Consider the following 72,089-nt stretch of genomic DNA (forward strand, 5'->3'; position numbering starts at 1 on the left):
TCACAACCCAAAATCACCCATAACAACCTTCAAGCATAGTCAAGAATATAGTACCATAAAAACACTTAAATCCAAACACATGCATCTCAACAGAACACACATCAATCTCATGCTTTTCTTTCAAATAAAACCCAACAACAACTTCAACTAAAAAAGTAAAAGAAACTACCTCAAGTATTGCAAGACTCTCCTTGAGTTTCCAACCTCCAAAGGTAGCAAGATCAAACTTTTCAACCAAAATCAAGGCTAAAAAATTTAGAGTTTAAGAGAGTGAGAGAGAGGGTTCAGGTAGGAGGTCAAAAGAACCAGAAAAATCTCTTCTATTTTACCAAAATTCAATTTAATTAGAGTTCCATTAAATGGCCAAAAGACCCATTTCCCCCAAGGGCCATAAAGCATGCATAAACACTCACAAAGGTTAATTTAGTCATTTCATGCATAATTTAAACCCAATTAATTTCAGATTATCCACACATAATATAATGCCAATAATTTCAATCCAAATTGCATTCCAGGTCCGAACCCAGTTCGGCTCGAAACACTCGGTTGTGACTATACCGCGCAAACCTATCAGAACACACCTGAAAAAGACAACACAGGCATACTATATAATAATATAGTTCCAAAAGTACGTAATTAAATTAATCTCATCATTTTACCTTTCTCGGGTCATAATTACTAAAATGCCCCTGGCTCACCAACGGGGTCTTACCAAGTTATAATTCATATTAACTCACATATATTAAATTATATAATGATATAATTCCTCAATTATTCATAATTATCTAATTAGGGTTTTGCTAATCTATTTCATAAATCCAGGGTATTATAGTATCTCTTATAGAGAATTTTTTTTGTGGTCTTTTTTCCGATCCCCTTCTTAATTTTTATTAAGGGTATTTATAGAGATGGGTGGGAATAAGAAAATGAGTAACTTGTCTTTAAGAGCTAACTATGGGCAAGCATAAGTTCCCAAAAGATACAAAATAGGGCATGCATTACCTACGTAGTAGGCAGCGTAGATGTTAGGTGAGATTAGCCTTCGTTCTTTCTTAATTGATGTGATTCTTCATGATGGAGCCGTCAGTAGCTCCTTTGATTATTGTGTAATCGCCCTAAATAAGGTTTATGATGTCTAACACATCATCTTACAGGCGTTCTCAGACATTTTTTCCATGTTACATTAAATGCAAAGTAACTGTTCAACTCAAGCCTTTCTGGCCCGGAGACGCCTACCCATGTCTTGACTTCCTGAAGGGAAGATAGGTATTTTGTTCATGTCCGGGAGCTAGCGTCATGAGCCATGCTTGTTGCTTCTTTAGTCCAACTTCTAACTCATTTCCGGTGACGTGCCTATGTTGACCACATGTCACACACAATAGCTGCCACGTATATTGGTAATAAACCGGGGCAACAGTTTCCTTTTTTATTGCTTTATTTGTGTAAGGAAAGTACTTAAGTTTCCTATTTTAATTCTTATTAGTTTTAGAAAACCTAATTGATGTAATTATTACCTATAAATAGTGAAGTCATTTTACTATTCTGGGATCCAAAATCAGTTTTTTCAGAGCACTGAAGTTGCAAAAATTATTGTAAAAGCTTTCGAGAGAGATTAACAACTTCTTGGTTCTTTTCTCACAATTTATGTATTTTATTTGTTTAATTATTATTATCATTACTTATTATTTCTAATCACTTTAATTGACTCATTGTCATTGTTTAAAAGCGAGGTTAACACTTGTGTTTCTCTTTCTATCTTATTCTTCTATTACATTTTATGTTTAATGATTTATCCATTAAACTTTTTTTTTAATTAATTAGTATCTTTTTGTTTCATATTGAATTAATTAATCTTTTAAATGGGTAGGTAATGCTACTTAAATTTTAATTATTGTTTAGTCAAAGTTGATTTGAAGGTCATCAAATGGATAGTTAATTCCGTACTTTCATTAATGTTTACAATATTTTTTTTTACAATTTTATTGAAGTTCGTAATTATATTAATTCTAACAACAGAATAATTCTTAAAGCTTCATCATCTTCCTCATTTGACATATACATATTTGTGCTGTTTATATTGACAAAGCTTCATCATCGTCCAAGATTCTCCTGCGTATATTGTCATATACGACGAAAAATCTTGGACGGACAGGACCTTCGTGCGGATGGGTCCTTAGTTCTTCGCCCGAGTGGCCGGAGTGGGGTCGGACGGTGGTCGTTCTTTGCTCAGGTGAGCAGAGTAGGGTCGGACATGGTCGTTCTTTGCTCGAGTGGGCGAAGGGGGCTAGAAGGTATGCGGGACTCGTAGAATTTTTAGGTTTTTTAAAAAAAAATAATAAGGATATTTTGGATAAAGTGGGAAGTTAATAGGATAAAATTGTAGAAAATATTTAAGAGAATATTTTTTTTAATTAATTCTTTTTAAGTATATTAAATAAAATTTCCCGATAAAAATGGCCAAACATTGACTATCCATAAAACTTTTAAAATGATTCACATAGTGAGAAACAACATGTTGCGTAATAATGTAGTAATATAAATGTGCAGTTGTATACAATGGACAAATAATAATAACTATTATTATTGTGGCAAATTTAATAGTCACACTTATCACTTTCTTTTCATCAAAATTATTATTATTATTTCTCTCAAAAAAAAAAATTATTATTATTATTCTTTATTGTATAGTGCGGGCAAAAATCATATTTCGTGTGAATTTTCATTTTCTTTTTCACGGATGCTTTAAATGCAAAATAAATTCGCATGTAGACAGAGGTCATTTTAGATTTTTTATACCCAATTTAATTTTTTTCCTAACACTACACTAAATATTTACACCGACAAAGTATATAATGTCATTAAAAGAGGAAAATTTACTTTAGGTAAATTTTTTATATTTTACGTTTAATTTTTTTTATATTTTTATATTATTCATAAAAATAACAAAAAAATATATAAAGATAATAAGAAAGTAACATCTAAATAATATTAAAATAATATAAAAAATAATACAAATAACAAAAAATTAACAACAAAATCATAAGAGAACAACATAAAAATACATTAAAAGACTGTATTTTATGTAAATAAAATTTTAAAAACCGCAAAATATTTAATATTCTATATAACTCTATTTTTGTAATTTTTGTATTTTTTTTTTTAAATAATCTCTATGAAAATGTAATGCTATTATGTAAAAATTAATAACTCACTGATAATATGATTTATTATAATATGATATCCTTATTATTAATATTGAGTATTTCAGCGTTAGTCAAATTTATATATAAAAACTAAGAGAACAGCATGGCCAGATCGAAACTTGGGATCTGTGCAGTGCAGCGAGTAAATTAGAACAAGTGACAAGAAAGCACGGTTGTTGAACAACCTTACCCATCAAACTTAGTTATATTTATATATTGGAAATGCTAAAAAATACTATTAGTGAACTTTTTGTATCGTGTTATATTACAATTGGTGTAATTAAGTATTGAATCGTAAGTTACTTTTAAATAATATCACTAACAAATTATCAAGCGTCATTTGTAGAAGATGCTAAATAGCACTTATGTCCAATAACAATACTAATCTTATATATATATATATATATATATATTTATATTAAAGAATCCCAATGCATAGCACCTCCCATCTTAGTATATTTTATTTTTTTTATTCTACAAAATAATTTTAATTATTAATAATTGTAAATTATTAATATAATTTTGGGTGTAAAATATAGTAGTTAAATTAATTATGTTATTTAATTATTAAGCAATTATTAGATCAGAGATGTAAATAAATGATAGAAAATGAAAATATAGCTCATTTTATAATAATTGTGTTTTGATAGTGCATGTGTTAAAAAGTGATGTAAATTTAACACAAAATTTAATATGATGTCAAATTTACATGGCCTAAAATGCATTATTTTTTATTTACTTTTATGTTATATTATTTTATTAATATATTTAATTATAGTCTATTTTTTAAAAAGTATTTAATTATACTTTTAAACTATGAACTTATTTATAATATTTGTTACTCATTTACATAATAAAATAATAATAAAATTAATGATAAAGTTATTATTTTTTATATTTTAATAAAAAATTTAATTAAATAATAAATTTTGTATCAAGATTTGTAATTTTATATTAGAACACAATGTTAAGTTTAATGCAAATATATTATAAAATTATTTTTTAATATAACACAATTTTTGTATCTTTCATCTTTAATGATCTTAGTATATGTAATTTTTTAAAAATAATTTAATAGTTAATAGTTATACAGCAAATGATTTGTCAATTTTTTTTTCAAATAATTTCACTACAACATTCAGGAGCAATAGCGGCGGGCCCCTCGGCCGCTATTGCTCCACAATGTGGCCGCTAAAGGGCAATAGCGGCGGACCTCGGCCGCTATTGGTCCGCCGCTATTGCTTGGCCGCTACTAATAGTATTAGCGGCCAAAAACTGGTTCCGCCGCTAATATCAGTTAGCGGCGGAGCACAGCGGCGGGACCCCGCCGCTATTACTCGTGTCGGTTCGTGTTTCGAGGATCGACACGGGGCAATAGCGGCGGGGTCCCGCCGCTATTGCTCCGCCGCTACAACACCCAATAATAAAAAAAAATATTAATTATTTTTAAAAATTTATTTATATTATATATAAATAAATAATTAAATATTTAATAAATAAATCTAATTAATATAATTAAAACAATTTAATTAAATATTTAATAAATAAATCTAATTAATATAATTAAAACAATTTAATAAAATTTATTAATAATTTAAAATTGTCTCCAAAGTAATTAACTTTAACATATTAATCCTAATAAAATATTGTCTCAAAATTAAACTAAATTATTACAAAACATAAATAAATTATTCATTAACATCTTCATTCAAGTCTCTAATTATGAAGTCTTGATCTGGATTATTTTCGGTACGAGTCCCCGAAGCCCGTGGCGGAGAAGGCACATACGCTTGGTCTGATGATAAACCCAGCGTCAAATTACCGAGCTCAGCTTGGTTGAAAATGGGAGTTGAAAAAAATTGGTTCTCCTGCGATGAACTCCCAAATAATCCAAAATCAGCAAAGTTTGAGCCGAGCGGAGGAGACTCTGACGGTGTTCGGTATAAGAACTGATTTTCCATTGGCGGAGCAGACTGTTGTTGCTGCTGAGGAAATTGCTGAGGAAAAGATTGGGGTTGCTGCTGCAAATGAAGTATTAAATATTTAAATTTTTGTAAAGTCTTATGAAATTTTATGAGTACGAATTTTATGATATATTTTTAAATATAATTATTAGTGTTCTTTATTATTAATTTTTTAAATTTTTGTAAAGTTTTATGAAATTTTATAAGTACAAAAGTTATGATATATTTTTAAATATAATTATAAATATGAATTATTATTGTACTTTATTATTAATTTTTAATTTTTTGTAAAGTCTTATGAAATTTTATGAGTACAAAAGTTATGATATATATTTTTAAATATAATTATAAATATGAATTTTGTAAAGTATTATGAAATTTTATGAATATAAATTTTATGATATATTTTTAAATATAATTATAAATATGAATTATTATTGTTCTTTATTATTAATTTTTAAATTTTTGTAAAGTCTTATGAAATTTTATGAGTACAAAAGTTATGATATATTTTTAATATATTTATAAATATGAATTATTATTGTTCTTTATTATTAATTTTTAATTTTTTGTGTTATTTTATTATTTATAAAAAAATAAATTTATTTTCAAAATTTAAATAAATATCAAATAATTAAATTTTAAATGAATTATTATTTTTTGAAACTTAAAACTAGTTATCAAAAGTTAAACTAATTATATTATAAAAAAATTCATTTTACATATTACACTATAAAAATTCATTAAATTACTAAATTTTTAATTTTTAATTTTTAAATTTTTGAATTATTTATCATTTATATAAAAAAAAATTTATTTTCTAAATTAAAATAAATATAAAATAATTAATTTTTACCACCTTAAAAATACAAAAAAAAAATTATTTTTTAAAATTCAAATAAAAGTTAATCCATTTAATTTAAATTTTAATAAAAATTAAAAAAATAAATCAAATCTTCTAATTAATCTTTTTAACTTTTAATATTTATATTATTTATTAAGTTACTAAAAAACTAATTATTATTATTTAAAAAAATCTTTTTATGTATATATTAAGCTACAAACTAATATTTTTTTTTTCTAATTTTTTAAATTTTTTTCAATATTCTAAATTTGCTAAATTTACTTCTCAAATTTTAGCAAACTTAACAACAAATTAATTTAATATCAATAAAATCTAACATAAAATAAACAAATACAAACAAATACAAATTACAAATTACTAAAATTAATTAAAAAACCTACAAATAACAACAATACAATATACAATATTGTTACAATATATAAATTATATATACATTAACATATAATATATATTTTCTTCAAAAAAAAACCCAATACTATATATTTTATATACACAAATATATAAATAAAAAAAATAATATATACAAAATATACAATACACAAATATATACACTATTATATTACAATATACAAAATATACAATATACAATAATAAAAATAATATAATAGTGTATATACACAAATATATACACTATTATATTACAAAAATAATATATACAAAATATATAATTTATATATAATATATATATATAATGTATACAAAAATAATATATACAAAAATAATGTATATAATATATACAAAAACTATATTATATATACACAAATATATAATATAGTTTTTATACTTTACATAATAATACAATACAATATATATACTACACTACGATATACATATATATATAAACTGTTATATACAAATATATATATAATATACCCAGATTATATATATAATATACTTTACAAAATATATAATATATATACTACACTACAATATATGTACAGTTTTTATAAAGTATATATACACATAAAAAAAATCAAAACTTATATATATACCCAATTATATATACACAAACACAGATAAACATATATTTATATATAAATATAACCAATTTTATATACAAAAATATATATATACACAGATTTTTCTATATAAAAATCTACATTTATAAAAACCTACACAGATTATAAAAACCTACATTTTTCTATATACACAGATTTTTCTATATAAAAACCTACACAGATTATTTAAAACTTAAATATACATTATATAAACCAATCTAAAACCTAAAACAATATAATAACAAATCTAAAATAATAAAAAAAATACAATACTTACCTAAAATAACCGGTGGTGCGTCGGGGTGGTGGTACGTCGGGGTGGTGGTGCGTCGGGGTGGTGGTGCGTCGGGGTGGTGGTGCGTCGGAGATGGAGGCGGTGGAAGTTTCAGAAAAGGAGAAGGGGAAAGGAGGAGGCGGTTTGGGATTTTTTGAGAGGAAAATGAAAAATGGGGATGAGGGGTCTGATGGGGTATATATAGTGTTATTAGCGGCGGGGCAATAGCGGCGGACCCCGCCGCTAATAACATTTAATTAATTTTTTTATTTTTATTTTTTAAAATAAAATACTATTAGCGGCGGGGTCCGCCGCTAATACCCCGCCGCTAATAGTTTGAATCAATATGGGCGGGATTTTTCCCGCCCACCTATTAGCGGCGGGGTATTAGCGGCGGACCCCGCCGCTAATAGTAATAGCGGCGGACAGCCCGCCGCTATTAATATTTAAAAAAAAAAAAACTCAGCCCACCAATAGCGGCGGGGGAGGGCCTCCGCCGCTAATACCCCCATTATTAGCGGCGGAGGAGCTCCGCCGCTAATATCCCCGCCGCTAATGGGGGGATTTCTTGTAGTGTTTGGAATGTGAATGAAAATTCATGTATATAATTCAGACTTGTATGTATATTTATTTCATGATGAGAATTTATATTATAATAAAGAGTAATTTACAGTGTAAATACTTAATTTTGACTCTTTTTTAGTTGTTGATAAATATTTAAGTTTAATTTTTGACCGTAATAATACTTAAGTTATATTTCTGGAACCTCCTTAGGTATTCGATCGTTATAAAGTGTTAAGTCAATATTATCCATGTATTATTTTCTTTTTTTTTTTTTGAAATGTAATAATACATAATACATTTCATGTATTATTTTCTTATTAGTGTATATTTAAATTAATTTTTAAATAAAAATTTAATGACTTAGACTAATTAAAGATTGTTACGTGGAAATTTACTTGATACTTAACGGTCAAAAATTAAATTTAAGTATTTATTTTTCAACTGAGATTTGAATTTTTAAGTATTTGTGCTACAAATTATTTTATAAAAAAATTAAAAAAAAAATAATGAGATTAATATAAAAAATCATATGAAGGACAATAAAAATATTACATATACATAAACGTAAATAAATAAATAAAAAGTTATATGAAAGATAAAAAAATAAAATAAAATTTATCATAAAGGACAAAAACAAGTCCTTAGGGGCATATCCATTCATGGGGCATGATTTAGTACATATCAAAGTTTAAGGGGCATGATTTGGTAGATATCAAAGTCCGAGGAGCATGATTTAGTACATAAACAATAACTGAAACAGTAAAATTGAATGAAATTAGACAAAAATCCTTAAATTTAACAATCTCAATAGTTCAGGGGGAATTTTTAACGACTAAAAAAGTTCAGGGGAAAAAATACTAATTAACTTTTTACAAAACATAGGATATCCAAAATAGTATTTACCTAAAAAAAAGTATTAATAATTGGTCCAAATATGACAAAAAAAAAAACATAAAAATTACTAATACAATCTTATTGAGCTTGTGAAAATATAAAAAAAAAAAAAGTAAGAATCATAGGAAATTCTTATTACGCAGTGCGCAAAGTGAAAAAAAAAATTACAAAGTTATATATGTATAATTGAACAAAAAGTTAATTTTAATAGATATGTATATAAGGGACGTGCTAAATAGTATAAATGGTGATTGTTATAACTTATAATAACTTATAAGTTCATTTCAATATCGAGTCTTACAAATTTTAATTTAGTAAATAATATAATAAATTGCTAGCTAATTATTAAGTGTCATATTGGTATAGTATTATTGTATTGGCCATTTTAAGGTATCAAATAATAATAATAATAAATAAGCAAAAAAAATTTTACAAAAGATTATTCATAAAAATAAATTTTTTATATATACTTAATTACATTGGTGCTAGTCTAGTGACATCCCTTCTAGCAATTCTCATTTATATATGTATATCTACTGAATTTGAAAGAACATAATTGAATTGCCTAGCAAAAGGGGATGTGGATATTGGGAACATAAAAGAGGAAGTATACTATATATCTTCTGAATTTGGCATGTATATAAAATATATTTGCCAAATTCAGAATCTATATATAATAATTCATCACATCCTTAATTATTACTTCAATTTTATTTATTAATGTGTGGTCCTATCCTATTGTTTCTTAGTTGCTCCCCACACATGGCCGTTGTCTAAATTTTACTCTTGAACGCCACATGATTACAGCAAAGAGTATTTTGTGTTATATAAATTAAAAGGTCGTATATATACGGATATATATATATTTTATATATATGAATTTATTTATACAACCAAATAATTATATAAAGACTAAAGTACCGTATGTAGAGATCATTTCTCTAATTAATTCATAAAAACATTTACTTAATAAAGATATGTTTTGGGCAATATCTTTGTACCCAACTTACGCTGCTCATCATATTTAATGTAGATCAAGAAGAAGAAAAAAAGACGTAATATATATAAAATGAACCTTTTACAATGAACAATTTAATTAGTACATAAACCATACCCTATAATTAAGATGAAGGCTGTTGAAATCGCAGGTATAAATAGATTTTATTTAATTAGTTAGTTACGGGGACGACTGTTAATTAGATGATGACCGTACGAACTGCCTCTGGTGGACCTTGGAAGATGTCTGATGGATTCAGCCACAGCACAAGTAGACTTACAAGATGAATTATTGTAAATATTAATTAAACCGAACCTGTCACTTAGGCTTTTCGATACCTTTGCTGTAGCAATATTCCAAAACTTGGGTTGATGATCATGGCCGTGGTTGTCATGGTGATCATCATTTTCATCCTTGGAACATTCAACTAGAGCAGCAATGAAGGGATCCCATTTCAAGGGCTGCTTGTTATTATTAACACTAATAGTAGTAGTAGTAGTACTCTTCTTGAACACTTTCTTGGTGGTGGTGGTACTGGTAGTGGTCGTAGGGGGCAGAGGAAGAAGAAGAAGAGAAGAGTGATGATCATCTTCTTGGTGTGTAGAAGAAGAAGGCTTGATTTTCTTGGAATGTTGTTTTTTGGGGATTCCTGGAAAATGCTCCCAAGAAAATGGGACTCCACGGGAAATGCGAAGCGGCGTGGCTGGACTCAGAGGAGAGTCATAATTGTAGAATGAAGAAGATGAGCCAAGAGAGGAGGAAGAATTTGATGAGAAAGATGGAGTTCGGCGAGAAGAAGAATTATTACTATAATAATAAGATGGATATTTCAAAGGACGATGAGAGAGAGTAGTGCATGAGTCACATTCATCATGATCACCATCATCATCATCATCTTTGCTAGTAGTATAGTTCATGGGCGTTGATGAAGGTTCCATTTTAGGTTAAGAGAGATCAGATTTACTTGTGATCAACTATGATCTGACACACACAGAGAGAGAGAAAGAGGGTTATGAGGTATAGAACTTCTCTTAATGTTCTTGTACTTCTTATATACATGTATACGAAGAGAAAAGGAGCTATATTTTATTTTATTTCTCTTTCTCACCCTCTTTTCCTTTCTTTTTTGCTAGTCATGATTTCGTTGTTTTCTTTCTCCACATTTTATTTTAATTTCAAGAATAATAATTGAATAGAAAGGGGAAAATATTACATCATTAAAAAACATTTATTTACTACTCACACGACCCCATTGCATTTATGGCTAGCCTACCCACATACAAGGGAAAGAAATTAAAAGGCAAAAAAAAAAAGTATCAAGGACAAAATGGTAAATTAGACGGTACTTTTTTTGTGGATCTGTGGTTTGAAATGCATTATGTCGAAGTGACTCTTGTGTTGCTCGAAATAATCCATACTTATTAAACATGACAACGAGATGTTTGAATATTCCATGAACTTTTTTTTGTGCATGAAATTCTTTTATCAATTTTACTAATTTTTTTTAAATGATTAATTTCACAAATTAGTGTAACTTCAAGAAGATTATTTTCTAATTCACAATTTTCCATAATTTTTTTTCAGTGTAAGATCAATTATTTGTTTAACAAATTTTCATACCTCAATATAAAATGAAAAATTTAATAGAAAGATTACTATTAATTGTAAATTAAATTAAGCACAGTAGGTGACCATCTATATTGATTACCTCGGGATGCTCCCTCTTCAGCTTCACGAGGAGTTACTTTTTGGAGATAATGTATACAAGCCACATAATCTTCGCTCTCTTCATCGGCTGGAACAGAGACTTTTTCCCACGAAGAATACTTGGGAACTTTATAGTCACAAGTAAACTCGTCCGAGCCAAGGAGGCCAACCTTCCCCAAATTCTTCTCATTACATAAGAAGTTAGTCGATCGCAATCCGAATGGAAGGTTTAGCAGGATTTTATGATGCTCGGCCATTTTAGGAGTTGGATCTGGTCTCTTGGAAACTGATGTCAACACAATAAATGAAATAAGTAAGCGACCTCAAAGATATAAATCAATACAACTCAAAGCTAAGTTTTTGGGAGAAGAATTACTTACGTATGATGCAAAATGCGATTGTATTTATTAGAGAAAGCCAGTGGTCCAGAAGAAATCCTCCTTAAACTCGGTATGTTTGGTAACCTCACGATGATCCTACGATCATTTGTGTGGATACCGAGATAGTAAAAGCTCCCTGCACATCGCTTTCTCGCGGAGACTGCTTTAACAGCATAAAAATACAATTTCAAGAGGATTGGGGCACTCCCATCCTAAAATATGATACAGAACCTTTAGACTTGCAAGAATTCTGTAAGAAATTAGATTTAGTTGAAAGGGAGCAACTCCAAGGTAATTACAAAATTCTTTGAAATAATCTCTCAAGGGAAGAACTGCTCCAGCATTGATATGTTCGAGGCTCCAAGCACTTATTCCCGACGAGTTACTAGTGCTAGCTCCACTACACTCCTCGCGAATTAACCTCTCAGGAGGGAAATAGCTGAATTCCCCAAGAGCAACAGACCTAATGCGACATCCACACCTTTGTTCAATACCACATGATTTTAATATACCACCAACAAATGCTCTGATGCATCTGACCTTGGATTCGATAAGTTCAGCATCGAAAGTGATATTGGGATCCTATGGGATCATTGACTTACGAGGCTTAGTAGACATAATGTCAAATTCAAGGTCACTTGGTGAAAAAACAATAGTGACTTTGGGTAAAAAACATTGGCCTCGTGAGTGGAATAGAAAATAAAATAGAGGTTCAGGCCAAGCTGCGTCTCACAAGAAACGGCGTTTACCCTCAGATATCTCTTGCAGAAATTGCCTATAACAACTAGCAACTGCATCCTGATTGGTTTTTATTAAATGGTCCCTAATCTTTGCATCATTTACTTCAAGTAAGGATTGAGGTTTCTGGGTTTTGGGTTTAAATTGGAGGGTCGATTCCTTAGGACACTCTATTTCTAAGGATTCTGGAGAATAAACTTTAAAACCAGATTGGGACATTTCTACAAAAAGAGCAATCCCAATTCCTGGAAGAAATTTATTAAACCAGAAACTTATAAATACGGTAAAACTAAATTTTTACTCTGTCTAAACCCTAAAAATTACCCAAAAAATTAAATTAAAATTACTAAAACCAAATGGATCAAGCAGAGATGAAATTATTTAACAGAATAAGGATCATAACCCAGGAAAATGGAAAAGACCAGAGAAAAGGGGATGAATCACATACTGTTCGAAAATGGGTTTTCGCGCGACGAAAAGCTCTGAAACTGAGGTTGGAATGAGTAACGTGACAACTTCTGTGAATTCCTGAGGTTGAAGAGTATATCCAAATGGATGCGCAGAAAATACATCAATGACAAGGAGGGCATACGAAACTTTGCAAAATCAGAATGGTTTTTTCGTAAAAGCTTGAAATTTTTTGAAAAAACAAAAATGGTGGAATAATGGTTCCTTTTCAGTTTTATAACTCGAGATTGACCACCGTCAAATTAAAAGAACAGAGATCCAACGGATAGGAAAAAGAGAGAATTGGAAAAGATGGCTCATTAAGGCTAATGATGTGCCTCGAAATTATGAACCGCCAAAATTCGAAAGCATGCAATTTTTCAAATTGGGTTAAGAGAAATGTACCATTTGTAATCATTTAAAAAGTACTTCTATTAAAAAAGAACTTTTTAAGGGGCAATTGTAATACCCAAAATTTGGCTACACTTCAGAGTATGACACGTGTCAATTAAGTGGACGAACTACCTGATATAATAACAACTATATCATTTAATGCAAAAAGGAATAACTCATTAAATATAGAATTAATAGAGTATATTCATAACTTACCGACTGTATAGTCTTAGGCGAGACAATGATATAAGACTATTAATGTTTGTATTGATGAGATACCAACCTACTTCGGAATACGCAATCCCGAGAATAAGATTCGTTTATAAGTAAAGTTATTCGAATCAAACTCGGACAATGTATAGCGAGACATCTATCTCGCTATACATTAGAGAATATTGGTAAGGCGAATCGGTTGTTAAACACTTAGCATATTTTCCACATTATAATAACTAAAGTGTATTCATTTGGAAATATGTGGGACATGATTGTCCAGTCTGCGGGGCCTTATGGTCAAAGAGTAGTTCTTAAATTTGCTCAGTACACTGGTGCTCATACTATTACTGGAAGGCATGTGATAGCCAAGTCATCATTAATCATCTATGGCCAAGATGAGATGCCACTACCCACGTTAGCATCAACCGCCTTGAAGATAAGAATGATAAGCGGTTGTGCGGTTATCAATTGTTATCTACACGTGTTTATATGAAACGTGATCAAAGCTCACGTTTCATGAAATAGTTATGTAATTCAAATTTAAATGTAAATAACTGCCAACCTATATTCCTATAAATAGGGGCAGATTCTACAGAGAAAATGACTGAAAATCTTTGAGAGAAAAAAATCGCTAATTGTAATATTGTATCAAATACTCAGAAATATCTTGAATAAGATAGACTCGTGGAGTATGCAGATTTAACTGCAAAAACACGTAAAATACTTGGCGTTATTATAATTTTTATACTTATTAATTTTCCTATACATATACTGTGTTTAATTTATTACGAAAAAGGCTTAATTTTTTTGTTAACGAAAATCTGCGTTAATAAGCAACATCACCGAGAATTAGTGACTAACTGTCGCGATACAAGAAGTGAACTACTATAAATTTAATATTTCTATTTTATAATTAATTAACAACTATTTTATTCTTGTCAAAATATAGCAAGCGCTTATAGTTTAAAAGTCTTTAGTCTAAATTTTTGAGCCAATAAAATATACTTTGGTTTTCTAAAAAAAAGAAAAAAAATTAAAAATAAAAATTTTACTTTTTAATTTTGTGATTAAAATATTTAAAAACAAAAATATTATGGAAAACACTTATAGATGTGTAGTGTAGAGTGTAGACACTGTAGGGGAGAAAGAAGAGAGAGCGATGAGATGAGAGGTGTCGGAGGACCACTTCTTTGCATAGGCGATCTCCTAAACGACGTCGGAGAATCAAATCCTGACACTTCCAAACCCGATCTCCATCCTTACCATTCTTCTTCCATCTCACCGCATCCCGTTGATCTCACCACACTCTTCGAGGTTTTTTCTCTATCGATCGATTCTTTCATGTTTCATAAATTGTTTCAATTTTGTCTCGTACTCCATTATTGCTTTTCTATCTACATATCTCTCTATATTGCTTCAATTCAATTGATTTAAGTTACATATTTTCGGTTGTTGCAATTGCCAATTTTAATCTCAGCTTCTGTGTTCGACTAAATTTGCGTATTTGCATTAGTAAAATCTTTATGTGTGGTGTGTTTGTTTTAATCAAGAATACTGTTAGTGGAATATAACAATATCTTGTTTCAGGAAAATTACAAGGATCTGATTGACGCACTTGCTGGGTCAGATCATTCATGGACCGGCCTAACTTTAAAGGTGATTTTTTAATCATAAAAGAAATTTTGGTTCTACAACTATCATGTAGATTGGTTCAGTTCATTTCCGATTCAAAATGTTAAATTTTCTTTTGTTTATCATTTGATGATTGAATTTGCAAACCTCAGTATGCTATTCGATTAAAAATGTTTAGAGGCCGTGAATGCTTTTTATTAGGACCTAAATTTATATTCATTATTGTCTTCTTTGACATTCTCAAAATGGTGTCTCCTGTTTTTGGTTTCCCAGTTGTGCACTGGTCTGGAGACTGCAAACAAGTTGGTCCAGTCCACTAACTCAAACGTTATATCTCTATCGGAGAAGGTTGGGGAGCTTGAGGAAGTTTTCAAGAAGGGGGATTCTGCTGTGGCGGCGATCAGGGGTGTTATTTCTTCTTTAAGCGAAAATCAAGGAGGAAACCCTTTTGGAACTCGAACATTGAAATGATCCCTCCTTGTTTTGGTCTTGGAACAAGGTTAGTCGAGTCAGATTTCAGGCTTTCTAACATTGTTCATTATTAGTATATATCAAATTTGTTCAAATTGAGTTGACTTAACGCTATTGGGAACAAAAATAGTGAGTAATTGTTTGACATGATAGTTGTAAAGGAAGGATGCTCCTTACTTTGTTTTAAACTTCTTTATGGGAATATACATTCTTGTTCTGGTGGGTTTATAAGCTTATTACACTGCAAATCTACTTCGTTTAGTCTATGAATTTCTAGCTTCTACTAATAGACAAAAGAAAAAGGGGTTTCCTATAAATTAGAGGGATGCTAGCTATAGACTTCGTCTCAGTCTTTCATTTACCATTTACTGTTTAATTTTAGCTAAAGTATAGCCTTTGTTTCTTAATAATTTACATGGATGCTATTATCAATAATCTACTTTTATATGTTTAACTAATTGATCAACCCACCGTGATCAACCTACCAACCTTAACCAGTGTAATCTACTCCTGGTACCTTACTAGATGCACATTTACGGTATTCAGTATTCCAACACATTAGTTTGTGTAAAACCTTGAATTATTGACATTATTTTGGATTATTATATTATATGGACTTATGTGAGAGAGAATTGAGAAAGTGGGTATTTTTGGAAGGATAAGGAAGTGAAGGATGAAGGAGAAGGACTAACGGGTCAAACTAGAGAAAGAGACCACCTATTTTTTTCTTCACAAAACCACCAAATGGCACCCATTGATTGCGCTAGCCACAAGCAAAGCCCACCATTTGATGAATCTTGGGTTGGAGTTTTACAACAAGAATAATATTGGCAAGCTACACTCGTCGATTGAAAGAGATAGATATTGTAGTGAGCTTTGGACACTTCATTCACAGTCGAAGTTGATATGATAATAATAATTTTACTATGGAAATCTAGTCACACTAACATTCTTTTCTTTGCTTTTTTTCACTTATTCTCTCTTTTAGAAAAAATTTAATAACTTTTGTCAAAAAAAAATAATAATAAAGATTTAGTATTGTCTTCATTAATTAAGTAAAAATTAATACATATATCTTCCTTTACTTACCATCAATATCGAACAAATTTAATTTTTTTAAGAGAAAACCAATGAAGATTAAAATAACAAAAGTAACAACATTATGCAAAAAGTCAGGAAATTTTCTTTCATTTATAAAAATTTATTGTCTAGTTTAAATGTATGCAAAAATACCCTGGGAGAGTTTGAAAATAAAACCTGAATATTATTGGATATAAAGAAATGCATGTAATATTAGTACGTCGATTTATTTTAATGATACATGACTATATTGTGAATTAAATAGTGACATCAAGTTACTTTTTGTTAAGGGAATTTAGGGGATGGCAATATATACTTTGGAATTTGGAGTGAGTTGCTACTTGCTAATAATAAATATATATTTTTTCAACTTTCGTCAAAAATTGTATATGTTTATATGTTTGTTTTGACTCTGCTAGTGTACCACATGTTTGACAGCGATCCCAAATTGGGAAATTTGATTTTTTATACTTACATATACTTAATATTTTATCCTTAAACTAATACATATCACCATTAAAAATATATGACCAATTTATCTAAAACCCAAAAATATCTCTCTCAAATTTCCCATACTTTTTTTTAGTGCAAAAACATTAAAAAAAAAAAAAAATAGTAGTCCGATGGTGGTCCGATGGTAGTCGCTATGGTCAATTGACGCTACTTTTGTATGTACAAAAATATAAAAAAAAAAAATTGGTAGCAAATCTGGTCCGGTCCGATGGTGGTCCGATAATCACCTGATGCTATTTTTTTTTATGTATGAAAACATTAAAAAAAAATTGGTAGCAGATATGGTCCGATGAGTGGTCTGATAGGTCCGATGGGTGGTTCGATGGGTGGCCTGATAGGTGGTCCGATGGGTAGTCCAATGGTGTAAATGGGGGGTATTTTTGGGATATCATAAAAGTTGTCATATCCAACAAATATTAGTTATTATTTGTTTAGAAAAAAAAAAAAATTTAACCAAATGTAAGCATAAAAAATCAAATTTCCCTTGCAAATTTCTAACACCTTTGTTTCGTGTTTTGGGCAATTTTCTTACAAAAAGACTTTTAGCTAAAGGGTAAATAGTATTATTTATTTATTTATTTATTTTAATAAACATAGTTCAAAAATTAGAGATATCATTGATAAGTGATATGTTAGAATAATGCTCTTCAAAGATAACTAGGCGACTAACAAGTACTAATAAGTCGCAGATAAAGTAAATTTTCTTAGGGTTCACAATTCGTGCTATCGTGTCATCAAGATAACACGATTATCGTTATAAATTAAATATATGAAAATTAATTTGTGTTATCGTGTCAACACAATTATGACACGACACGATTACTAAATGTATCGACATGACTATGACATGACATGATTAAGGTAAACACGAACATGATACGATTATTAAATGTGTCAAAAACTTAAACACGAACACGACACGATTATTAAACGTGTCAGTAACTCAAACACAAACATGACACGATTATTAAACGTGTCATCCAAACTCACTTATTTTGTATTGTTTTCTAATTATGTCGTCGTGTCGTGACCCATATTGCCAACCCTAGATTTAGCTAAATAATAAGCTACTATATTATTTGTGATTAGTTTTATTAAAAGGTAGGCTAATTAGTAATTTTTCCCCTGAACTTTGACATGTACTAAATCATGCCCCCTGAACTTTTTTGGCCGTTAAAAATTCCCCCCGAACTATTGAGATTGTTAAATTTAAGGACTTTTGTCTAATTTTAGTAAAAAAATTCTAACACTAACATGGATGAAAGTTCAAGGGGCATGATTTAGTACATATCAAAGTTTGAGGGGCATGATTTAGTAGATATCAAAGTCTGGAGAGCATGGTTTAGTACATAAACAATCACTGAAACAGTAAAATTGAATGAAATTAGACTCCCCATCTCCAGCCACACTCTGGTTCCCAAGCTAAATGGATTTCCACTGCGCACGGTGGCTGTCTATCGTCGACGACTAGGCTTGCAAAAACTATCAACGAGATATAAAAGATCTTTATGAATAAAATACGTTTTTGAAAGTCATTTTACTCAATGGATCTCAGATACGACTAGATCAGACCCAAAATTTTTACTCTAGTGAGCTTTTAACGACGACTGAACGACGAAGGGAGCTACGGGAACCTCGGAGCTCGTGGTTTGAAACTCGTCAAAGGCCATGTTGTCCTTGATTCCAGAGAACGACGTCGAGGCCCGTGGTGGCCTCCATTTTTTACGGCGAGACTTCTTCGGCAGTGAAAAAACATCGAGTCCCGAGATAGAGAGAGATTTGGGGCTTTAGAGTTGGGGTCGGGGCTTAAAGATTTGTTTTCCCACACTTCTTCCATAGCTATGAGAGGATTCAGCTTGAGGAAAAAAGGAAGTGAAGAAGAGGGATCGGGTATGGCTGGAGGTAGAGGAGGAAGGAGAAAAAAAAAGAAAAAAAATTATATTTTAAAATGTGTTTTTAATTTTAATTATTTTTTATTAAAATTATTATTTGGACCAATAATAGCTCAATACGTGACAATTTTGAATAACTTAACGGATCCGTCAAATTTAGGACGAACGGACTTACAAAAAATGTAATCTTGAGGACTATTGCTGTTATTTTTTGAGGTTGGAGACTAATCCTGCATCATAGTAAACTTTTTAGGGACTTTTACTGCAAATTTTCCTAAAAAATCAAGTTCTAATTTGGGTCAGTTATAAATAAGAATAACCTCTAAATTGTAACCTACCCTATAAATAGAAGTCTAAATAGAGTTATAGGCTTAAAAACACCTTATGAAATGTGCTACAACATAAACCCCAACCTAATACATATAAGAACATTTGGGTGTACATCATTATTATAACCTAATTTCGGCTAATAACCAGAAGTTGACACGTGTACCAGAGAAGGAATATGAATCAGCTTGAGAATTGCATTATTAAATGTACATTAAATAACTCACCTCAGGAATTACGATTGAAAGAAATATTTAAACTCTCTACCACATAGGTAGAAGCGAGATAAGAATAATAACTATTAACGAGTAAGATTGGTGAGACAACAAGTCCATCTCGGGAAGAACATAATACATAATTAATGTTGTTCAAGATGAGTAAACAAAGAGCTTGCAACTCATTGACCCACATACTCGTGAATAAGAGCTTGCAGTTCATTAACTCACATACTCGTGAGTAAAGTGCTTACAGCTAATTGACCCACATGCTTGTGAGTAAAGAGCTTGCACCTAATTGACTCACATACTCGTGAGTATATTCAAAGAATAACAACAATATTCGTCCATCTCGATCTTTATATGTTGAAATAATTACCTCGCTAATACCTTTCGAAATAGCAAAAAGAGAACTGCGAGAAGTGTTGTATCTTTATTCTTAGCATTTTTCCTACAAAAATGATAAAGAAGGATGATGTATACTTAGCGAGAGTCACCCGATATAGTCAGCATAACTGTCTATGGATAAAGACAAAATGGCAGTTGAACAATTATTTAAGATTATCCCATATGCACAATAATGAAATGTGGGGAATATCCACGTTTCATGAGCAGTTATGAATGAATAGATCCCAAGGGAATAATTACCCTACACAACTATAATTAGGGATAGAACCCAGGGTAATTGGGATGAAAAAATCTAGAGAGAGAAGAGCAAGATATAATTATCCCTGATATTGTTGTATTCTGTATTCCAAATACTTTTTCTAATAAGATGGACTCGTGGACTATGAAGAATTAACTTCAAAACCATATTAAAAACTTTCTGTTGCTTATTTATTGCTATAATTAATTATGTAGTTCATTTATTATAAAAAAGGCTAATATTTTTTGTTAACAAAAATTTGCGTTAACAGTTTGGTGTTTTCATTGAGAACCTTTATAAAACTCAAAAATATCCTCCTTAGAGACACAACTCAAAATCTGTATTTATGGCAGATGATACTCAGCATAATGAAGAAAATTAGCCAGAGGAGACAACCCGTCACCCTGGAAAGAAACCTCAGGGATCACAAAGAACCAATGCAACTGAAACTCCCCATTCTAGAAGGAACGATGGAGATTTCAACTCAACTGGTGAACAGATTCCACCAGAAGAGCAAAGCAAAGACGCTTATGATCTAACCAGATATGTCCCACTTGTGGAACTAGAAAATAGGCAACTTCGACAATGCCTAGCTCAATCAAATCGGAGGTATGTCGAGCTAGAATGGGAAGCAGCGACAACTAGGGCTACATAGGGAGCGACTCCTCAAACTCAACCTGATCTATCTGCAAGGCGACCATGGGGAAGGCCCCGAGGTTCTAGGATCAGGAGACAAGAAAAGATTCAGGGAACCCCATAAATACTTAGGACGAACAACCTGGGAATTCAAGGGATATCCCAATGAATAGAGAAAATCCACCAAATACTGGAAATACACGAAATCAAGAGCATCGACATGATATTCCAGGAACTTCCCATGGATTCACATAGCAAGGGAATGAACAACCTGATATATCGGAATCATCTCGGATGAATGAAAATGCTAGGAAGACGCAATCAGGAAACCAGGAAACCAGAAAATTCCACAACATGATGGAAGAAATGCTCGATATCAACTTGGGACAGGTCGACCTCCAAGGCATCCACAAAGGCCTACTCACAACGACATAGAAAGTACACACACGTACTTGAGTAGGGGTCGTGTGTCAAATCTCATCAGAAGAAGGCTAATGCAAGAAGAGTCACATGACACTGGTTCAATCACATGTCCAGGTGGATCAAGATCAAGGATCCGCAGGCACAGTAGGTCAACCAGAGCTCATAGGCAAACACGAGACGAAGGTGGATCATGACGTTATTATAGTGATCAAGAAAGTATGAGAAACTCCCATTGTTATCAATCTGAAAGTTACTTAAGGACTAGATCCATGAGTAATTATGACCAAAGATGTCGCGATCCTAATCTCCACGAGCGGTTAAACTAAAGGCAGTCTGACCTATGTGAGCATTTAAACTGTAATGCACCAGATTTACGTAATCAACTAAATCAAAATGGTGACCAACAACTTGTGGATCCAGTACAATTGCGGGTAATACAATTAGAAGATAAGTTCAAGAAGTACTAGGATGGAGAATATGGGAAACTACCGGGATATGACTCAAACGAAGAGACATAACTATTCCATCCTGATATTTTGAATTCATAGTTTTCTCAAGGATTGAAAACTCTCATGTCGCACAATATAATGGTACAACTGATCCTGTTGCCCACCTGAACAACTTCAATACCATAATGCGAGCAAGTAATGTTTCAAACAACTTGTGATGCATATTATTTCTAACTTCATTAACAAGAGCTGCAAGTAGTTAGTTTGACAAATTCACCAATCATTCCATAACTTCCTAGGAACAATTGTCAAAGGATTTCAAAAAGCAATTCCAAGCTACAAGAGATCAGTGACCAGAAGCATCTTCGTTAACCAATGTCAAGAAACAACCAGGAGAATCCCTTAAGGCATACTTAAGTCGTTTCAGTATAGCTGCAAAGTTAGGAATTTGAATGATAGCATTCAACTAACAGCCCTTCAAGCGAGAATCACAATTGACTTGTCAACTGTAGGGTAGAATTATGGGATGATTTGCAAGGTCATCTTGTTAGAAACATCAACGAGATCAATGAAAGAGCACAATTTTTTGTGCAAAAAGAAGAGGCGAGAAATAAAATTAAGCTATTAAAATTTGGCTTGGGAGATAAACCCAGCACAAGTACCGCAACAACGAGCACCGTGACCACTAAGGTAGAAAATCCAAATCCTATTGGCCCAAATACCAAAAGGAAGGATGAGTCGAGAGACTCCTCCAAGGACAAAAAGAAACAAAAGAAACATGAAAAGTATTTTCCTATTTACTCAGTATACACTGAGTTGAATGAGACTCACGAAAATATCTACCTCGCCAACAAAATCAGGTTGCATTTCGCAGACTAGATCCAATGAGACATGCGAGAAACAAGCGAGATACTAACAAATATTGCCGTTTCCATAGAGATTTTGGGCATACAACCGAAGAATTCCATCAATTGAAAGATAAAATCGGTTACAACCTCCTCTTATAGAGGGCGAGAATATCCTCGTTATTTTTGGAGGGCCACACCTCACAGGAAACAACAATAGCGCACAAAAGAGGTACATTAATGAAGTGAAAAATGAGACATCAACATTTTCTCCAAAACTTTTAAAGAGAGCAAAATCTAATGAACCGCCTATTGTCTTTACTGATGAAGACACATCACACGTACGATACCCTCATACAAATCTTCTAGTGATAACAATACAACTCGCTAATAAGAGGGTAAAAAAGATTCTCGTAGATAACATGAGTTCCGTCAATATTCTTTACAAGGAAACTTTAAAGAAGATGGGATTAGAGGATGCAAAATTAAAATCCTGGACGGTAAACTTATGTGGGTTCACAAGCGATAGTGTCACAAGTTAAAACTCGGCCCGACCCGACCCGACCCAATTGACATTCCTAGTTGTAGTTAACATTGGGCTGACTTCCAATAGCTCTCTCGTACCCCCAAAAAAGTTTCAGTACATATCCTTATCAATGTTAAAAAACAAATATTCAACTAGTCTGGAAAACTAGCCTTAGAAGAAATTATATCTGAATATTAATCATATTAGTATTCGATCGCGTGGCCTAATGGATAAGGCGCTCGCCTCCGGAGCGGGAGATTGTGGGTTCGAGTCCCACCGTGATCGCACTCTCGCTAATATATTCTTCTCCTCTTTTGTTTTAAAGGTCATCTTATTAAATTATGGTATTGAAAAACTCATCTAATTTCTTATCCTCTTAAACTGCATTTTTTTTATTATATATATAAAAAAATAACTCTACAGAGAAAAATAAGCAACAAATAGGTTGGGGGTTTGGTGACAAAAGTGAGTGCCAAACAAAATAACGTCTATTCAAGACATGGACATTCAATCCAAATTGAAACCATATATGTAAATGACATTACATTTTAAAGACAATGGCTTGAAAGATTATCCCCTTCACTTTATTAATCATTATTAATATTAACATTGAACAAAGCTTATAGCATGATATACATATACATACGATAAAATAGGACACCATTCTTAATTTTCTTTGATGAGTTCAATTCAATCATTTTTTGGGTGAGTCCGTTTCAACTAGTGTATGTTGTAATGCACGCTTTGTCCACCAAAGATAGAACAATGACAAGATAATAGCCATGCCCGCCACACATCCTAGTGCTATCCCTACTACTTTTCCAACATTCTTCTTGTTCCTTTTCGAAGCTGAACCAATTCCACCTGAAGTTACAATAAACACACAAATATGTATGGGATGTGAACGTGAGATTTACTATGCCATGCTATGCATGCCTATGCAGAAGATATAAGAAGATCAAAGTTAGAAAAATAACCTTGGTAGACATTAATGGCCGACACCAAAGGTCCATATGTGCCTTGAAAAGGAATGCAACAAGTTCCTTTCCCAGCCCAAAAGAAGTGGATATCCATGACTGAGTTTGTCACATTGACTTTGAATGTTTTCACCAATGCACTTTTCGATCCCCCGGCTTCTTTCTTAATATTCAAGTCTTTTACTACTTTGTCACCCTAATTAATGATCAATCAAAACAACGAACTTTGTAATTAATTGAGTTGTTTTAGGGCAGAGTCTGGACAAAGGCAGGTCAATAAAAGTTGATGATATGAATTATGAGGTTAAGTTTATCCATTTACCTGAATGTAAACATCAAATATGCGCCTTCCAAGGGCTTTCCAAGTTCGACTGTCCCCCATCGCTATCTCGGCAAAGTGAAGCTCAACTACATACTCCCCGTTCACCAAACCAAAGCCGAAGTATCTTAGCGAGTTTGGTGAAATTCTAGCTGTTTTGTACAGTTCAGAGTCCAAAGTTTTTGTGATTTGGGAATTTGTACTTGCTATATATTGAGGCCCTTTTGGACTGAACAAGAAGTTCCCGGTATTGCTTACTGCCCAGTTGAGCTTAGAATTTGTGTACAATGATGCTGCTCCTAGTTGTTCAGAATCAGCTGCATACTTGGTGCCTGATGCAGATACTACTTCTGTCCCACCACTTTTAACAGAGAATGATGCTACAAAGAGAAATTTTGTTCTGGTGATAATCACAAATAAAGTTGTTTTTTAAGTCACAAATCTTATGGAATTAAACTTTAGACATTTTACACCTAAGAAAATCCAATCCAATCCAAAACTTACACCTATCATATTAATGTTTTATTAGTTTATGGATTTCAACACTTGGGTACAACATTTTATTGATTTTGTTCGCGTTTCTTTTTAGAGCTGAAATTTTGCAGAATTTCAAACAAAACTGTAATGGTTCCCCATGAAAACTTGATTTTTGAGGCCAAACGTGATGCTTCTACAACAGTGTCAGAAAAAATTTAATTTTTTTAGAGCATAGCAATACTCTTGCAATGGTCTCATGGTGCAAAAACCGATGCTCTTATGAAAACTTAATTTTTGAGGCAAAAAACTATGCTATAGTATTAACAATGATGCAACGGTGTCCCCATGAAAACTTGATGCATACTTATATATATATATTTTTGTATGCACAAAAGCAACAACAATCACTCTCATAAAACTGATAAACAATAAGCCTTAAAAACTTTTTACTTACATGTTGGTGCTTGATTAGCACATTTACTCTCTTGTTGGAGGCAGAGCAGAAGGTCAAGTGATTTCCTATCTCCATGACCATTGAAATGATTAGAATCAGATACGTAAATTCCAAATACTATATATAAGCCTTGTTATTTTCTTTCTTTTTAGATTGAAGAATCATAAAGGGCATTAAAACTAGAGAAAGGAAAACTAGGGATTAAAGTAAGTTCTATCTTGTAGAGCTGTAAAATGATAGATATTGTAAGGTTTTTATTTTCACCTGTCAAGTAAAGTGTTTGCATTGATTGAGGTTCCGAGGACATTCCTGAATTAAGAAAGAAAAAAAAAATGGCTAGTTCAAGGAAACCGCTGCTAAGGTTACTATAACCGTCTCATGTAGTAGCAAAAGTTTTTAGAACTTACATCGAAAATCCTGTTTTAGCATAGTTTGGAGGAACATTTCCAGTTATATTGTTGAAAGAAACATCTCTGTTGTTGTCATGAGAAATATTCATATTAAAGCTAAGGAATTCTGCAGAATGATTAAAAGATGTAACTGAAGGTGTTTCTTACAATGCTAAAAGCTTTGGAGTAATGATATTTTCAGGTAACTCTCCCCTCATGTTGTTGTTTCCAAGATATCTATAATGAATAAAATGAATGAATTCATGTCTTCAGATAACCATGATCAATCATGATAAAAGTAACCATATGAGAATGAGAAAATCTACTCACAGATAAGTTAACATTGTTAAGTCTTGGAATGAGTTTGGTATTGAGCCAGTCAACTTGTTAAAGCTTAAGTCCCTATGAGAATGAACAGAACAAATTAATGAAATGGAACACTCAATTACAGAAAATATCCTTTTTAGATGACATAAAATTTAAGATAACAAGCCCACTTACAGTTGCTGCAACTCTACCAGCCTACCAATTCGTTGTGGAATTTCGCCAGACAATCGACAATTTCTCAAAGTCCTGCAATTGTCAAAAGCTGATCAATAATAAGAATATCAACTAAATTGAAATCTCACTATAGAGTCAAGTCAAGTCATTGTTCTTTTTGAGGTTAGATAGGAAGCAGCATACAGAATGGACAAACTAGTTTGATTTTCCAAGAAATTAAGAGAAGAATCTTCAAGGCTTAGATCACCAATTCTCCTACACAAAGTAGCACATGTAATAAGAGAGTAAGAAATTTCAAACTTACAACATAAACATGAAAAAATGCAACAAAGATAATGAATCATAAATAGAAGATTTTACAGGGTCTCAAGTTTAGTTAGAGCGCTAAAACTGCTAGGAATCGGGCCTTCGAGAGATGTTCCTTCGATTCGTCTGATAGAAGATGAGCAGTACTAGTTAAGAAAAGTATAATCTTAAAATAATTCATAAAAGTTAAAGGGAAATAGTGATAAAAATTACAGGTCTATGAATTCAGTGAGAGTCCCCAAGAATTGTGGGAGTTTTCCGGTGAATAGATTATCAGATGCCCAACTGAAACAGGAAAAGAATTCACCTATGAGTATGACACACATAGAGATGTGTATAAGAAAAAGTCAGTCAGATGAGTACAGAATTCTAAGGGATTTTAAGTTTGCAAATTCTTGTGGAATTGGTCCTGTAACTCCACTGCTATCAATGTACCTGAATTATGAAAAAAATAAATAAATAAATAAATAAAGGCAAATTCAGAAACAGAGAGAGACCACACTATTTCAATAATTACAACTTACAACTGCTCTAGGGAGGTCAATTTTCCAAGTTGTGTAGGTAATTCTCCCACAAAACCATTTGAACTAAAACTTCTGTTGCATAAAAAGAACATCAACAAAGTTCCAAACTTTGAAAAAGAAGTGAAAAATTAGAGGCATAGAAACTGCATCTGAAAACATTGCAAGCATGGGCTTACAGAGAAACCATCTTGGTTAAATTGCCTAGCTCCGGGGGCACCGGCCCTGTCAGATTGTTTATGCCAAGGCTCCTGTTCAATCACAAATTTAAGAATAAGAATGTCTGGTTTTAGAGAAATACCAAGGGAGACCTTAAGGTGCTGAACACCACAAGAGGTGGCATACCGCTGTTTGTGCAATTCACTATCAGATCCTATACATTTTGATTAAATAAACAATATAAAAATCGCTAACCATTTATAAGAGTATGGTGTTGGTGTTGTACACCTAAAGGCTTTAGGTGCCTAATAACAATGCTCCTGATTTTAGTATTAAACAAAGAAAAAGTGTATAATTGCTAAGAAATTACAGGTACTGCATTTCTGATAATTGTCCAATTTCAGCAGGGATAAAGCCACTCAGAACATTCTGAGCAAGATTCCTGGAACATGAATTAAACATTTTTACATAAATATTTACAAGTATATCAATGAAAACAAGGTAAGCAAATCCAAGAATTTGATTCTTACAAGTCCATTAGTTTCTTAAGCTGAAAAAGCTCTTTTGGTATTTCACCATAAATATCTAAAGCATATATCTTCCTGTACAAACCAAAAGGGTTAAGCTCAAAACCATTAGAATTTCCATTTAATAGAAGAAAAATGTTATATTAATTAATTGATAAACTGACAGGTGGGTTATATGACAGGTGCTACTCAAGCAATCACAAGCTACACGAGGGTTTGCAGTCTCAGGTGCCCATTTCGAATTTGGGTTGCAAGGGTCAGTTGAAAGATTCAAATACCTTCCTAATTTCCAGTAATCTATCATCTTTTTAAGTGCAGCCACTGAGATTTTTAAGATCATGAAAATAATTAGATTCTTTCAACTGAAAGTGAAACTAACTAATAAGACAACAAATTTAAATTGAATTGGTAATATTGGAGATTAAGAGATAATTAATAACCTTCATTGGGGTCAGTTGTTGATTGTGAAAACACTAACCGAAACATACAAAGTAGAAGGAAAGAGAAGCTCCAAAACTCCATTTTTTGAGCAGTAATAATAAGAGCTCATGCAAGGTAGTTCTAAAAGATTATAAACTAGTTACACGGCCATTTGGAATTTGGAAAAATGAGTTTAAATTACATATTTAAAGATTTATGGTAATTAAGTACAAGGGCAAAATCCAATATAGAAAGTAGGTGTTGCTTCTTTGGCTCCTTTGACCATTACAAAAGTATATCTATAGCTACTCATAGTGGACCATTTATTTTATCAAGACCTTATCGCATTAATTAATTAGTCTATATTATATGGTTTAATGGTTATGGATTTTCCACCTTTTGACTGTATCCTCACTGAGGGAATAAGCTAAGTGACAGAAAATACTTTAAAGAAGAAAAAAAAAATTAATGCTGCTGAAGTTAATTACCTTTTTATTATTATTATTATTATTATTATTATTATTATTATTATTATTATTATTATTATTATTACTACTACCTTTATTTTTAATTGAATGGTCTTAATATGTATAGGGATCCTTTTGTCCTCTCTTCATTCCAAGATGTGGCCAATACGAATCTTCAATCAATGAATCAATCTCATTTTTTAATTTCAAAGAAACATAATTTACAGAATAAATACTTATGTTTAATTTTTAGTTGTAAATAAAATATTTAAGTTTAATTTTTGACAATAATATCTTGTTGTGAAAACAACACCTCAGCAAGAACAAATGTAGAACAAATAAGATCAATGAAAACCAACTATAACAAATGCAGAGCTATGCAGTAATGTTTAAATCAGAAAACATGTGCAATAAAACATAAAGAACACAATGAATTTTAAAATTTGTGTTAAGTCGCAGATTATATCGCTCTATTTAAGACGTTCGCGACACTATCTAAAATTGTACAAGCAAACTATCAGTCTCGTCAAATCTAAGTTGAATCGCGGATTATGTCACTCTATTTCTTCTATTGGTTCTGATGTATTAAATAATAATCATTTAATAAATACATTTTTTCCAAAAAATAAAGTCACACCACACTCGCCTGCCACCTCGATCGGCGGTGCCGACGCGTGTATGGTGGTCCAGTGTGTGAGTACTCACCAATATGCACAAAACTAAATACTCATTGGGGCTCCAACCTAAGTTCCGAATTTGTACAACCAAATCTTCATTCGCGTCTCTGGAATCTTCTTGATTTGTTTTCAAGACAGTGATAAAACATGTACGAACAGAAGGTGATGTTTTCCTTTTCCATATATAAATAAATAGGAATTGTATGTGGACCAATTTTGCTGTCATTTGCTAAAGGTTATTTTATAATTTGTACCAAAATGAAACTCATCCTTACCATTGGTACTTTTGGTTGGATGATTTTTGGTGGGCTTCCATTTGATATTGCGAGTATAGTGCCTGCTGCTCTTCATTACTATTTACTCTTGTCATGGAAACTTATGCATATCCTTTTGTAGCTTAACGTTATTGATCAATTCCTCGGCGTTTTTGGATTGGATTGTATGCATACTATAAGCTCGTCGGGATCTAATTTGCTGCCTAGTTCATTTGACACCTTAAGTTCCCGACCTTGCCTCTCGATGACGAGGAATGGAAACTGGTTCCTGATCTAATTTGTTGTAGGAATACTGTAATTTCACTCTAGTTTGCTGTAAAAGTAAACCTTATTAATTATACAGTTCACTAATTTAAAATGACAACTTTTAACCCAAGCCTCACATTATTAAGAATATGCAAGAATTATCTTGTGTATAAGTGTTCTACTTACTTTATGCTAAGGAGGTCTTTTGGGAATGTGCCCAAAAATAAAAATGTGAGGGTCTAGGCCATATCAATGTGAGAGTCAAAGTGAAGTAGCGGTGTAGAAATCCAACTTTAATTTATCTCTCATATGGGTTGTTTTGTGTTAACTAGTTTAACCTCTTTGTTTATTTATTTTCAATTAAAAGGGATCACACTAAATTGGTGGTGAGTTGAGAACTTGTTTTAATTTGGCTAAAAAAATTTCCTATTTAACTCAAGATCTAAAGTCTTATTTGTCTTGAACTAAACGCTTGTAGCTATAGTTCCAAACGTCCAAAATTCAAGTTAGAACAACTCCACAAATACGATAAACAAAAAGCTTGTGGAAAGAAATCTTGGAAATGAAGTAATATATATATATATATATATATATATATATATATACATAGGTTGATACAGTGGTAAAGTCTTTTTGATGCCTTTAGGTTTGTTATATTTCAGCCAAAAATCATGATTACAACTATAGAAAATCTAAGGAGAAAAGAATATTTTCTTTTTCTCACTTTTTGTTTTGAATGTGGTATTAGTTAAGTGTAGGGCTTAATTTATTAAACAAGTAATAAAAATGTTGTGTATGTATAATAAATAGTGTTTTGTGTTGTTAAGGAAAAGGGAATTGCCTCCGACACAAGCTGAAAAAAGAGGTTGGAAGCTCCTTCTTCACATCATCAAAACCCCAAATGGTATACGTGTTCTTCTCTCCTAGGAATCTATCTCTGTGTTCCTTTCTATAAGATAGCAATGAGTTTCAGGGCATATATCAGCCATGGCTCATCATCACAAACATGAAGACTTTGCACCTCGGCTTTCTCAAGAAAAGCCTAGGCGCTCTCTTGGGTTGCCATTGTCACCATTGATGCTTATGGATAGCCTTTCTCGAAAGAGTAGTGTTTCTTATGATAAGCTTCCAGAGGAGCCTCTCAAGCTCTCTGTTCTCAAACTTGATGGCTCTTCCTTTGGTAATATTTCTACTTTTTACTTTCCTTCTTTCTTTTCTGTTATTACCAGTTTCCAATTTCCATGAACACAAATTGTTAGGATTTTTTTTAGATAATTAAATAATGTATTATTTTTTTTATTTTTTTTTTATATATTTTTATGTTTAAATTTTTTTTTTCGTGTTTTATAACAATAACACCAAAATAATAAAAAAAAAATTACATAAGAATAATAGAAAAATAACATCAAAACATCAAAACGATAATAAAAACTCAACAACAAATTAACAAGACTACAACGTAAAAGTAAATCAAAAAATCGTATTTTTATGAATAAAATCATAAAAATCGTAAAAATATTTAAAATTTCATATAACCGTATTTTTGTAATTTTTTTATTTTTTTATTTTTGTATAATTATAAAATAATCTCTTCTTTTTTTTTTCATTGTATATTATTTTAGTCTTTCACACTCTAACCCACTCTCCTAGCCTATATTACCCTGGATTAGATACATTTATAATTATTTTATAATTTTTATTTGTATATACCTAATTAATAGAAAAAAAATATAAGATTTTTTTTTTTTGAAGAAGATATTTTATAGGATTTAGTAGATTTGTTAAGAAATTTTATATTTATAAGAAATATGCATGATAATTTTTATACATATTACTATATTAATATGGCCTATAAAATTTAATAACATATAAATTTTAAAAACAATTATTTGTTCTTTTTAATACTTTTTAACCTTTTTTTTTAGTAGTTGTAGTACTTCTTTATTATTTATATTGTTTTTTTGCTTGAAAAAAATACTTTTTTAGTAAATATTGGTTACTTATATCTTTTTCTAATTTTTAGTAAGGTATGGTAATTTTCTGAGGGTATTTAAAAATACCGTTTTTTTTATGTATTATTTATAATTTTACGTTCTAAAATTTTTATTTATAAAAATATAAGTTTAATAAAAAATAATGAAAATTTACCTTGTGACAACTATAAATAAATTATAACACGACAAAAAGTAATTAGAAAAGCAATTTCATAATAACTATAAATAAATTATTATAAGAGCCAAATAAACAATTTATTATTTTTACTAAAAATATATTTTTATAAATAAAAAAATTCAAAACATAAAAGTAAAAAGAAAATTCCATCATAATGTATTTTATAAGTTTTTTCAAACTTGAGTTCTATTATCTAAACTTTTTAACAATAAGTTATAGGTGAAAGTGGTAGAGCATATACTACTTGTTGTGATTCCCACCAGCAACCAACCAAGTGGGTTATGATTGAATTGAGGTTTATATTATAACGTTACAGATGTTCAAGTTACAAGATCATCCACTGTTGCTGAACTTAAAAAGGCGGTAGAGGCAGTCTTCAGTCACCTGCCTCAGAAAGGACCAGAAAAGATCTCATGGTACTACATTCACACACCTCTAACATTTTACACTACCCCAATAAGTTTTTGGGGTCAAACAAAATGACATGGTGATTTTTTTTTCTTTTTGTAAAATGTGTACCTTGATTGTAATGCCTAGTTTAACTCGAATATTGCTTACATTACATGGTTTTAAAAAAAGGGGGGGGAGGTAACAATTAACAAATCTGATTAATTATGCCTCATTTTATTTGGTTTTTACTTCTTCAAATTTGGTTCTTTTTTTTTAGGCCGCACATATGGGGACATTTTTGCTTGTGCTACAATGGTCGAAAGCTAATCTTAGATACAGATCAAGTCAAAAATCATGGCATCAAAGATGGTGATCAGGTCTGTACGTGACAAGTTTCTCATTTTAGCTAAAAATATCTCCTAAATTGAACTGAACTCCTCCTTGAATCTTTGTAACTGAGTTTATTATATAGTTTTGATATAAAGTATTATTAATCACAGTAAATTGCTTAGATTATAGTAAGAAGAATCTAGTTCTGCAAGGACTATAATTTCAACAACCAACAAATATTCCCCTTTTGGGTAGGTTTGGTTGGAATGAATAGGAAAGAGAATATGAATGAAATAGAATTAAATTTGATATGGTTTTTTTTTTTTTTTTCATTTTTGATTCGAATTAACGGTGGAAATTTCATTTCCTTAGAATACTTTAAAATGTAACCAAACACACCCTTGATTTCCAACACAAACATTTTTTTCTCTACAATGTATAAAATTGCTCTCTGATATGCTCCTTATTGCATGCAGCTTCATTTTGTGCGGCATGTCTCAATCAGCTATAATCTCGTGAAGAAGAGACCTAATAAGAAAGGATATGTTACTTCAAAGCAGACAAATAAGTAAGGATCAAGATGAGTTCTTTCTAGCACATATTTCTTTTTCTTTTTCTTTTTGTAAGACTGTAATTGAGTAATGTTTGCAGAACGCAGTCGCCATCGAGTAGCTGTGGCGAGGAAGAACAAAGTGAGCAAGAACAGCAGTACATGTACGAGCACAAGGTGCAGCAGTGTAGTGATGAAGGTTGTTTCATGGGACATCATGAAACCAGGCTGAGTCGCTTGTTTGGAGAGTGGTTCTCGCATTGCAAGTGCAGCAACACATCAACAACAACATCCTCAGTTGGGAAAAAAAGGAGGCTCAATATTATGGAGGGCTTGGTCTCCCCTGCTTCAAGACTCACATCTGGTTTTATGGCAAGTTTCAAGAAAGTTATACAACGTTGCGGTGAAAAATGCTATCCCCTGAGGAGGAGGAGGACTCTTTCCTCAAACTCAAAGAGATATTTAGTCAAATAATAATTAACTTGGTTGAGATTGAGAGACACCATTTTGTCTGTGTTTACTTAAATTCGTCTGTTTCTGTTTCTGTTCTGTTCTTCAATCTTGATGATGTTATAGTAGTTTTCATGGCACACCCACCCTACTCCAACTAAGTCTTGTTGCTTAAGAAGAAAAAAGAGAATAATGATACTGAATGCTTGCTTATTATTCGTATTTATGAACTATTAATTTTTATCTCATGCCATGCCTACTAGTGTGTTATTTTCTTGGTACAAATCCAAAATATGATAAATTAGCTAATTTGTTCAAAAGTAAAAAGCGAAAAAATGATTGTGAGATACTTAAAGTATGTAAAATCATGTCTAATTAATGCTACAATTGAATATACATAATTGTGTTTAAAATTTGTGTACAAAGTGTCTCGAGCTCAGCTCTACTATATATAAAACAAGTTATAGTGCAGTGCAAACGACCTTGATGCACTATGTTAAGCGACTAGAGTTTAGAGATATGATCGTTAACTATATATTATTGACTATGGAAGAATCAGCTGGCCAACACAAATACGCGAGAGTATCACTCACTATCACATATTTGCCATATAAGTAATAACACGAGAGAAAGTTTACAATTTTACAACTCATATCAGTAATATTTACAAAAATACTGATCAAAGTTTACAATTTTCCTGTCACACGAAATTTTTTACAAAAATACTGTCTTTTTATAAGACAACCGTAAAATAACAAAACAAGACAATTAAAAACAACAATAAAACAACTAAAAACAACCGTAAAATAATAGTAAAAATTTAACAAAGTATACAGTATGAAACTTACATAATATTTTTGAAAAAAATTCCACCCCACAATAATTTTTTTTTTTTTTTTAAATTTCAGTATGTAATGTAAAAACTCATCATATTGTTGCAGATTTTTTAAAATATAGGCTGGGCCTAAGAGCTTCATGATGTTTGACAAACTTATACATTAAAACCTCTATCTAAGAATACACTTAGACCAAGTAAATTATATTCTAATTGAGAGGTTATAACTAAATAGAGTTATACTAGAAAAAAATTCAAAAACCAAAAAATATCAATGTAACAACAATAACAATAAACAATCCTTAATACTACACTATAATAGAATTATTTTTGAGTAAATATAATATTTATATATGTATTACAATTTAGAATAAAATTATTAATTTTGCATAAATAAATTTATAAAATATATGTATATATTTTATTAAGATGTAATTATTTTATATAGAAGTATATTTTGTTAATATGAGACTTAAAAAATATATAACTAATTACAATTTTAAAGTTATTCTTATTTATAATTGACTCAAATTTAAACTTATTTTTTTTTATAATAAATTCGAAATTATTCTTAAATAAAGGTTCTAGTGTATTTATAAATAGATAAACCAAAAAATTGAAAAAAAAAATAATTACAATTTAAAGTCAAGTGAAATTTGGTGAATAATGTTTTATCCAATATGGATGGTCCATTAAGAAGAAGACCGACCCGTAAATGAACCCGAGTCACTCACAGTCACAGGTGTGAAACTTGGTTGGTCCCAGTGGAGTCCAGTCAGTGACCAGACCACCACAGATTCCTCATCTCAATTTGTTGTGTGGCGAAGAAAGAGATAACATTTGTGTGAAAATCCCATACTCAGTTCAGAATCACCTTCATTCCCAATCCGAAATCCCTATTCACAATCAATTAATCAATCGAACACAACAACAACCAGACTCGAAGGATTCCTGAACCCTCCATGGCCAACGTCATCATGGCCTCCTCCAAACTCATTTCCCCACCCTCTATCTCCATCTCCTCCGTTGCCCCAACTTCCAGGCCCAAAATCTCACTCCTCCAAGTCTCAGTTCCCAAAATCTCCAAGACCCAATTGCAATCCCTCTCCTCCTCGGCTCTTAAAACCCTCTCCCTGGCTGCAGCCACCTCTCTGGCTCTGGCTCCCCCATCACTAGCCGTGGAAATCGAAAAGGCAGCTCTTTTCGACTTCAATTTGACATTGCCCATAATAATGGGGGAGTTTCTGTTGTTGATGGTGGCGTTGGACAAGATCTACTTCACACCTTTAGGCAACTTCATGGACGAGAGGGACTCGGCTATTAAAGAGAAACTGGGTGGAGTTAAGGACACGTCCGAGGAGGTTAAGAAGCTTGAGGAACAGGCGGCCGCGGTGATGAAGGCGGCTAGAGCTGAGATATCGGCGGCTCTGAACAAGATGAAGAAGGAGACACAGTTGGAAGTGGAGCAGAAATTGGCGGAGGAGAAGAAGAAATTGGATGCAGAATTGCAGGAAGCTTTGGCCAAGTTGGAGGAACAGAAGATTGAGTCTATCAAATCTCTTGATTCCCAAATTGCTAATCTCAGTCAGGATATTGTCAAGAAGGTTCTTCCTCTTTGATTTTAATTTTAATTTTAATTTTATTCCTTTTTGAAAGGCCAACATTTATATTTGTACGATAATATTATGTGATGCATGTAATGATAATATGGTGTAATCAAATCTCAGGAGATACATTTGATATATATATTTAAATTCTCAAAGCTTAGTTTTGAGTTGACAACTTGACACGCCACCATGAAAAAAAAAAAGAAAAGAAAATTAAGTTTGTAATCTAAACCTACATAGATGATCAAATGAAAAGTTGACTGAATTCAAGCACCAATCAATTTTTCTGTGATAAGAAATTGGTAAATTGGTGGGCATGAGCATACAACACCACAGTGCATGTTTCAACTTTGATGTAATTATATACCGATTCTTTTTTAGTTAGCAGCAATTGATAATAATCAATCTTCGAATAATGAACTAATACGAGTTCACAAAAATGAAAAGAAAAAATAAAATCAGTATATATGTTGTCAATTACCCTTAGTTCACTTGAAACACTAATTTAAATATTTCCAACATGTAAAATTTCTTGGTTTTGATCGCAATTCTATTTTTCCAAATGTGATATAAATACAAATGGTCCAACGGGAGTGGGAATTTACAGGAACACTTAGAAATCAACAGAATTTTAAGCAAAAATGATGATTTACAATTGTCACATGAAAAAGTTATTCTAAAAGCAAAAAAAACAAAATGCTAAAACAATAGTTTAATATGGTCCCATAAAAATTAAATTTTAAAGGGCCTGCAAAGATCTCATGAAAACTTAATCTTAGAGGTGAACAAATAATGCAAATAGTTGTTTGCATGTGGTTAAAATATGCATAATATTGATAAAACTTTAATAGATATTACTTTTCACTCTATTGTCTCTGCTTAAGAAATTTTCTATTTTGAATTTGGGTTTTCCTTTTAAATCTAAACAATCCAAAATGTTAGAGAAATGCTAAAATGCATTACAAGTATATCGCTTTTGGTGTAAAATAAATATCACGTATCATATATTTAAATTAAATTATGTAGAACATGTTCTTACATTATAACAATAACGATATGTCAAGTCGTAGGATGTTGGGTACCTTATGGTGTCTTATAACAATGCTTAAATTATTGAACATGCTACTTTATCAAAAAAGGAAAAAAAAAAAAACAAACAAACTCATTTTGGTACCTAAAATTAAGTGTTTTGAGTTTTATATCAGTACAACATCGTTTTTACGTTAATTCTAGCTTTCAAGATCACTTTTCGATAGAACATCGATGTTGTAATATTTTTGCATTGATTTTCACTTCCAAAATATGGTTTACTATCGAGATCATTCCATGAACATCAAGTTGGCATCACTTTTTACCTCTAAAATCAAGTTTCAATGAGACTATCACAGACTATGGTTTTAGGCCTCTAAAATCAAGTTTATATGGGGTTGTCATTGGAGCATCGCAAACTATCATTTTATCGTTATTTTTTGCCTCTAAAATCAAGTTTTGTTGGACTTTCGTTTTAGTATTATTTTAATACCTTAAATTAAGTTTTCAAGGAATCATCGCATGTCGTCATTTTAGCACTGTTTTTCGCCTCTAAAAGCAAATATTTGTCGGATTAGTGCAAACTATTGTTTTAGTATTATTTTTTATTATACCGTCAAAAAGTATCATTTTAGTATTGATTCTAAAATTGTACTGAATTTCACATTAAAAATTACGAATACCAGAACTAATAAATGATGCAAGATGTGCTCATGATATTTAAATTAGTTTATGGATATGTTTTACATCAACGATATGGTCAATTATGAATGTTATTATTTAACTGTGAAAATTGAAATTATCCTTAAATGTTGAAGAAAAAATAGCATAAAGCAATTTTTTTGCTATTATGAAATGTTTATGTAATAAGGGTTTAAGTAAATATTTTCTCAGGTGTGTGTTCTATATTGATGTTGAATAATTAAGAAATTAAAAGAAATAATGGATGCTTTAATGGTGAGGGGGATGGTGTTAGTGATAGGTGAATGGTGAGGAATGGCATAAACAAAGCAATGGGGATTTCTGTACATTGTCTAGTGGTCCCAATTATTAAGACAACTCATTATTTGTGTAATAATTGTATAACAAATTTTGTTAGGAAAATATTCATTCTACCCCCTGTATTGTATTGTTACCCTTTGTATACGTGGCCATCTATAATATTCTTGTAATTGGAATTTGCCTATATAATGAAAGCGATACAGCTTATTCTTTTGGAGCTAAGCAAAATATTCATTCTACACACATTTTCTCTCTGTTTTTAAGTTAGTATCAGTGCCTTCACTGATGCGTTGTCATCTATGGCGGCTCCAGGAGAGAAGACACCAAAGGCCTCTATTGAAGGTCACAATGGTGCTCAGAAAGTAACAACATCTGCAATGGCTTCGAATGTTGTAGCTGGAAGCAGCCAACCACAGACTTAGTTTTTCAATGCTGTCGTGCCTCATTTTGGGAGAACACTAAATCAACCGTTTGCTTAAAGTTGGATCACAAATTCACACTATCGAAACCATAGCTTTTGAAATAACGTATGGACACAGACTTGATGGCTATATTAAAGGTACTCTTCCTAGACCGCAAGATTTTCTCTATGCTAATGTTGATGGTAGTGAAGTGTCCACAAGTGAAATTAATCCTGCCTTTCAGCAATGGATTGTAAACAACCAGTTGCTTTTCTAATGGTTGTATGGCTCCATGACTGAAGGAATCACATCTAAAGTTATGGGATGTGATTCAACAACCTCTTTGTGGTCTGTACTCGAAGCCTTGTATGGAGCACATTCAAAATCCAAAATGGATGAATATAGAACTAGGATTCAGACGGTTAGGAAAGGAGCTTTCACAATCCTAGATTACATTTGACAGAAGATTCAATGGGTTGATGCTCTTGCCCTTATAGGAGACCCTTACACTGAAAAACTACTTGTAGGTAACATTTTCTCAAGATTGGATATTGGATATCTTCCCATAGTACTGCTTTTTGAAGCAAGGCCATCCACCACTTCCTACGACCTTTCCTCCCTTTGGCTATATCGCTGGTTCGAATTAGGAACAGTAGGCCCTTTGCCACGTTCAAGGTCATGAATAGGCAAATTCAAGTTGAGCCCATTTGGGTTGTTTTCAGCTGAGGGTTCCCTATGATTACAAAGAATATTAGTACAGTCATTATGACGCCTAGTGCTGTTAGTTACCTGATCATCTGTGCAACGTTAAGTTGGGACTTGTGGTGGATGTCAGATCCGAATCTGGATCCTTCATGTGATTTCTACCTATAATGCATGCATCTGTTTCTACATTATAGTGTATTATGCAGTTACCAGTTTAATGATACCCTCGACGGCGTGGGTAGGTGTTATTGGTGGAAAATGGCCCACAGCCATCGGCATTGAGGTTTCTATAGTGTGGCCTAAAAATATAAGAAATAGATTGAGGGGGGTCGTGGTAGTACTCCCTACTCCTCCAACAGAAGGGTCAACTAGAGTGGTTCTTTTCCTAGTAATCGGAACACTGATAGTGCCAATGTTGATAGTTTCATTGTTATTGTTGTTCGTGTTTATCTGTTTTGTAGCCATTTCAATTCTCCTCCAAAATCTGAGAAATGTTATAAAAGTGATTCCCACAAACGACGCCAAATATTGTCAGGAGAATTTAAACAACACCAAAAAGTGCAAGTATTCAAGCAAAGCAAGAGCACTCACCAACAATTATGCGAGTAGACAAAATTCAGGCTACGAAATGGGCAGTAACAAGAATAGAAATATAAAGTAGACAAGAGAATTATAGTGGTTCAGTCAGAGCTTGGTTTGCTTAGTCCACTTTGTGAGATATACATGCCTTGTTTATTTGATTTATTATTTGATTTTGATCACCCTTTTATATAGAAAGCATGTGTTTATTAATATTACATAATTGATCAAATTGAACTGTTATTACAATAATTGCACAAATTAATTAAGATAAACATTTAAAGGCATAATTATAAGAAGATATTCATATGTTCTTGTCTTGATTACAGCAATGTCTGTAACTTGCGAAGTCGCACATCGTCTATCCATATTCCAAACAAGCAAGCTTGAAGGCTCGATGGTGTTGGACTCGCATAATGGGCCTTTAGGCCTACTTGGTTTAAGGAATGTCAACAATCAGCCTTGATTGCATATTTGGACATCCTACGTTGATAACTTAAAAAATGTGAGTTCATTATGAGTCGTCGAATACTAGTCATTCGAACCAAACCTATGTAAAGAAGCGATCTTTACTTGTCGCATGAGAGATATACATGCTAATCGAATATAAGATATATGCGTGACCAGTATTAACTTCTCTTGATCCTGCTTATCTTTTGACTATGTCAGCAATGGCGGACTTAAGATTTAAAGTGAGGGGAGCGTAATTTTTTTTGGTAAGGCAAGGGTAAAAGTAAACTTGAAAAGGAGAAAAAAAATATTCTTAGTGGGATTTAAACCCTTGTCCTCTAACATATATGCTATCTACCTTAACCATTAAACCAAAGCTAATATTATACTTATAAATATTATCTTTTATTATAAGTATATATCGTAACTAACTAAAATACATACATTTTTTCCCTAATTTTTTTAGGGGGCGACTGTCCCGCCTCGCTTCTATACGGGTCCGCCCTTGATATTGGACATAGTATGCGACTAGACCTTATCTTGGTCGCATCCTCCCATAAGTTTAAATTATGTGAGGTTGGCTCTACAAGAGCTATATCATTGACACATTATCATTTTCTATTGGGAACTGGATCCACATGTCAACTTCTTACGAGGTTGTAACTTGTATTTCTAGGTAAAAAATTCGTACTATAACACAAAATTTAAGAAAAAAATTAAGTAACATATATATAATATATATATACATATATATAAACTCTACCTTTAGTGACAACCTTTTAGGCATAATATAGGAATATGGTGATTTATAATTAGTTACAATTTTTTTACTTTTAGTCTAAAATAATATTTTTTATACTGAAATATATATATATATGAATGATTATTCAATAATTACATTAAAAATGTAACTATGATGGTTATATTTTTTTATGATATACCATAACAAGTAACTAATAGGTAAAAATTATCCTTACAAAATGAAAAAAAAAAAAAAGTAAAAATTCTATTTTAAAATTTAAACTAATTATAATTATATATATTTAATAAAATATTTTTAAACTAAAAATATTTTATAAGGCGATTTTAATATTTATAAATATTTTTCTTTTTTATCAAAAAAATTTATAAAAAAATAAAATAATATAGATACAATTAGATTATAAGTAATTTATTAATTATTTTTAATTAATTATAATAGTTTAATAATAATCCAACAATTAAGAACTCGTCAGATGGTTACATAAATGTAACTATTCAAATTTCTCTCATTGGATATAGGATGGACAATATAGAAGATATATAAAGTAATAAAACCAGTTAATAGGCACTAAGTCATGATCACAAAATCAATCAAGATTCAGTTATTAATAATAGGGCCCCAAATTTGGATATGATCATGTGCATGGAGCAAAAATGTTATTTTATTTTGATAATATAATTTAGTAGTGGTGAAAATAACAGGCTATAATTAATTTATAATATCTTTAGTGTTATATGATGATAATAATAAAAAGCTTAAAAGTGTTAGATGAAGTTTTAGTTGAAGTAGTTAGGTAGAAAAGAAAGTGAGACATGACAATGCAAAATAAGTGAATAGATATATAGATAGATAGGTGTTTAGGAGTTTTTTTATTTTTATATTTTAAAACAGTTTTTTTTGTATTTGTACAAGGTTTTATGTAGCAATTCACATGGTAACCAACAGAGCAATTTAAATCACATTCTAAATCTACATAGCAATTATTGGAGCAAGTTAAATGGTACAAATTAAAATATATATATATATATAATATATGAAGTGATTCTCCAAATTTGTATTCAACTAAACAGAATTCGTGGGATTGTAATGGGTGGGGTCCCTTACTCTTAGTTTGTTCTATATTAAAAATTTAGAGTATATCCTGGGATTATTCTGGCAAACATTCACAAACGGAGTAACGATGCACATACATTTGCACACAAACTTGACATATATTTGTGTGAAATATAATTTCAACCAATTATTTTTATTTAAAGGGGTCTCACATATCAAAAGTATCTTGTTACATGTGTGTCATGTTTGTGTGTGATTTATATGTGCATATATTACTCTTTTAAGTTATATATATCACTAGTTTCAATGTCCCCAGTACCATGATGTAACATATTACTATTAAAATACATGAGATTTGTGTTAATATCTAATAATACCAATAACAAGACAAAACACTATTGACATTCTTTAGCTTTTATCGTATAAATTAAAAAAAATGTTAAAAGGCACCTACATCACAAAAAGTGACATATCGCTATTGGTACAATTTAATATTAAATTTTTACAATTTCATTTAAATAATAATATAGAGAACCATTAACCACTACTAATGCGCCACATTAGTATAAGACACCTTAAGGTGCTCACCAATAACAATGCTCATAAACAAAAGGGTACAGATCTCTCCACTATGCATGATTTTCATAAGCAATCTTATGATTGCACGCTTGTAATCTTTACATGTTCATTTTGGTTTTTTTTTTATATTAGTAGTACTAGTAGTTGATTCGTCACTAAAAAAGAGAAGAGAGAGCTTATTATATTTATTAATCTCAAGAAAAAGCTATAAAGTTGAGATAATTACATGAATCGACCTTCGTATCATATCATGTACTTGATTCATATTCATATTTGTAACCATACAATTTGATTGCTATTTGTAATTGACCATATTTATTAATTTACTTGAGATTTTGTACAAGTTTTCCTACTTTTGTCGAGCATAATAAGGAGGGAGAAAATTTTGAAAAAGAATTAAAGGAAATGAAAAAAAAAAAAAAAAGTAAAAAGTATTCTTTTTAAATTTCAAAATATGCTTTGACTAATTAAAGTTTTTCATATATTGCTTAACACGATTTTTTGTTGAGAATCTTATAAGTATTTCAAAGAGTACTAAAGATCACCACAGCACTAAGAGTACGATTGTGTGTGAGTGATACATGGATGGAATTAATAATTGTTTACTGTTTTGTCTTAATATGCAACACGAGAAACAAAAGGAATGTAACAACATCGTGAGTTGTTGTGGAAGACCTATACATGAAGACAAATCCCAATTATTTACCAATAATTATTAAAATTAATCTCACATTACTAATGTGTGGAGATAAAATATCATATACAAAATGAATAAACTACTCCTTCCATTGTCAATTAATTTTAGAGTAATTTACGGTCAAACTCCCTGAACTTTCAAGTTTGGTGCGGTTTAACTCTCAAACTGAAAAAATTATAGCTAAAATTTCTAACCTTCACAATCATTTTGGTCAAAACTTCTTCCGTTGGTCTAGCTTTGTTATGTGCCAGATGGCTCCTACGTAGTGCCAAGTTAACTTTTCCATGTCATATAAAACCCTCCACATCAAATTTGAGTATAAGATTAAAACCAATTATTAAAAATGACAAATGAAAAATAAAACAAAAAATCCACGCCAGTTATAATTAATCCAGAACTAAATTATTCTGTGAGTAAAATTAAAAACAAATTAAAAGCAAAGTAATTAAAATGAAAGAAATTAAAAGGAAAGAAACCATTCGGACGAGTGAAGGGAAAAAGGAAACCCATTCTGAGAAAGTAAAAAGTAGAAAGTGATTTTGGTCAGAAAGGAGATCGATCATTGATGGTGGCAAAACGATATCTCAAGTGATCTATTGGTAATCTCCCACCTAATTATGGTAAGTTTCTTTGGTTCATAGTCATTTTTAGGGTTTCTGGATGGGTTTCTTATTTGTAGAGGGTTGGTAGGATTTTTAAGTAAAAAAAAAGTTGGCTTTATAGTTGGATTTTTGTTAGAGGTTCGAGGAACGATTTAGTTGGAATGGTAGATGTGGTCTTAATTGTGCTTTGAATATTGATTAAAGTATAAAAGAATCTTTCTATTTGTTTGTCTTCGTTAATGGGGTACATATGCACATGCTACTTTTGTTTTTTATGTAATCTTTTTCATGGGGTCTAAATATTTGGGAGTTTTGCCCAACTGCTCCAATAATATGTGGTTTTGCCTAGATTAGATCAGGGCCCTTATTGTTCTTTCATTTTTTCCATTGAAGGGGGTAAGGTTGATCAGTTCACACTGAAGCTATTTCACGGGGGTATATGTTTACCCCTTATGAAAACAGAAGGTATGAAGGTGGGGTGTATGATTTGTTTGACAATTGCAAGGCTGAATCTTCCTCAAGGGAGGACTTGGAGGATATGGCTAGAGAATTAGAATACAAATTTTCATTTGGATTTCTGTTCAAGCCTTATGGGAAGCACTTGAATTTTGATTTTAGGGTGGTACAACAGAAAGATATTGACTTAATGTTGGTGGATTTGAGAAGTAAAAATTATGTAGAAGCTTCTATTTACTTGGTCTTACCAAATCAACTACTTCCACTGGAGTGGAGAGAAGATGTGGATGTTATCAAACATGTTCTAAAGCCTCCTTAAACATTGAAAAAGTGCACAATTGAGGAGATTTCAAAAGGGAGTAGGAGGCTAGCTGATGTAGTTGTGAACCCCCCAGACCAGAAGAACAAATATGACTACTTTTAAGGTGCAGTGATGAGGTTTTGTTAGATGAAATTCAAGAACCAATTGTGATTAATTCAACATCATCTTCTGAGTCAGAGACAGATGCATCTTTGATGTTTGAGCCACAACCTGCACCACAGCCTATACCAAATCAAAATGAAGGCAATGATTAGAGCTATGATTGGGACCATGAAAAGGAGGAATTTGTAGAAAATTTAGAATACTTCAATGGTCCTAGAGATGAAGATTACGTTAAATTTGCTGAACAACTTGAAGATATTGGTGAAAATTTAAGTGTTGTAATTGTGTGTATCTATTTTTTCAGTTTTTGTTAGGGTATTGCTACCTTGAATGTTAACTTATGGTTGCCTTTTTATTAGGAATTTGATGATGAGATCATCTCTGCTTAAGCATTTGATGATGAACCTCGAGATGGAGTAGTGGATGTTGAACATGATTCCCCTAAAGTCATGGATGGTGGACATAATTCTCATGAAGATATGGATGATGAACCTAATTCCCCTTAAGTAATGGAAGTTGAAATAACTGGATTCACTGAGGAAACACCTAGGTTAAAGAGATTAAAATTGAGGAGGTTGATAAAGGCTCAACAACAAAATACAGTGAATGTTGATCATGCACCAGGAACCCCTCCTTTGGCAGATTTTTTACCTGATCAACAACCTTATACACAACCTGAAAGCCAACAAGAGGCCCCACTTGTTGAAACACACCTGAACCACTTGCTGAAACACAACTTGAACCACAACCTGAGGCCCAACCTGAGGCCTAACCTGAAGCACAACCCGAGGCCCAACCTGAAATGCACCAACTTGAGGCCAACCTAAAAATCAACCTAAGGCCCAACCCCTAAGACATGGTGATTTTGATTTTGTTAAAGAAAAGTTCAATGAAGCACTATTTGGGGAGATGTATGATTATGGTCCAGCAGAACCACAAGCTTGGTGGGATCAAGTTTCTAGCTTAGTTGGGGATGTTGAGGTAGATGAAGCTGATGGGACTGAATATGCAGATGACCTGGCCAGCAACCACAGTGAAGATGAAGCTGCTAAAATAGATCCAAAAATGGAATACAATTCACATACAAAAATAGTTGACTTCAAGTTTGACATTGACATAGAATTTGGTAGTGTGGACATTCTATGAAATATGATGATGGAACAATTCATCTATATTGACAAGGAGAAAGGTTTAGGGTAAAGTGCAGAGCAGAAGGATGTACATGGAAAGTATATGCATCCATTAAAGAAGATGGAAAGACTTTTAGAGTCAAGACTCTCACCTCTAAATATGAATGTGGGATTGTGTTGAACAATAGGTATTTAAAATTACTTTTATTTTTCAATACAACACTGTAAACTTATTTGTGATTTTTTATCTTATGGATTGCATACTTTCATTAATCTTAGAGGCATATAGATGTTAACTAGCTCGGCAAATATACTTTATAGACCAGTTCAGACTCCACCCAAATAAAATAATATAATAAAAAATATATTTTTAGTATAACTTTTAGTATTGTAATTAGAATTAGAAAAAAAAAAATTAATGCTAAAGTAGTATTCTTTTAGTGTTGATTTAACACTAAATTTAGGTTTCCCCATTAAAGTGCCCTAATAAGTCCTTTTAGTAATTCCCAATTAATTTATAAATCCAAATGTTAATTAAATTGGTAAAGTATGTTATGTTACGCGCCGCAGTTGAGTTTAAGAGAAATTAGTTGGAATTAAAAGTGTGTCTGAGTTGTGGATTCTTTGACTGTTGAGTGAATCTAGGCCCGATTCACATACTCACTCCATGGGGAAGAGGGTTTTGATTCGTTACACCCGTAAATGTAATCAGTTTCTAGCAAACTAATATCGACCGCCCATTCTCGATAAGATCAAGCACTAACGGACAAGATCAGACTCTCGGGGTAGGACCGTACATTTTGACTTTCCCTATTAGAGGGTATTTTAGTCATTGCAGTGAAATTGATGGTTTCTGATTGGGCAGAGAATCAAAGAAACATCAGATTTCTTAAAAGATTTTGTAGTAGGTGGTCCCGTCCCTTCATTTGAAATTGAATGTTGTTGTTGTGGTCCTTGTTCTCCGACACTCCATCCAATTCAGGATTTGAAACATTATAATAAATATCATGCGCTAACACGTGGCGTTACCGTATTAGTGAAGCATTTAATGGACCTGATAATACTGCACCTTTTAACAGTTTAAGCTTTGTTTTTTTCGAGTAATGTATTTTTACTCTCCAGGAGCGGGCCCCATACCCAAATCTAACGCTAATTCTTACGTCCTCGTCTTCTCCTCAAGGTGAAAACACCCTGTCTAATCCACACGCGCGCGTTACTCACATCCTCTATCTCCTAAATTTACACTAAATTTATTGGAGCATTGCTATTGGCCATTAATAGTACCCAACACTTTAAACATCTCCAATAATAGTATCTTTTAAGGATGCTAAAAATTTATACATATTTAAAAATATAATATTTTATTTTATCTCTCTTCCAATCATTTTTGGTACTTTTATTTCTAAAAATACTCTAATATATAACACTCTTTAAAAATACTATAATTATGATCTCAAAAGTACTAAGTACCAAAAATACATTTTAACATTTCTCTATTTATTGTCTCATCATTGTCGTTAGGTATTGTAGTGCTCACATTCATCCTATGAATGATTAGTTATTTAGGATTTTTTACTTATTGAACTATGATATATGTATTATTGTGCCTCTTAACTTTTCAACCTGATATAAATAGTTCCTGAACTATTTACAATATTATAAATTAGTCATTCATTCTGTCAAGTTTTATTACACATGGCAAATAAAATGATGATATTACTGCTTAGTCAATTACTACATGAGCACTACATGTATAAATTTAACATTAAAAAATTAGGTATTTTTAAAACACCATTAAACTAAAATTTAACTAATGATTAAGAAAAGTCCGTAAAACTAAATTACAAAAAATTATTTTTTTTTCAAACTAAATACACACATGGTATTGACATGACACTGACGTAGAAACTGGCTAAGCAGCCATATCATTATTTTGTTTGTCATGTGTGATAAAACTTGACAGAAGGACTAATTTACAACACTGTGAACAGTTGTTGAAGCTAAAAAGTGACCAACACCAGTTCGTTAGATTGGCAAGATGAATAATAAATCTAAGTAAAAAATTTAGAGAGACAATCTATAGTAGTTCATTTCCCATGTAACGATGGTAATGGAGTTACGTCTACTTTAGATATTTATTTCTCACGAGATGGTAATTACTATAAAAAGGGTAAGTGTTTAAGCTCTGGTTTCTAAAAAAAAAAAGAAACTACAGAGAGATGCTCTGACCTTGTGGGTAGTTTTCTGAATGTGAAAAATGATTTAAGGGAGCTCTTCTTTTATAGGTGAAGGAGGCCCACAAAAATAAGAAGAAAATAATAAAAAAAATATAAATTGAATATTTCTAACCGTAGATAATGATCTAATGGTGAAAAACAACTTCTGAAGGTGATAGTCATGTTTTGGAGCTTGGCGAGACTCGCTCCGGGTAACCCAAAGCTTATTTTTATAACTCCCTTGAGGGTGAAATTTGAGAATGATAACATTAGAATTGTGATTGACATCGATAACTTACTGAAGGCAGTACATGACCCAGGGCTCAAGTTGACAGCCAGTGCCCAGGTTGACATATGACGTTAACCTGGACACTGAATAAGTGGAAAATTGTCCAGGAGATGTACTTTATAATGCCTAAGTTATATTTTGACCTCACTTAGTCTGTTTCTATGTTCTGGCGAAATTGACCACCAGTTCTTGGAGATGTTGTTGTTCTGCAAAAATAAGAGACTCGAAACTATTCATTTCCAATTGAGCTTCCCATACTAGAAATGAGAAATGCAAAGTTGTGAACTTGACTTCTCTGATTTCATGGATCTTAGTTATTGTAAAAAACTAGACGGATGATCGAAATGGAATCAAAATTGGACAAGTAGAACCCAACACACCATGCCATTTGTCAACCTGGGGGCTGGGTACCCAATTTCTGAGCTCTCGGGTTGTCGTTTTGATACTTTCAATGTTCTTAAACTTGAGACGAGGTCTCCTACCTTATATTTGACCATTCCAGATTCAATGGTCGAATCTAATTTGGCATTTGAATGATCAAAACCTTCACACCAGGTTGATTGTCAACCTAGGCGCTGGCCCTAGCACTAAGTCAACCTGGGCGTTTGGCTCTGCTTCCAAGCCTTCACGTTTGTGATTTTCTCCCCGAATTTGCTTAAATCTTCATGATTTCTAATGACGGAAAAAATGCCTGGAATACTTTTTTAAGAACTTGATTGGAAAATGCCCACGTTGGCAATATGTCAACCTAAGCGATGGGTCTACTGCTAGGTGTCAACCTAGGGGCTGGGCCCAGTGCCAAGTGTCAACCTAGGCGCTGGGCCCAGAACCAGGTGTCAACCTGGGTGCTAGGTCCCAGTTCTGGTCCTTCAAAAGTTCTGTTTGATCCCCATAAATAGTTGAATCTTAATCTTTTTTGAAAAACACCATAGTAATGTCAACCTGGGTGTTGGGCCAGTCCCAAGTGTCAACCTGGGTGCTAGGCCTTGCTTCTAGTACCCAGGAAGTGTCGTTTCTTCCCCAAAAGTACATATTGCCATGTTTTTGATGAAGATGATGCAAAAGTCCGATTGTCAATCTTATATTTGAAAGGCACCCAAATTGACAAATTTTTAACTTGGGCGCTGGATGCTCGGGCACCGAGTGCTTAAAAATGAACTTGCTTCGAATATGATTTTGATGCCTCAAATATGTCTGTGGTATGTCTAGTTCATGTCTCAATACAAAGTTTGACTCATTTGCCCTAAAATGGTCCCAGAAACTGAAAACCTAGTTAAAGATGTCAACCTGGGCACCTAGTTCCCCTAGGTGCCCAAGTTGACTCCCAGGGTGCAAGTTCATGTAATTTTAGCTCTTGGGGCCTGAACTTGATTGTTCCATGTCTTCATGGTGCAGAATACTGAAATATAATGAGTTGGAAATGAGTTATTGAAGTTTGAACTTCTATTCTAGAGTTTCCGTAGTATACCTGGGCATAGGGCTAGGGACCCCTCCCAGGTTGACTTGCTATGATTCGGGACTACTCAACTCGGAGATGTTATCTTTCTTATCACATGTCAAACTTTTATGTCCACGTCATCAGGACTACTCTTGCTGTAAACAATAGTTCATGGACTATTTTTAACGGACTGAAAGGTTCAGGGAACATAATAATACATAGATTATAGTTCGAGGGACAAAAATCCTAAATAGCCTTTCTAATTTGTTTAGTGTTAAGCACCTTTGAGCATTTTCTGATTTGTTTAGCCAGATGAAAAATAGAGATGACTTATTAAATATAATATGAATTAAATTTAATATTTATTAAAAATTGTATTAGATTCTGTACAAAATATAATATGTTCTAAATTTACACTATAATAAATATGCCTTTATTTTATTTATACTTTTAGCCCTCATGAATGTAATTTATAAAATATTTATATATTTAATAAAATCAACTTCCCACGTGGCATGAACTACTCTATTTTAGTAAACATAGTATTAAATTAAAATGGACAAAAGTTTAGCGAGTGGAATAAACGATTAAATTAGGGCAAGTGGCTCAAGTTATGCCATTTATTTATTTTTTAGGTGACCCAACAAAATAAAAATCGAAAACGGACATTAATACTGTTCATAGGCACGCGAGTATAGGTGTACCATAAAGAAAACATCATAACATGACCCCTTTAAGAGCTATAGATATTAGATTGATAGACCCCTGACCCCTCTACCCCAAACCAAACAAAATTCTTTTTATTATTCATTTTTAGCTAATTATAATTTTTGTGTATTAAACTATGATTTTTGTATTTTTAAGATTGTTAAATTTTTTTTTTGAATTATTAAAGTTATTAAAATTAAAGACTTTTATCTATAATTAATTATAGTAAAAAAAAAAATTTAGTATAAATAAAATTTGGTATATATCAAAAGTTAGAGAGATATAATTTGTATTAAAATTGAACAAAATCTTTAAATAGAACAAAAATTTTAATTCACCTTTATTTTTCAATATCACCTTTGTATAGAGATAGTAATAATATAATAGACGACCATTAAAAGTTGGTGTTGGATCTCCTATATATATATATATACTGTGCTGTATACTTTGAGAATCGTCTTCCTTCATCTTTTTATGATTTACTTTTCTCAATTCCTTTTTTTAACAAGCAGAATCATGTGCAATGATACAGCTCATTGTGTTTTTCAATCTATTTTACCTGTTAAACCCTAGTAATTAATGTATACCAATAAAAGAAATTTCACCAACTGTGGTAAATTTGTATCATCTTAAATAAGTAACATTTGTTACCTTTCTAAAAAAACAAAAATGGTAATATTTCTTTTATCTATTACATCATATATCTATGTTGAGAAGGTGGGAGGGCAGAGCTATTGATCTTTTTTGTAGTGTTAGATTCACATACTATACTTGTATACTTATGCTACCATCTTAAAAAGTTAAAATCTTGGTCATTTTACATTTACTCATTTGAGAAATGAGTAGATTTTTATAAAGAAATGCTAAAAGTGGTACATTCTCGATGTTATACTGTTATTGAGTTATTGATATATTTAAGTATTGAGTATTATGTAATTTAAGAAAATTATTTTTAGAGAATATCGTTAACCAATTGTAAGACATTAATTATAAAAGGTGTTAGACACTATTAATGCTTAATAACAATACTCATTTATATATAGAAGAGATTTTAATTAACCATAATAGTTACATTTACTTTTGATTTTTTGCTATTTGATGAATGAGTTGTAATTAATATTATAATATTTTTATTTATGAAATAAAATAAAGGAATTAATATTGAGATAAATGAATATTTTATATTCATTAAATTTGGACAATATTAATTGGGTGATATTCTATGTATAGTTAGATTTCGATATTCATTACTTCATTTGATTTTCTGAATTAATTGTCAAATTATCCTGATAATTAATGTGACGCACATATTGATAGAGTATCTCACCTATAAATATAGGGTCTCGGTCTCAGATCTCTTCACTCATTCTGTGCAAACATCAAAATTCTATCTAAATAGAGTTGAGAGAGCGAGGAAACCTGAATTCTCATACTGAAGCTATTCTAGGGATTGAAGCTCAAACATCAATAGCTGGAGGTATTTTGGTCCTTTCATCGCATATATATTTTTAATATGTTTGTAGTTATTCCGCATTACATATCGTTCGTATATGTTTTATTTTTTATATTATATTATAGTCTAACAGTTAGTATCAGAACCGTTTTTATCTCTGCCTTGATTATATCTAGGATTTTCATATATACATATATATATATATTCGATTGTACCAATATATTTTTTTCATGTATATATACTTTCATATTTATGTCCATTCATATTATCATATATATAATTATATTTAGAATATATATACACATATAATATACACATTCATATATGGTTGTATATGTATCTTTTTCGTTATATATTTATATATATATTTTACATTAAATATAAAATTGTATGTAATACTCTCTTTCCATACATTTATGATGATCTTATATGGTATATACATTGTGTACGAGTATATATATACATAAAAGTTTAGTTTTCGGTCCGTTTGCTCCAATTTGAGTTTTCATTTTTCGATGTTTACTTGAATTTCTATATACATCAATACATTCATATAGTATTATAGATCATTTTAAGCATGAAAAACCAATTTAAAAAACAAAAAAATCTCAAGAATTTTCTGGAAATATCGTTCGGACTCGATTTTTTTTTTTTTAATTTTAAAGTCTTTGTTTTACGTATTTTCGATGCATGAAATATATATGAATGTCTTAATTTTTGCATTTAGATTCATTTAGAATTAATTTGGGCTATTTTGGTCGTCGAAATTGAAAATTTCGATCAAGTTTGGGTCGGGTTCGTCGAACCCACGTGACTGAAATCAGGTTATTTTCTACCCGACTAAAGGTTGAAGAAGCTCCCAAATGACGTGTTGTTTTTCCTTGTCTTGAGCAGCCCTTCGGTTGAAAAACAACTTGTTGTTTATGGCAGTGCTTTTTAAAAAAAAATAGAATTTTTTTTTGAATTTTTTATAAAAATTTTATTAATTTGAAATATTGATTATTTTCCTAGTTTGTGTTAATTTAGTCAATAAATTATATTTATTCAATTTTTCTATTTTTTATTTAATACATATTTAGAATTAAGGTAAATACTATTTTAGACTCTGTGTTTTGTAAAAGTTACCAATTGAACCCTTTGTTTTGTTAAATAACAAAATAGACCCTATATTTTTCAAAATGGTAAAAATAGGACCCTGAGCTCAATTTTTAACAATTTTATTTTTTAATACAACCAACATTAAGACAATTTCTAACATGAACATATACAGAAAATGTAACCAGTTTTGTCATAACATCTCTAGATCATATTATTATTAAATTTTATTTTGACAAAAAATCAGTTTACGGTCCTATTTGTACAATTTTAGAAAATACAGGGTCTATTTTGTCATTTAACAAAACAGAGGGTCCAATTAGTAACTTTTACAAAACATAGGTTCCAAAATAGTATTTACCTTTAGAATTAATATGTTGTTTAGTATAAATTAAAAGTGAAAAATTTTAAAAATAATTTATAAAAAAATAATTTAATATTATTTAAAAATAATTAATTATTTAAAAAGTTATTATACACGAAGAGAATTATAATTTGTGTAAAAATAAGTCTAATTTTTGTAAAATAAAAATAAAATTTCATTGTAAATATTATAATTAAATGGCTTAACTGCTAAAATAATTATAGTAGGGATTTATAAAAAAATTATTTATAATTATTAATTACTAAAAGAGGTCTTGTTAAATATTCAATTAATTATTTTAAAAAAGAAAGTTTTACCTATTAGTACGTAACCTATTATTATAAGGAAAAAAAAATATAACCATGATTATAAAGAAAAAAAATATAACTATAATAGTTATAATAAAAATATAACTATAATAGTTATAATAAAAATATAACTATTAAATAATCACTTGATAAATATTTGTTGGAAATTTATAGGTGCTTCAATAGAAAGACCAAAGTCAAAATACAACTCAAATTGAAAAGTACAAGAACAATAATATTGATAAAATAATGTTACAACTCTAGACAAAAAACATACATAAGTACTATAGAAAAATAAGATGAAGAGAAGATTATAAAATACAATATAAATAGTAGTATATATATAGATGTGAGAACAATCTCAACAACACTAACACCAAGTGTCAAGTAGGGGAATCACAAAACTTGAACAAGGTTTTACACCTTTGTCCAAAAGCTTATTTCCCCCTACCACAAGCACTTAGGGAAGAAAGAAAATGGAAATAGCTTTCTGGAATTATCAAGCTTATAGTTTCTAGCAAGGTGCTCTCTTTGATAGAAACTCACAAAAAATATTGTCCCTTTCAAGTGAAAGAAAAACCTCTATTTATAGTGTTTGAAGATCACATATTTTGAAATTCAAATAACCTACACCCAAGGGTTGTTACCATTTCTTAATGGGGTGTAAATGAGATTAAATGGGTAATTTGGAGGTTATGAGAGTTGTTAAAAACCATCCTTATAGGCAAAAAACGTTCAACAATTAAAGCTGAAAAAAACAGTAACTAGTTACTAGTTACCAAATTTTTCAGCTTTTGCAAACAACTCTTCAAACCATTCCAAACCATTGCCACTTTATTTTATATCACTTATACACTTTATAAATGACAAAATTTAATCTCCAACAACTATATTTGAATTATGGTTTTGAATTTCAAAACAATTAAGTTGTGTAACCACTCTTTACACACTTAATTAGTGATCATGTGGAAGTTACAAAATATGAGTAACTCCACCTCTAATGTTACAATTTATGTGAATATTATTATATGTATGTAACTCTCAATCATATTATATACATTAATCTCATATTAATATATAATATGTCTCATTTTAATATTTTAATCTATCTTATATTATAACAATATAATATAACATTCCCCCACTAGATTAAAACTTGTGACACACCATTGTAACATTATTTAATCAATCAAATATTATATATCCCCCACTTTGATTGAATAAATCAAACACTTTTATAGAGATCTTGCTTAGATGCATAAAGTAAAATGTCTTTCGACTTGAATTTTACCTTAGTGTAGTTACCACAAAGTTTGTTGAAATTTTGGTTGCCGTAACATTGAACCACTATCCCTTTAATACAAACCGGTGATAACACACACATCTTTGCTAGAGTTCACTTGAGACTTCATTTTAGATCGCTTGTGCACCGTTAATGGCCATGTGCAACATCCATTTCATAGACTCTCTAGAGAATAACTCCCAATTCTCATAAGAGGCGGCACCACCTCTAGTCCATATAGGTAGAAATTAGTGTCTCACAAATTCTCTTTAGACACATCATTCTATTAAAAAACCTTTCGGTTTTAACCCTCTAAATTTTACCATTAGTACTCTTTCATAGATGGGACAAGTTGAGTACTACTTTTTCACTCTATTGACTTGTTATTACCTATTGAACTTAAGACTAGATTTTTACTAGTGTTAAGATAGGTTACCATCAATGAGTAAAACTCTAAGGGAGTTTAGGTCCCATCCCTCAAAATTTCATGCTTTAATCTTGTACGGAGATTAAGCGATTTGTTATAACCACACACTTTTCGATTCCAAACGAATCTTGCTAGCCAAAATTAGTGACCATTTTTACATGACCACTTTTCTCCTTAAGTATACTTAAGCTTTGAAAATTAAATCACATAAGATTAATTTTCACACTTACTCTATTTCTTATAAATTTTAATACCAAGCATATTAAAATTATGCACTAACTTTAGACACTAAACATGTCTAAGTCTTACTCAAATTTTAGGCACCAAGCATGCCTAAATTTCACATGGCATCCATTCTTTTACTAAATTGACTTGATAAATATTGGATGTCATCCCCACACTTCCACACATTTAATAGATATGACTCTATTTTATTTCTTTCTTCAAACAATTTTCTTTACACTATCATTGACACCAACCATGTCAAAATTTATAACCTTTGTACTCATAATCAATCGAACAAATTTTGATTAACTATTTGAGTCTTACCCCCACATTTTCACTATTACTATCATATACATTAAATATGATATGTTACACATATATTATTATTATACAATAATAATGTCTATAACTTTCATTCAAAAAATTGTAACTCCCACAACTTTATGCTAATAATGTATGTTATACTATCATCTCATATATAACATACATAATATTAATGTTTATCACAACTATATATGTTACATATCTCACATACATGTAACATATACACTTTAATATACATATCAATTTATCATAATCTATATCATCTTCACATGATATATATATATATATATTGTATGCATCTTATGCTATATATATTATATATGCATCTCATAAATAAATATTCTCATCACAAATATATATCATGTATTACATGCTCAACATATATAATATATACATGCTATATATTATATATCTCACATATATATTAACATGCAATATACTCAAACTAATAGAATTATTTGTAAATTTGTTGTACACAAAATTCTCATTCTCAAAATGATATACCAAACACATAGAGTAAAGTGAAATGAACTTTATTTATTTATAGCTTCACAAGCATTATTTAAATATGTCAATACATAGACAATCATCTCACAAAATAATATAAGCATGACTATGCCATAATCACTTCCTCATCATCTATGGTATTAATCTCATTTTTCATTAGATCCTTACGATGCCTACAATCTCTTGCGTAGTGCCCAAATTTTCCACACACAAAACAATGGCCTCTCACTTCTTTGAATTGGCTATTGTCTTTTCTTGGACCCAAATATTTTCCACCACTTTTATTATTGTTGTTGCCTTTGTGATGCTTGTTTGAGACCGCATTGGCCTTAGAAACCTCATCTTTAGGTTCTTTCACATTTCCCTTATCTCTCAATCTCGATTCCTCTTCGATTCGGATATGTTTTTGGATCTCTTCCAATGAATAATCCTCATTTTTATGGAGGATTCTTTTCCTATAGCCCTTCCAAGTTGGTGGCAACTTTGCCACAATTGCACCAACTTGGAATGCCTCGGGAAGCTCAATCTTGAGAACCTTTAACTTGTTCACAATGATTTGTAACTCATGGATTTGAGGAAGAAGATCTTTAGCATCACTAAAAGAAAATTCAAAATATTGTGAAATTAAAAATTTTCTTGTACCTTCTTCTTCCGCCTTGTATTTTGCTTCCAAAGCATTCCAAATCTCCTTCGCGGAATTAGTATTAGTGTAGAGATCATATAGCCTATCAGACAAGGCATTTAGAATATGACCTCTACATAGGAGATTGTCCTCCTCTCTCTTCCTTCTCTTCTCCACCATCTCGGGAGTGTCTTTCTCGGATTGAGCGGGTAGAGGCTCCAAAGTAGACTCAAGAATATATGCTATCTTGAGTGTGGTCAAGAGAAACCTCACTTTATCTTGCCACCTAGTAAAGTTGGATCCATCAAACCTATCCAACCTCACTAGGTCTTGATTCATCATTTTGATGGTCTCACCTTCCATTGAAGCTAGGTAGGATGGGTAAGCTTTTGATTGTTGGAAATTTATAGGTGCTTCAATAGAAAGACCAAAGTCAAAATACAACTCAAATTGAAAAGTACAAGAACAATAATATTGATAAAATAATGTTACAACTCTAGACAAAAAACATACATAAGTACTATAGAAAAATAAGATGAAGAGAAGATTATAAAATACAATATAAATAGTAGTATATATATAGATGTGAGAACAATCTCAACAACACTAACACCAAGTGTCAAGTAGGGGAATCACAAAACTTGAACAAGGTTTTACACCTTTGTCCAAAAGCTTATTTCCCCCTACCACAAGCACTTAGGGAAGAAAGAAAATGGAAATAGCTTTCTGGAATTATCAAGCTTATAGTTTCTAGCAAGGTGCTCTCTTTGATAGAAACTCACAAAAAATATTGTCCCTTTCAAGTGAAAGAAAAACCTCTATTTATAGTGTTTGAAGATCACATATTTTGAAATTCAAATAACCTACACCCAAGGGTTGTTACCATTTCTTAATGGGGTGTAAATGAGATTAAATGGGTAATTTGGAGGTTATGAGAGTTGTTAAAAACCATCCTTATAGGCAAAAAACGTTCAACAATTAAAGCTGAAAAAAACAGTAACTAGTTACTAGTTACCAAATTTTTCAGCTTTTGCAAACAACTCTTCAAACCATTCCAAACCATTGCCACTTTATTTTATATCACTTATACACTTTATAAATGACAAAATTTAATCTCCAACAACTATATTTGAATTATGGTTTTGAATTTCAAAACAATTAAGTTGTGTAACCACTCTTTACACACTTAATTAGTGATCATGTGGAAGTTACAAAATATGAGTAACTCCACCTCTAATGTTACAATTTATGTGAATATTATTATATGTATGTAACTCTCAATCATATTATATACATTAATCTCATATTAATATATAATATGTCTCATTTTAATATTTTAATCTATCTTATATTATAACAATATAATATAACAATATTCACATTTTTTTAATATAAAACCATCAATAATGTAAAGTGCATAATTTGTAGTGAAATTTAGTGTAGAAAAGAGTCAATACTATATTTTGACATAATTTTAAAAATTATTTTCCAATAGAAAGGGACAAAATAACTTAAAAAGTCAACACACTTATTAATATTTTGTGTAATTCTATAATAGATTATCGAAATATAAAACTGTTGTATATGATTATCGATATTGATATCAAATATTCTTTTTCAATGTATTTTTTTTCTCTTTCTTTAAACCAATCAAAATTAGATACATAATTTCAATTAGAAAACTTTAAAAATTAGTGAGGCATCATTCAAATAAAAAAAGGAGAAAAAAAGATAAACTCAAATTTTACAATATATATACCATTGGAGAGACCATGGTTTTTAGACAGAAATAATGACGAACAAAAGTGACTGGTTTCAAAAAGTAGGAAGAAAAAAAAGTTCTTTAAACAATTGATTAATTAATTGAACTCTTGTTGTAGCCAAACAAAAAACAATTGATTAATTAATGTAGAGTAATCAAGAAATTGTACTATATTTTTTATTTTTACATTTTAATTTTAAGAAAATTTAAATCCATAGATTTTATTTTTGCAAAAATTATTCTATAATGAGAATATTATAGCAATATTGACACACCATACTTTTTAATATTTCTCATATTCTATAATAGTAATTGTGATTACTGTTGTTGTAAATTAATATGAGTAATATCCGAACCGAATCTTTGATAATCTGAAGAGAGTGATTAAGGCGGCGTGTAGTACACGTGCAAAAGGGTCGCGTAATGATGAACTAATCTCGAACGTATCTTCGAAAGTGGTATATTGGGTATGGCCACCATATTTAATGACCAAACAAAAACCCATAGTAATTACTCTCTCCTCTTTCTTTTTCTCTTTCTCATATTGAGAAATGAGAAATGAGAATCAGAGTAATTTTATACCATTTTTTTTCTCTTTTTTCTCGTTGAGGGTAAAAGATAGTAAATAACTCAACAAACTCTCTTCTCTTCTCTTCTTGAAAATTGGAAAGGAAAGAAAAATGAGAAATACCAAATAAAGCTAATTTTCTTTTTCCATTTTAAGGTATGAATTCGTCAATAAATTGAGGGAGCAATTTCAAGGCCTTGGCATCTATGAAATGAACAAGGGTAAGGAAAAAAAACCCTCCTCCAAAAGAGTGATTTTGAGTAGCATTTACTTATAAAAAAACAGAGGCAGCTGAAGAAAGTGAAATTGAAGATGTTTGCAGCAGAAAATGGACTCAAAGGAGATCCAAGGCTTCAAGCCATATCAGACTCTATTAGGGTCATCCCAGACTTTCCCAAACAAGGTTCTGTCAAATTCCTTTTCTATTTTTTAATAAATAATAGTTATACAGTTATTTTAGTTATCTTATTACTTAACTGTTTTGCTCATATGAGCTGAACGAGCTCATTCAACCTTTCAGCTCAGCTCAGATCACTACACAGCCTTTTGTTTCTTTACACCATATTATTCTATATTCTTTTTTTTCTTTTTTCGGAATCTCTTTTAGAACTTTCTTCAAACACGTGGAGTATCATATAATATATATATATATATGTACAGGAATAATGTTTCAAGATATAACGACGTTGTTGTTAGATCACAAGGCATTCAAAGACACCGTCGATATTTTTGTTGATCGCTATAGAGACATGGGTATCTCTGTTGTTGCCGGTACCACTCTATACACACAAACACTACTCTCTCTCTCTCTCTCTCTCTATATATATATATATATAAATATATGGTGGTCCGTACAAATAAAAATGTTTTTATTTTATCAAATTTATATATAATTGTTAATATTGAATGAAAAATTATTAAAATAAAATATATTTTTGTAGGAATAGAGGCGAGAGGCTTCATTTTCGGTCCATCAATTGCTTTAGCTATTGGTGCCAAATTTGTTCCTCTACGAAAGCCAAGAAAGTTACCAGGTAATTTGAATGATAATATAATTTTTTTACTGTTTTATTAGGTGACTTTTTATTAAATTGATTAATTATTAATTTTTGAATTATTATTGGGTAGGTGCTGTAATTGCAGAACATTATGTTCTAGAGTACGGAAGTGACAAACTAGAGATGCATGTGGGGGCTGTAAACCCTGGTGATCGTGCTTTAGTAATTGATGATTTAGTAGCAACTGGTGGGACACTTTCCGCTGCAATTCGACTTTTAGGTGACACTCAAAATAACTAAATATTTATTATTATTATAATAAATTACTTCCCCACTCACTCAGTATACTATCAATTTTGTTATTTTGTAGAACGCCAGGGGGCCGACGTCGTTGAATGCGGTTGTGTCATAGGATTGCGGGACACCAATGTAGGTGTTTTCTTTTCTTTTTTTTTTTTAAAAAAATGTGGTGAATTTCAAATTCATATTGTAATTTATTTTGACAGGGTGAAAGTAGGCTTAATGGAAAGCCTCTTTACATTTTAATTGAGCCACGTCAGATGGATAATAATTGAAGTGAAATAGTTGGCTGTTGCTGCTGGGACTGGGATTATTATTAATATTATTGATTTGGAAAAAGAACAAGAAAATGTTTTGAGCAACTACTCATTTGTTGTTTTTTAGATACATATATCAATGTGTTTAGTTGGTTATTAATTTAGTACATGTCTCAATGATTCTCCTGCCTACTTTTTGTAGATTATATATTGTTAATACATGTATGGTCTTATAATCTTATTATTTCATTTCTAGATGTTATCTGTAATAGTCTTGGTAAGGTATCAAATAGATTCCCTTACACTAGAAAAAATATATATATATATATATATATAATTGCGCTTTCCCTTCAAATATTTTTTGGTTTCCTTTTTTTGGGTAAAATTTTGGAGTTATCTTCTATTTCCAAAAGTAAATTTGTATACCTCATACGAGTATTGTATATAACAAGTTACTCGTAATTTTATGGTTTTGTATTTTTTATTATTTTTATACTTCAAACTATTTTTTATATATATATTTTTATGAAAATTCACATAACAATTAATGGAGCAACTTAAAAAAAAATGAGAAAATTACATTGTTATACTCACTTTACTTTATTTATTTTAATTTTTACCTCTATTTTCATATTCTTTAAGATATACATAATTTTATAGATAATGTCCCAATAAGACCATTTAGGTTAATATAAATTATATGCTAGATTTAAGTAAAGAGTGAATATATACTAGACAACCCACTCATAAGCGTGCGTAAATTTTAATAAAATATCATAAGAAAGTATTTTTGATTAATGAATAAAAAAAGAAGAAGTATTATTCAACTTATCCCAACTTAAATCGCAATCCAAATCTATATGAGATAAGTTGAAAGCTACTATTTTTTTTTTATGGAAAACTTACTAAAATATTAGAATTTAGGGTAACTGTTACAAAAACACTGTCACACAGAAATTTTTTCAAAAATACTGTGTTTTTATAAAACACACAGTAAAACACAAAACAGAACAACTCAAAACAACAGTAGAACAACTAAAAAACACCAGTAGAATACCAATGAAAACTTAACACAATATACTGCAGTATGAAACTTATAAAAAAATACAGTAAAAAAGTAAAAAATATCGCCTGACAGTATTTTTGTAAAAAAAATAGCAAAAGTTAGTATACCATGTAAATTTCTCTTTTTTATTACACATTAACCAAATATAACAGCAAAATAATTTTAATTTGATAAATATCATCTTTATAATGAAAATACCAAATATGACCACAGATAACTTATCAAAATTAAAGTCCCTAACACACATAATAAGAATATAACAGATATAAATAAAATAGTAATAAAAGAAAGGTAAACATTAAAATAAGAAATGAAAAGTGGGTATAGAATGTATTTTTCTCAATCTATATATATATATAGCAACCTACTTATTAGAATAACTCAAACCGTAAAAATACAAAATAAAATTAAAAAAGTAATATATAAGATGATTCCTCATATATTTTCTCAATTTTATTATAACACTTTATTTATTTTGTCATAAAATATATATTTTCTAATTTATGCTTACTTATGAAAGTATTTTTTTTTTAAAAAAAGATTTAAATCAGCAAAAAAGAATAAAATAAAATTGAGAAAATATGTTTAGAATAAACTTAACAGAGTAATTTAATTGGGTGCCTACAATAATTATTTGTTATCATTTATTTACAAGTTGTCCTAAATTGAAGTAAAAAAAATTATTAGTTATAATAATGTGAACAATTTTTTTAATCAAAATTGGTTAGGTGAAATTATATTAACCAAACAATTTTCATATTTAATCTTTTCTTTTTTTTTTTTAAACAACAAAATTTAATCTTTCAGTTTAGAGGTTTCGATTTATTTTATAACTAGGTATTAGTAACATGCATTATTACCTAATTATTAATTTAAATAATAATAATAATAATAATTAAATCTAAAATTCAGTTATATTTTCTAGGAAAATTACCCATATATTATTTTTTAATTTTTTTTTTCAATTTACGGTTTGAGTTGCTCTAGTGGTTTCTCTGGCGATTTCTATGTGGGTTGCTATATGGATTTTAGTTGCAATTTAGATTACTCTGTTAGTTGCTACAGGAGTTTCTATATAGAATTCCGTAAAAATACAAAAAAAAAAACTGTTTTGAAGTGTAAAAATGAAAAAGTCCATATTTTTTAAATATATAAAATTTAATCTAATTTTAAATTTATTTATAAGAAAATATATAACTAATTTTATTAAACAATAAAATGATGAGTAAATAAGTGTAGATATTTTAAAAATATAACGGCAAAAAAAGTCCAGGGAATTTTTAAATTTAACAAAAGTCCTTAAATTTAACCATTTCAATAGTTCGGGGGGAATTTTTATCGGCCAAAAAAGTCCAGGGGGCACGATTTAGTACATGTCAAAGTTCGGAGGAAAAAATTACTAATTAGCCTAATTATAATTATAATTTCTAAATATCTATTTTCTTCTTAATTCTCTCATTTTTCTAATTTTGTTCTACTTTAAATTCTCTCATTTTTTTAAAATTTTTTTATTCTTCTTTATTTAATTAGAGATCATCAATCAATTAAAAATTAAAAAAATAACTATATATTTGTATATAATAACTAATAAATAAATATATATGTATTAAAAAAATAAATACATATAATTTTTTCAGAGAGAGATATAGTTAATATTAACTACTATAATTTATCAAAAAAAATTATTGGTTTATTTCACAAATACACAAAAACAACAAAAAAAAAATTACAAAAATACGATTTCACGGAATTTTAAACATTTTTACGATTAATTTTTATTTTATTTATAGAAAATATGGTCTTTTTATGTTGTACACTTGTTAATTTATTGTTGATTTTTTGTTATCTGTATGTTATTTTTTGTTGTTGTTTTGATGTTATTTAGATGTTATTTTCTTGTTACTTTTATGTTGTTTTCTTATTGTTTTCGTGTTGTTTCCATGGAAAATCGTAAAAATATATATATAAAAAAATTCTGTAAACGTAAAAATGTAATTTTTTTTTACAAAAAATGGTGCATTATGTAATTATCCCAAAAATTATTAACTAATACGCCAAAATTGTCAAAATTCTAAACTTATACGTTTATCACCCTCTCTTCTCTCACATAATAAAAGTAAGTACTTACTGATAATTGTTTAATTTATTTTATGAACAAAACAACTTATTAGAAAAGAATATTAATGATGATTACAAGTGAGATACGGTGATGACATCAACTTTAAATACATCGGTGACTACAACTGAGATACGATAATGATAGTTAGTTTTAAAATTATATGATGAATTTTCTATAGATTTATCATCTTCTTTTTGTTTTAGATCTCTATTTTGTGTAAAAAATATTTATTTTTTAATTTTCTTCACTATAATATATATTTAAAAAAAAAATACCTAATTTTTTATTTATATAAGAAGTTGTATGATAATATTTTTTTTTTAATTCTTTAGAATTTTCTATATAGATATATTTTTAAAAAATATACATAAAAATAAATTTAAAACTATTTGATACTATTTTATTGTTTAATTAATATTTATATAATTATTTAGTCGGGGCCCGCGAAGGGCAGCCTATTTTCTAGTTTGTTATAAAATATGATTAATTAATTGAATTAACGTCTTATTCAAATTTATATTAAAATAATTTGTTATAAAAATAATTACTTAATTTGATTGATATTTTAAAATAATTATTTAAGTCATATTTTAATAAATAAATTAAATTTAGATATTTAAAACTAATTATTTTTTCGAAAAAATAATTAATTAATTAATTTAATGGCCTTAGTTTTAATAGCTAATTTTAATGAAAAAATAAAAGCATTAAACAAGCAATTTCTGTTAGATAATCGGAGATTATGAGATGGATTTTTGCATTATTAAGAATAGCATTTACATACGTGTAATGGTATGTTCTCATCAACCAATAGTTAAAAAGTTGTGTTCTTAGCAAAAAAGAGTTAAAAAGTTGTGCATATAACAACCACACATAATAGAATGACAGTCATCGTCTACATAAATGGATGCAGTTATGTCAATGAGCAAACTGCAATTTAATTTTACAACATTTTCCCCTCTAATTGTCTCCCTTTTTCATTAATATTCATTCTAAGTTAATAAAACAGTACACATTACAAAGATGATTCCTTGAAGATTTCGTATATGCAGTGTAATTTCTCTTGTTTTTCATAAACTACTATAAGAAGAAACAAATAGTTTCTTTATTTTATTTTTCTTAGTTCCATGTTATCTTTTTTCTTTTTCTTTTTCTCTTTCTCTTTCTTCCCTTCTTAAGCAGAAATGGAAGAATGATTATGCAAAACCCATGTACTGGATCATACTCGAAAATCATGTTCATCTCTGTTTCACTCATTCATAAGACAAATTCTCTTGGGGCTCTTCCTCATCTTTATCGCAATCCATTTTGGGAGCGCGACTTGAAACAGAGCTCAGCAGTTTTCTTAGCTTAACGTTATCGATAAAGATGTTGGCTAATGTCTTGCGCAACTCATCGTCTGTTGTCGTTGGATCATTGACCATTTCGTGACTATCCTCCAACTCAGAAGCAAAATCTCCATTTTCTTCCCCTAGAAGTTCAGCCTGTAAATTGTTGAGAATAGATTGTTGAGTCATCGTAAAAAAAATAAAAGAAAGGTACCATTTGTGCTATTATTTTCATAGGTAGTTTTACAACTTTTTCACATCTCAGTAAGAATTTGACAGACCATCTTTCTCTCAAATAATTCCTTGTTACTCATTGATTGATAACAAGTTCAAGAAACAGATTTATATATAAAAAAATAAGAGATAAAAATAGATGTGATAAGCAATAAAATAGTTCCTACGAAGAGTACCTCTGTAAGAAGAGAGTTAATTTGGTCATCTGATGCCAAGAAACCTGAAGCCACCATTACTGATGGACAGGGACTAACATCATCAAAAGCCCCAGCTAAATTCAGATTGCACTCCTTAAGTTTACTCTGAAGAATCCTGCACTTATGCAGTAACTTTTGCCTAGCATTTTCACGCTGCTCACTCCGTTGTCTTTCCTGTTTAAGAAGTTTCTGAACAAAAGAAACCACCCCGAAGTGAGTTGCAGGCCTTACTTTCTACCTTATATTTCTTTCTTTCACTAAGGATACTAGTTATTGACACAACAAAGCCTTCAAATTACCACACAAGAAAGAAAGAAGAAATATGCTGCAATACCAAATATCAAGAAACTTGAATGGGAAATTTTACTTTTAATAGAACATAAATTACCTCAGCTTCTGCCTTCTCCTTGAGGGAGTTACTGAGCTCATCCTCCAATTGTGATTGTGAATTTCGAAGAGATTTGACTTCTTTAACAAGGACTTTGCGGTCAGCTTTGGATTTTGCTTCCAAGTCTTCATATCGCTTCGACAAAATCTCAAGCTGCTCCTTGGAAGAATCCAATTCCTGCAGCAAAATGTCTTTATCTAGATCGATTGAACTTCTTGCTGACTTCACACATGATTTCTCATCCTGATATTATATTTTGATTCATCAAGATTATTTCAAACCATTATAATGATTCCACACATAGATGAAAAAGATCATAAAAATGAAACAAGATAGGTACGGAAACCTTTTCAGACTTCGAACTCAATTTTAACTCCATTTCAAAGGACTTCTGCCGAAGTTCCTCCATATCCCACTGCATTTTGGTGAACCTTTCTCTCTCAATCAATATAGCTTGCTCCAGGTTTTCTTTACCCTTTTGTCGAGCAGTTTCAAGTTCCACTTCCAAATCCTTAACCTGCACATGTCCGGTTGTGTTACGAAAACACAACCACCAGCATTATGTAAGATTAAACAATCTGGTAGCATCAAGCACAACTTCAATATCTCTCAATACATCATTAAATGGCAACATCATGGATCCAAATATTTCACACACACTCAAGAGAAAAGTAACTTGATGTCTTGTAGAAACTAGAAAGTGACAAATTCCTGATAAGAAGCTAAGTGCAGCCAGATTCATTATAAAATTTATCAATATCAAGACTTCAAAGACAAATTATACGATCTCCAAGGAAAAAAATCATACAACATTTCAACACCATTAGAATCTAGCACCATTTTATCAACAAGCAGTAGGTATGTACTTAACAACCTAAACAAAATTGGTCCAACTGCTTGAAATCACAAATTTAGAAGTACCTTTGTTGTAAGGTAGTCTTTGCCAGCCATTTCTTGATATAGTCTTGCTATAAGATCCTCCATATCAGTTTTTGCTGTGACTAGCCTTCGCTGCATTGTCAGAAGGATCCTATTCAATTTATGGCGCTGATCTAATGGAAGAACTAACCGAGCACCACCTCCTGAAGCATGCATTTCTGAGTTGCCAAGAGTCTCCATGCTGCTTGAAACTTCAGCACCTCCAAGAAGGTCAAGAGAACCTTCTCCAGATGAATTTGGAATCCCGGATATAGACATTTCACTACCTCTAAGAGAACTTGCATCACTTCCCACACTGTCATTTGATAGCTTGCGAGCATGAGCAATTACTTTATTAATCTCTTGCTCAGAGAAAAGATCTGTTCCGTTACTAGATAAGAATGAAGTTTTAGAAGCGTTTCCATTATATACATTCTTCCCTACAACATTGTTGAAATGTCTGGCTTGCACTTTACTCCGAGGAAGGCCTTCCAATTGGTCTAAAATAGTCTGCCCCATAAACAAACCCTCGTCGATATTAGACATGCCATACTTTACAAGATTTTCTATCGGGCTTGTCAAAACCTCATCCAATGCCAGATCCTCCATACCCATGTCATAACTGTCATCCCTTCCTAGCCTAGGAGTTCCCATCTCGGATACCTCATAAGCAGTATCACTTCCATAATCTGATGTTATTGATGAACTACCAACAATGGCAGGCAAGCTTGACTGGGTAGGCAAATCATGAGAATTGCCTTCTGAAGTCTGCGGATGTACATCTTGGAATGCTGAGAAACGTGTAATAGAAGAACATAGATCAAGACATTTATAAGGCTTTTATTTCTCTAAGACCTAGATATATACTATTTCACTGAAAGTAAACAATGTGGGTATAAAAGAAAAAGGCTTAGAAGTGCACTTCATGCAATAGAAAATCACATACACGACCTAGCAGCAGCTTCAAGTTCAAGAAAAGATGCCACAATAACGCTTCTTGACACATCAATATCAGACAGAAGCTTCGTCATCCATTCCTCTAAGGAGCATCTTCTCTGTAACAAAACAAAATATGATTAAAATATATATACATACATATATTTGTCACGTACATGCATTTATCTGCATCAGCATTGGTAAAGATTGCTGATCAAAGTTTGCTTGACGATACGCACTTCAGTTATATTTCAAAGAAAGGCCAATGAAGCTAGGAGAAATGGTAGTCTCTCTTCTAATATCACTAGTTAGAACAACAAAATTGTCCATAATTTTTTATTTATTTTTTAAACTAGGATACCCACCTAAGAGGAAACTATAGTAATTCCTATGTAAGTATCCCAGGAAGGACTCGAAACTCAGGCCATGTGGAACAGTGGGAGCAAACCACATGGCTGACCATTTGAGTTACCCCTCTTGGGTACAAGATTGTCCATAATTATGTTTATGTATAAAGACCAATATCATCATACTCTACATAATAAGTTTAGAAAATACAATGAAACAGACTCCAAATTACTCCTGCTTGAATAAGTTAAAAAGGCATTACCTACCTCTTCCAACTGAGCCCGACTTCTCATTCGCAGTAGCCCCTTGGGTGGGGTCAATGGGAAATTTTTCTTTGGAAACACTTTTTTAAGCTGGCCAAAAATAAAAAAGTAATTCCCTCATTAAAAGAGCAACTTCAAGAAGGAACCAAGAAATAGGAATGTTTTTTTCTTCATATAACTCAAGAAAGAAAGAAGTAATTCATCACAACCAACAAATTTGCGAACCAGTATACATAAATAACTAAACCAAAAGGCAGACTTACATCACTGAATAACTTCAAGAAATCATTGAATCTTCGCAGAACTCCACGAGTTGTAGTACTTCCTTCTGGTGATTGCACACCAACATGAACTCTGTAGAACTGTCCCTTGGAAATGTTAGATTGGAACTTGAATATTAACAGGTTGGTTTGACGTAAATCACAGTGTGCTTTTTCTATCAAATCCACTTACGTTTGATAAAAATTAGCAAATTTATAAAAATCCAAAACTCTATACAGAACGGGTTACACATTATGTAACCATAGTTTGACAATAACACACACAGCATAATCTGGTAAAACTAGCAAGTAGAAGTTAATCACAAAATATGAACATGAAATAATATTAACACAAACTCCACAAGATAATTATGTAAGTACCGAAAAGCAATGCGAACAATGACAACCAATAATCATATATGGTGTAGTGTTTACGGACAGCTCTAATGACTATACTATACTTGTTAGACTGACTCTAGTATCAGTGTTATGCAGCCTATCTCCACTATCTTGGAAAGGATCATATTTGAATCCCAAACGATGACATAAACAACATCTAACCCTGATATAGAAAAACACTGGAGGGTCATTCAAATTTGAGTACCACTACAGGATCTGAATCTCTTGATTTTGGAAGGACAACCCAAGAAGGTATAGTAACACAGTAACTCCAGCCAGTGCGAGAATCATGAGGCCAAACCGTGTCTCGGCCATTCTGCAGAGAGAAGTGAAGTTTAAGATACAAGATAATATTAAAAAGCAAAAAGCAAGAAGCACGAAACACATATACACACTAAGTATTCCAATAACTCAAGCAGTGTATGAACTGATGAGAAGCCTTGCCTACAATCCCAAAAACATTAAATCAAAATTGGCATTAAATGATGCCATAAGAATCACAATAAAATAGGAAAAAGAAATACAAATGGAAAGTGAAAAACCAATTAAAACTCCTTCGTACCAATCAAACCATTACCGAAATTTAATGATCAAATGACGTGTTGATCAACGTGTCACTTTTAAATTGGTTAAACAAACTTGTGCACGTACGGTAAAGACAAATGAACATGACTGTCGCTTGGAATGGAAATCTAGTAAATAAGTAAAATGCTAAGTAGTAATCAATATTCTCTATTCATAGAGTTATACATTATACATTGTTTTGGAGAATATAGTAATGAAGATATGTGCTACTACCTCCCCTGTATCTGCTGCCAAACTATTATCTTTGCTGCAAGTAAATAAGGATGTGAACTATTTGTTCTAAAAAATGAGCAATCAACATAATGAGTGAAACTAGCATCCCAAGAAGTCATATTTGGTGAACAACAGTATGAAGCAATATAAGTCAACGAGTGATCAGCATCACACTTCGAAAATTTGAGAGTAAAAAAATAGATCACAAAGTAGATGATCGATCATACAGGAAAGGAACAATTTTATTACACACACTGAACAGTAATTGAGAACAAAGGTGATCAATTAGCAGTGATTAGAAAGTAAAAAAAAAAAAAGGAATAATTTTCCTAGAGAAAAATGTACCCATTTTCTAGGGGGAGGACTCCAATCCATCCCAAGTGGCAGTGGCGAAGTCCCATCGTGCCTGTGCTTCGGGGGACTCCGTCCCTGCATTTTGTGACCTTTATCCCTAAAAATTCAGACTTTCTATCTCTAAAATTCAAGAGTAATAATCAAATTTCGATTGCCTCGCCTCTTCTCTCCAAGTTTCAAATTAACTATTCGATCAGTGAAATCTGTATGTGTGTAGTCTGAATCGGAAGAAAATTGGGGGTGATGAAATCTAGGGTTTTGGTGATCGGATCAGAAAAACTATGTGTTGAAACGACTGCGTATTAATTACTTTTATTTATTATAGGCAGGCATTGCGTGTCATCTGCTTCGTTTGGGGTTCCATCTCTTCTCTATATATCTTATTAGCTAGGCTTCCACTCTCACCAATGTAAAGTAGGGACCATTTTCAATCCCAACAAAGAAACAAAAAACAATTGTTCAAAACTATGTAAATAAATATATAAGGGGATTCAAGTTTTATTGTAAGAAGGAAAATTACTATGTTAATCTTTTTTCTTTATATAGGTTGATATTTACTATGCTACTAACTCTAAATTTTTAAGAAATTTTAAATAACTTATTACGTTAAAAATAACGTTTAAATAATCAATATATCAATATATAAAGAAAAAAAATAAAACGTTAATATATCACACTCTAAAATCTTTTCAAATTTATTTTTCTCTTCGTTCTTTAATTTTCCTATTTTTAATATTTTATCAGGGTATAAATTCACTAATTAATATTTTACTATTATTTTAATAAATTTTCCATAAAATATCTAATATAACTCAATTAATTTTTTATAAAAAAAAATACAATACATATAATACGTACACGTTTTATTATTATTTTCTTATTTTCATTCAAAATTAAAGAAAAGTATTAGAACCAAAAAAGTATCTATCCCTTCCTCTATATATACATATATACATATACGGGTGCACTCTTAATGGATATTACCCATGAATAGGTAATATTATAAAATTTTGATTTTTTATGAATAATTTTTCTATTTAATTATAAAAATTTCTCATTTTTACATTATATGGGCTGAGATTGGTCCATCAGCTGAAAAAAAAATAATAAAAAAAAGGTTTTTCGGC

General features: G+C 30.9%; 7 protein-coding genes and 1 non-coding gene across 11 annotated transcripts; 5 read left to right on the top strand and 3 right to left on the bottom strand.

Annotated features, from left to right (window-relative positions):
• Nucleotides 1–9,803: 9,803 nt before the first annotated feature.
• Nucleotides 9,804–10,991, bottom strand: LOC115702357 (uncharacterized). Its single transcript, XM_030629824.2, has one exon. It carries the CDS (start codon nt 10,695–10,697, stop codon nt 9,936–9,938), a length of 762 nt encoding a protein of 253 aa, XP_030485684.2. The 5' UTR covers nt 10,698–10,991; the 3' UTR covers nt 9,804–9,935.
• A 3,729-nt stretch (nt 10,992–14,720) lies between these two features.
• On the top strand, nt 14,721–16,697 carry LOC115702358 (uncharacterized). Of its 2 annotated transcripts, XM_030629826.2 has the most exons (4): nt 14,738–14,951; nt 15,225–15,293; nt 15,543–15,768; nt 16,398–16,697. In XM_030629826.2, the coding sequence occupies exons 1-3, from the start codon at nt 14,748–14,750 to the stop codon at nt 15,738–15,740; spliced, it is 471 nt and encodes a 156-aa protein (XP_030485686.2). In that variant the 5' UTR covers nt 14,738–14,747; the 3' UTR covers nt 15,741–15,768; nt 16,398–16,697. The 2 variants fall into 2 exon arrangements, with proteins under 2 accessions (XP_030485685.2, XP_030485686.2); XM_030629825.2 differs by lacking the exon at nt 16,398–16,697 and having other exon boundaries at nt 14,721–14,951; nt 15,543–15,974.
• A 6,807-nt stretch (nt 16,698–23,504) lies between these two features.
• Nucleotides 23,505–23,577, top strand: TRNAR-CCG (transfer RNA arginine (anticodon CCG)). The gene has a single exon. It is a non-coding gene; the product is annotated as a tRNA-Arg (tRNA).
• A 167-nt stretch (nt 23,578–23,744) lies between these two features.
• LOC115702359 (probable LRR receptor-like serine/threonine-protein kinase At1g56130) lies at nt 23,745–28,678 on the bottom strand. Its single transcript, XM_030629830.2, has 19 exons — nt 28,363–28,678; nt 28,087–28,243; nt 27,926–27,997; nt 27,766–27,837; nt 27,416–27,487; nt 27,240–27,311; nt 27,079–27,150; nt 26,929–27,000; nt 26,770–26,841; nt 26,593–26,664; nt 26,410–26,481; nt 26,239–26,310; nt 26,077–26,145; nt 25,927–25,992; nt 25,784–25,828; nt 25,520–25,584; nt 24,592–24,968; nt 24,270–24,465; nt 23,745–24,156 (listed from the first exon to the last, which is right to left on the bottom strand). Exons 1-19 carry the CDS (start codon nt 28,442–28,444, stop codon nt 23,987–23,989), a joined length of 1,947 nt encoding a protein of 648 aa, XP_030485690.2. The 5' UTR covers nt 28,445–28,678; the 3' UTR covers nt 23,745–23,986.
• A 2,109-nt stretch (nt 28,679–30,787) lies between these two features.
• LOC115702360 (uncharacterized) lies at nt 30,788–34,147 on the top strand. The gene is made up of 5 exons (XM_030629831.2): nt 30,788–31,187; nt 32,496–32,595; nt 32,847–32,946; nt 33,376–33,467; nt 33,551–34,147. Exons 1-5 carry the CDS (start codon nt 30,995–30,997, stop codon nt 33,921–33,923), a joined length of 858 nt encoding a protein of 285 aa, XP_030485691.1. The 5' UTR covers nt 30,788–30,994; the 3' UTR covers nt 33,924–34,147.
• A 1,166-nt stretch (nt 34,148–35,313) lies between these two features.
• Nucleotides 35,314–36,496, top strand: LOC115702361 (ATP synthase subunit b', chloroplastic). The gene has a single exon (XM_030629832.2). It carries the CDS (start codon nt 35,697–35,699, stop codon nt 36,351–36,353), a length of 657 nt encoding a protein of 218 aa, XP_030485692.1. The 5' UTR covers nt 35,314–35,696; the 3' UTR covers nt 36,354–36,496.
• Nucleotides 36,497–59,724: 23,228 nt separating this feature from the next.
• On the top strand, nt 59,725–61,709 carry LOC115702364 (adenine phosphoribosyltransferase 5). 2 transcript variants are annotated; one of them, XM_030629835.2, is made up of 6 exons: nt 59,725–60,202; nt 60,460–60,570; nt 60,741–60,833; nt 60,928–61,077; nt 61,168–61,226; nt 61,304–61,709. In XM_030629835.2, exons 1-6 carry the CDS (start codon nt 60,112–60,114, stop codon nt 61,370–61,372), a joined length of 573 nt encoding a protein of 190 aa, XP_030485695.1. In that variant the 5' UTR covers nt 59,725–60,111; the 3' UTR covers nt 61,373–61,709. The 2 variants fall into 2 exon arrangements, with proteins under 2 accessions (XP_030485695.1, XP_060962394.1); XM_061106411.1 differs by having other exon boundaries at nt 59,728–60,202; nt 61,168–61,709.
• Nucleotides 61,710–65,413: 3,704 nt separating this feature from the next.
• Nucleotides 65,414–71,415, bottom strand: LOC115702363 (PX domain-containing protein EREL1). 2 transcript variants are annotated; one of them, XM_030629833.2, is made up of 10 exons: nt 70,954–71,415; nt 70,016–70,126; nt 69,415–69,513; nt 69,155–69,241; nt 68,551–68,659; nt 67,608–68,395; nt 67,033–67,203; nt 66,687–66,929; nt 66,278–66,487; nt 65,414–66,023 (listed from the first exon to the last, which is right to left on the bottom strand). In XM_030629833.2, exons 1-10 carry the CDS (start codon nt 71,041–71,043, stop codon nt 65,793–65,795), a joined length of 2,139 nt encoding a protein of 712 aa, XP_030485693.1. In that variant the 5' UTR covers nt 71,044–71,415; the 3' UTR covers nt 65,414–65,792. The 2 variants fall into 2 exon arrangements, with proteins under 2 accessions (XP_030485693.1, XP_030485694.1); XM_030629834.2 differs by lacking the exons at nt 69,415–69,513; nt 70,016–70,126; nt 70,954–71,415 and having other exon boundaries at nt 69,151–69,241.
• Between the last annotated feature and the right edge of the window lie 674 nt (nt 71,416–72,089).

The sequence above is a fragment of the Cannabis sativa genome, chromosome X (genome assembly GCF_029168945.1).
Source record: "Cannabis sativa cultivar Pink pepper isolate KNU-18-1 chromosome X, ASM2916894v1, whole genome shotgun sequence".
NCBI classification, from domain to species: domain Eukaryota; kingdom Viridiplantae; phylum Streptophyta; class Magnoliopsida; order Rosales; family Cannabaceae; genus Cannabis; species Cannabis sativa.

Excerpts from the sequence above, each read along its gene's own strand:
- LOC115702364 (XM_061106411.1), top strand. The coding sequence starts at position 60,112 with ATGTTTGCAGCAGAAAATGGACTCAAAGGAGATCCAAGGCTTCAAGCC. Across the intron at positions 60,203-60,459 it reads CCCAGACTTTCCCAAACAAG|GAATAATGTTTCAAGATATA; the intron begins GTTCTGTCAAAT and ends ATATATGTACAG. Across the intron at positions 61,078-61,167 it reads CGCTGCAATTCGACTTTTAG|AACGCCAGGGGGCCGACGTC; the intron begins GTGACACTCAAA and ends GTTATTTTGTAG.
- LOC115702359 (XM_030629830.2), bottom strand. The coding sequence starts at position 28,444 with ATGGAGTTTTGGAGCTTCTCTTTCCTTCTACTTTGTATGTTTCGGTTA. Across the intron at positions 28,244-28,362 it reads AACAACTGACCCCAATGAAG|TGGCTGCACTTAAAAAGATG; the intron begins GTTATTAATTAT and ends TAAAAATCTCAG. Across the intron at positions 26,665-26,769 it reads CTAACTAAACTTGAGACCCT|GAGAATTGGTGATCTAAGCC; the intron begins GTAAAATCTTCT and ends TACTTTGTGTAG.
- LOC115702361 (XM_030629832.2), top strand. The coding sequence starts at position 35,697 with ATGGCCAACGTCATCATGGCCTCCTCCAAACTCATTTCCCCACCCTCT.
- LOC115702357 (XM_030629824.2), bottom strand. The coding sequence starts at position 10,697 with ATGGAACCTTCATCAACGCCCATGAACTATACTACTAGCAAAGATGAT.
- LOC115702363 (XM_030629833.2), bottom strand. The coding sequence starts at position 71,043 with ATGCAGGGACGGAGTCCCCCGAAGCACAGGCACGATGGGACTTCGCCA. Across the intron at positions 66,930-67,032 it reads TGAGTTCGAAGTCTGAAAAG|GATGAGAAATCATGTGTGAA; the intron begins GTTTCCGTACCT and ends ATATAATATCAG. Across the intron at positions 66,024-66,277 it reads TTAACTCTCTTCTTACAGAG|GCTGAACTTCTAGGGGAAGA; the intron begins GTACTCTTCGTA and ends AACAATTTACAG.
- LOC115702358 (XM_030629825.2), top strand. The coding sequence starts at position 14,748 with ATGTGTAGTGTAGAGTGTAGACACTGTAGGGGAGAAAGAAGAGAGAGC. Across the intron at positions 14,952-15,224 it reads ATCTCACCACACTCTTCGAG|GAAAATTACAAGGATCTGAT; the intron begins GTTTTTTCTCTA and ends ATCTTGTTTCAG. Across the intron at positions 15,294-15,542 it reads GGACCGGCCTAACTTTAAAG|TTGTGCACTGGTCTGGAGAC; the intron begins GTGATTTTTTAA and ends TTGGTTTCCCAG.
- LOC115702360 (XM_030629831.2), top strand. The coding sequence starts at position 30,995 with ATGGCTCATCATCACAAACATGAAGACTTTGCACCTCGGCTTTCTCAA. Across the intron at positions 32,947-33,375 it reads GCATCAAAGATGGTGATCAG|CTTCATTTTGTGCGGCATGT; the intron begins GTCTGTACGTGA and ends TATTGCATGCAG. Across the intron at positions 33,468-33,550 it reads ACTTCAAAGCAGACAAATAA|AACGCAGTCGCCATCGAGTA; the intron begins GTAAGGATCAAG and ends TAATGTTTGCAG.